This window comes from Vanellus vanellus (genome assembly GCF_965231255.1).
Source record: "Vanellus vanellus genome assembly, chromosome: 8".
NCBI classification, from domain to species: domain Eukaryota; kingdom Metazoa; phylum Chordata; class Aves; order Charadriiformes; family Charadriidae; genus Vanellus; species Vanellus vanellus.
Genome location: NC_138913.1, coordinates 6,570,015 through 6,632,019, shown reverse-complemented (window position 1 = coordinate 6,632,019; position 62,005 = coordinate 6,570,015). Strand labels below are relative to the sequence as shown.

The window sequence follows — 62,005 nt, the reverse complement described above, 5'->3', positions numbered from 1 at the left end:
TTTAGATTAGATATTAGGAAGAATTTTTTCAGTCTGAGGGTGGTGAGCTCCTGGCGCAGGTTGCCCCGAGAAGCTGTGGCTGCCCCATCCCTGGAGGTGTTCAAGGCCAGGTTGGACGGGGCTTGGAGCGATCTGGGCTGGTGGGAGGCGTCCCTGCCCATGGCAGGGGGGGTGGAATGAGATGATCTTTAAGGACCTTTCCAACCTAAACCATTCTATGATTCTGTAAGATAGTGTTATCATGGCTTCACAGGTTTCTATTCTCTGGAGATTACTGGTACCCAGCGGAAGTGCAGGAGCCATCTGCATGCTTTGTGGTGTTCTGTGATGGCCTGTCCATACGGTATGTCCCTACTGGGAGACCTGCCTTGCGCCAAGGGCTGTGCAGGTGATGAGGCAGAGGAGAGTTGGAGTCCTGCTGGACGTCACCCATCAGGGAGAGAAGCTGAGGGAGGCTGAAGGTGGTGTGGGCAGAAGAAAAATTCAGGTAAGAGCTGGACCCACATCTTCAGCTGGAGAAACCACCAGGGCCAAGATGTGCGGTGGTTGTACCAGGGCCTTGGCACCACTGGGCTCACCACGCTGTCCAGGCAGATGCCATCCCACCAACTTGGTCTTCCGCTTCTCTTATACTTGTCAGGTCCTTGTACGCTCCCTTATGTTCCTGCAAAAGGCACAGCTTATGAGCAGGCGTGTCACAGGGGTGCTCCGGTGTCTCCAGACGGCCGGCTGCTCTCTCGCTCTGGGTCCTTCCCGGGATGGCAGAGCCGGGACCAGCTGGGAGAGAGGGGACAGGCAGGCTGGGCTGTCACCCAGAGAGACACCAATCTTCCCAGCTCCCTCCTGCCCACAGCCTTGGAGTGTTGTCCTGCTCCTGCTGGGCTGCCGTCGGCATTTATCCAATTCCTCCAGTTTATCTCACAAAACAGGCAGAAAAGTATTTATATTCTCTTCTCTGGGTTGCCTTCCTCATTTCATTCTTTACCAACCAAGTGTATGTTAAAGGACCCCAACCAAGCCTCAGTAGACTCGCGGGCTGGAACGTGCAGGTTGTAGGTCCACGACAGGAACAGAAGTGGTATGCTTCAGGAGAGGACTCGGTCTGTTTGCACGGCATTGTTTAATTTCTACTTGAAAGATGGGGTTTAGACTTCATATTTTGGAGTTTTTTATACTTTTTAGGATTTTTATGTTTCAGACATGCTTCCTCTTGAAACAGATATGTGGTTTATGAAATAAAATATAAAGCACCGTAACTTCAGAAATATAAACTAGATACTGTGTACAGAATTAATTTCAGGCATAGTTAATGGCTTGCTTTATACAGAAAATCCCCGTTTTGGCCAGTATCAGACATGGAACTGGGGAACTCCAGAAACAAAGGCAGCTGTGGCCACAAGCCACAGACCAGCACAGTACAGCAGCTGGAGGATGTTTGTCCTTGGGTGTCTCATGTCCTCTCCATGGAAAATCCCAGGTGAACCCCATATATCTGTTAGGACTGTGTGTTGACCAGCACATACTGACTGGACAGAGTATAGCAGGTACTGGTAACAGAATTACATCGCCTGGGTATAGCCTGTGCATTTAACTACGTGTGGGAGTTTAAGGTATGTGTCGTTGGGGCCACACTACAGTGTGATTTCGCTGATAAGTCACTTTTAGATAACATTCAAACTCACTCCCCCCGTTCCTGCCACAGCCCGAGGAGAGCAGCGCCCGAGCGTGGGGATGCGGTCCCAGTGGCTGAGGGATGCTGGGCTAAACTGACCCTTACAGCCCTCTGGGGGACCCCATGATGGGAGTGGTGTCCATCTCCGCACCTGCTAGGACCTGACTGCCAATTTGGGTTAAACCTGCCATCAAGACAATGTTGGCTGGGGCTGGGGACGCACAGGGGACCCACAGCCCTGCAAAGGGCGCTGCTCCCCAGCTTGGTGGGGAGCCCCTGCTCTACCTCACCCTCTCCATCCCCATTCTTGCCTGCAGCACTGCCCGTCTTCATCCTCTCTGGCATCAGGAGGGACAAGCTGGAGGCCTGATGCCGCCCAGCCAAGACACACAGGGCTCAGCAGCGATCATAGAATCATAGAATAATTTGGGTTGGAAGGGACCTTTAAAGGTGATCTAGTCCAACCCCCCTGCAATGAGCAGGGACATCTTCAACTAGATCAGGTTGCTCAGAGCCCCGTCCAACCTGACCTGGAATGTTTCCAGGGATGGGGCATCTACCACCTCTCTGGGCAACCTGGGCTAGTGTTTTAACCACCCTCATTATAAAAAAAGTCTTTCTTATATCTAGTCTAAATCTTCCGTCTTTTGATTTAAAGCCACTACCCCTTGTCCAACCACAATGGGCCCCGCTAAAATGTGCTGAGAGCCGGAGCACGGAGATGGATTAAACTTGCCCGAGAAATCATTGCTGGGGAGAGAGATGCTTTCCCGTGCACCCAAATCCCGCCTGGAAACAAGGGCTGGGTGGCTGCGGTCCTCTAGAGGGTGCTGCGGGCTCACCCTGCGCACACACCAGAAAGATGGGTGCCCGCTTTCCCGGGGGGGGGAAGCCTGGCAGCCCTGACCCGGGGTGCTGGGTCCTGCCCTGCCCGCAGCACCCCCGGCCCCAGCTACGTGGGAGGAGGAGGAGGAGGAAGAGGAGGAGGAGGATGCAGCCACAGCACCCAACTCCCTCCTCCACGGCGCCCCCACGCCTGTGGGAACCTCTCTGGAAGGGATGCAAAGCCCCCGGGGATGTGCCCCAAAATTTGGCCTTGCCGGCTGCTCCAGCAGAGGGTCAGCACCGTCCCCTTTCCGCCGAACACGGTCACGCTGAGCTGTTTTGAAGTGAAATACTGCCTGTACCTTGCCTGCTTGGGCTTCAATATATTCCCTGCCTAAAATGTTACTCCCAGAAGGCTGTATGAGCTCTCAAACGACCCTCTGCAATATATATCTCCACTTTGTTTCCTTGCAGACCGTATCTGTATGACATCAATTGTAGTGGCGAAGAATGCTTACAAACCTATTTCCTGCTGCAGGATGATCACATTATACACAATTACACACTCTAGGAATTTCTCCTGAGATCCAGCTGGGTACAGGCTGGAGCGGCGGAGGAGCCGGAGCGTGTGCGGAATAATGAATCATTCATTCAAACCTTCGCGCTGACTTCAAGCTCTCGGGTTGTGCGAGTGTGCGGTGAGATGCGCTAGCTGCTTATCACCCTAAAAAAAAAAAAAAAAAAAAAAAGCCTGAATCATCTAAATCATTCCAAATTTGGTTTCCACTGTGTCTGTACACTTTCTGTGTCATGCCGTTTCGTTATTATTATTCTTATGATATCAGAAAGTTTTATGCAGAATTCAAAATGTCACAGCAGGAGAAGTCTCCCTTAGCCGAGAAGCACTGATTCAAACAGAGACTCCCTCAGCAGGAGCAAAATCCACGAGGTTCCTGTCCTCAGAATAGACTCAAACCAGTATCGTTTGTCCTTTGTTACTGGTGTTGCTGGCAGCACCAGCGTTATTACGCATTTGCATCGTAGCACCATGGTGCACCTTTCCAGGATCCCGTGATGCTAAGGGACCTAAAACCACAGCATTTCCCTGTCCTGGAAATCTGACAGCCTTATGTAGGACAGCAGATCGGAAACATGGAGATGCTCCTTGTCCTCGTGCTGGGTAGGGACCTCACGTGTGGAGTTTTTTTCTATAAACAATAAACTAATGATTTTCTTTGACCCACTATTTTGTCCCTCCAGCAAAACCGTGTGTTGCAGCGTCGTGGGAAGGACATGGAGATGACGCATGGCTGTGATGAAACCCCCCTGGTGAGGAGCACGAAGCCCATGGGGCCATGCTGGCCGTCCCCAAGCGCAGGACGCTGGCGCTGCCGCAGTGCCGGGGCTGCAGCGTGGTGCGTTGCAACACCCCGCAAAACCAAACCGCCACCTTCCTCTTCCTTTTCCTGGCCGAGCCACGCCACACGCAGCTCTCCCGCTCCGCACCGCTCGCTCTGGCCTGGTGAAGCAGCCCCCTGCATGGCACCACGTCAACCGCTTCCCTGAAATCCAGCTATATTTTATTCCCCGTTTCCTCATTATCTGCCAGCTCGAAAGGCTGGAGCATATTTGTTAGCGAAAGATTTCCTTTTAGGGAGCTGGCGGCAGATTAGCCTGGCTCTTTCTAACGATGTGTAATCTAAGCTGTCACCCACGTTTCCAATATTTTACTTCTGCTGAGGCTACAGCGAGGCTGGAGCGGAGCCAAGGTGCTGGGGAGCCCTCTTCATACGGGATGGGATGGGATGGGATGGGATGGGATGGGATGGGATGGGACGGGACGGGACGGGACGGGACGGGACGGGATGGGATGGGACGGTCCCTGGGACCCCACAGATCACATCACCTCCACCCTCTGGTCATCCAAATTTACCTTTCATTTCTTTAATCCTCTCAAAGATGGTATTCCACTGCTTTCCTAAGGCTACGACTTTTAGTTATTTATTTCTTTTTAAAGTACACTAAAGTGTAGATGTCTGGTTCTGGGATCTGCAAAAATGCTGAATATAGTGCAGACTGGATATATTGAATAGATATTATATATGATATATTATAATATAATATATTTTATGATATTTATTATATATTCTATATATTACATATAGAATATATGTATATAGAATATAGAGCAGACTGGTCCCATCTCCTCCCTGTGGTAACACCCAGACCTGCTGCTTGGAAGAACCGTTCTTCCTGAACAGAGTCGTGCATTCGCCTTTGGTTCGTTATAACTTCTGTTATATCGTGTCTTCTTTTTGTAGAAGTTAATATGGGATTTACTGGTACACAGGCTCTTTCCGTGTTCTCTGCTGTCAGTGCCTGGGCGTGTTTAGCAGGAGCCCCACGTCTCGTTGATAAAATTGAAGTGGACTTTTTCCAATGCTACGGGAGATAATGTCATTTTGACCCCATACGCTCCTTTCTCTCTGGTCGAACGGCTGCCGCTGTTGGCGGTTTTACTGTGTTTAATCTGAACTCCGGTATTAGGCTGACGCGCTCGTTATGTTCCCAAATTGCTTAATCTGCAATGTCGGGACCTGAAACCAAACACAGGCAGTACTGGTAAGGGCGAACAGGGCTGTTTTGCATGCCTGGAAGAAACTGCTGTCTTGCAGTTGTCTTACAGGTTTTTTCATTCTTTTTAATGGGTAATTTCAGGTCAACTGCGTCTCAGCTCTTACGCTCGCTCATGTCAGAGGCAGAAAAGAAAGGAAAAAGAGGGTCCGCCTGTTTCAGGAGCCCAAGTTCTATTTTCCAATAGCAACCTGGGCTTTCAGCAGCCTAATTGCCATTGACTGGCAGTCGGAGTAGCTCTTAATGCTCAGTTTTGCAGAGGAAAAAGCTAATTCCCTTTGAGCGAACAGCCCGTGTCAGCTACGGCACTTGCAAAACTCATACTTTGCTGTACGTGTCATTCGCTGCTTCTGCGAGCGCGATTGCTCAGAAAGTGCTAAATCCACCACCTGCCCATACACAGGATAGTGGATTTTCTGTTGGGATGTGTCTAACTTGCTTCTAAAGATATCGTGTAAAGCACTGAAATCCTCTTGTACAATTAAATAATCCGGAGAAATTTTGCAGCGAGGTCTGTTGCGGAGCTGTCGGCGCCTCCCCTCCGTGCATTGTGGCGAGGTGCCGCGGCGCGGAGGGGATTTATCCCCCTGGAGATGTCTGCAGCCTGCTGCTGTCCTAAGGCTGGGGGATTGCACTAACAGGGTTTAGCAACGAGTGTCTTTGGTTAGGCCACGCTCCCCACGATGGGCCGAAATCAGTGCGAGCACTGCTCGTAGGAGATCAGTATTTAATCCTGTGAGTATTTCTTTCCGACCGACACTGGGCTCCTACTGACGTCTCTCCGGGTGGAAAGCTCCAGATTAGCATCTGTTTCTTCACCCCCGTTTGGGACCTGGAAGGGGGAGCAGGGCACAGGGGACGGGGAGCGAGGCGAGGGACAGGGGACGGAGGCGGCAGGGCAGGAGGGGCTGGCGATGGGACCAGGGTGGGCAGCACTGGTGGGCTCACTGCATCTAGCGACCACGTGCCAAGCGACCTCCGGACGATGCTGCTCACCGGCAGATGCAGCTCAGCATCTTCGAAAGATCTTCGCTTTGGTTGCTCATCCCCATCGGGCTTGTCTCACTGCCTCAGCCGCGTCTGTGTCCCCCTGCTGACCTCCTGCTGCTGTGACAGCCTGAACCTGTCCCCTTAGCAGTCACTCCGCAGGTCGGCAGAGCGGACTCGGTCCGTTCCCTCCTCCATCAGCCGCGGTCCCTGTTCATTTTAACGATGTATCAGTTATTTTACAGCAGCACCTTGTGCCTTTATTTGGTGACATTACCGGGCTGTCATTTATCCCAGGTAAGGGAAGTTGCGTGTTTTCAGCTCTCAGGTCTCTCTATTATTTCTTCATGTTGAGTGCATGTTTGATACGCTGTTAAAAGTCCAGTGGTCTAAAACGCATGGCAAGAAATGAATCGGTTTGGGAAGTATCCTCAGTTTCCCTCGAGTTACTGCTGCACCCTTCTCACCAACCTTTCTTCCGTGCCACACAGCCGAGGACCTCTCTCACTGAGATGTGCGGAACAGAGCCGGCGTAGGAGGACACGGGACAGTGCCAATAGGCGAAGTGTCCAGTGCAGGTCCCAGCTCACCCCACGCGGCGGCAGGAGAGACTTCCCACCCCGGTGGCACTGCAGAGCCCATCTCACAGCTCAGCTGTGCCCATCCTCTGTCCACGCATGCGCCCACGGCGCAGCGGGACAACAGGACACAACTCGGCGCGCTTCAGTTTGGTCAAGTAGGACTTGGAAGTGGACCGAGACACTGGCTCCGTTTTACAGCCCCCTTGACGGGCACCAGGGAGGAGTACAGTTCCTGTCAGAAGAGGTTTGAGCTCATCCAGTAGATGAGGGCAGAAGAATATCTGCTGCCTTTGCAGCTGCCCAAAGCCTTTCAGCTGCCTCCTCCGGAGAGGCTGGTTTGGAAAAGCACCAGTCACGGTGCAGGGTATGGGCAAACATCTTGTTGATACAACGGTATCGAAGAAGTGGTCCTACCTCCAAACTAAACTATAAAACAGAAATTTCAGTGATGTATGTTAAACCTGATGTGACTTTTCAAAATGATTTCTGTGAACGGAGCAATGAGGGAAGCCCCCGGTAGAGTTGGTGCCTCAGCTCCCCAGAGCCTTACACCGGACATGGCTGGGGCACCGCTTTGATGGCGTCAGACAGCAGTGATGGACAAAGAAGTCGCTCTCCAGTTGCCGTCACCTGTGGTGTGTCTCTTCCCACTCATCACCGCGTGCTTTCAAGGGCCTGACCTTGTAACCATTGCGGGGCAAAAAGCTGTCAGTGACCTCGGTGCGGGCTGCAGTACTGCCGGTGCCAGCAGCCACAAACTGAGAATCACAAACTTCTGAAACACGAGATTAATTAAATATATAACGTCGCTTTTAAGTCTCTCGGATACGCTGGCTGCTTTGAGCCTGTAGGGGCCAGAATTTCAAAGGAAATTCTCCAGTTCATCCTTCCCACTCAGCACTGGCGCACGGGGGAAAGGGGGCTCCGTCACCTCTTTGTCATTTGGGGTTGATGTACCTTTCTCGCCAAGGTTTTTCCGAGTGTCCTGTTTAGTTGCCGGCTGATGGCTTCCTTGTTGTAACCTACTTGTGAGACCCAGACTGCGGGCTTAGATGTGGGCAGGGTTTCCCTCCGCTCCGAGGACAGGCCTGCTCTTTTCTGCTCTCCTAACTGGAGATGGAGTCTTTCCACTGACCATGCAGCACGCCTTTCGTAGACATTTTCAAAACCGCCTAGTTTCCTGCGTGGTGTTTCGGTAGTTTCTCAGAAATCACCTTTTAACACCGAAATTGGCAACTTGTTTAAATATACTCAGGTTCTTTTGTTCTACAGATCCCAAGCGCTGACCGTGCTTCTCCCACCTCGGATGTCACTTCATTTCCAGGTCTCTGCTGACCAGTGGGTTGTTGCACAGCTAGGTGAACCCTTCTCCCTTCTTCATGGGTTTGCCTCCTAGTACTACTTGACATTCGTCTTTCAAGGACTTTTTCCCTGCTATAATTACTCAGAGTCCCGCTTGTCTGTCTGTGTGGCTTTCCGGAGGTATTTGTTGGTGGCGTGGTGTAATCTTCACGGCCCTTGAGGGGTCACCCATCCTTTCACGCTACGTTTGCAGTAGCATTAACAGCATTAGTCATTAGGCCAAATGGCAGTGCTGAGGACGTGGCCATATTGACCAGAGCTCTTGTCTGGCTCTTCACCTTTTCGGAGACTTTTCCATCTGCAGGTGACATCAATGACTTTAGTTGGGATTTGTAGGAGTGAAGTTCTACATTGCGGGCTGAAAAATGCCTTCTGAGTGTCACAAAACTGATGTCGAAGGAAGTCTGCTGTTCTCCAGAGTTTTCTGAGATGATCTGTAAACCAGAGTATCTAAACTCTACAGGACCTCCAGAAGCCAGCCTGCATCCACTTCCCTGCCACACGGCAGCACGCTGCAGAAGACCTTCCACGCATGAAATCCAGACCCAAGCAGCTCCTTTCTGAGGTGAAGTGATATTTTTGGGTACTCTGATGATGATTTTGTCTTTCAGCAAGTCAGAAAGTCCCACGCCTTTGAAATTCTCCATCCACTTCATAAGAGTACAGCACGTCTTGCCTTCAGTGAACATTTGGGTTAGCTTTTTTAAGCTTTTCCCTGTTATGACAGGACCTAGAAACCCTTTTTTTTTTTTTTTTTTAAAAACCATTTTCATCTAATTCCAGGAGGAGTGCTTTCATAGACTGCCACATCTCCGTGAAGGCATGAGGAAGTAAACACCTCTGAGCGAAGCCTCCACAGAAAGGCAACAGCAGTTGGCTCAAACCCTGTCTTCCTACTCAGACACTAACACTTTAAGCACTACTCAGATGATTACTTTAAGTTGCTTTAAGTACCTCCAGTTGTTTTCTGACTCGCTTCTGCTTTGGTCATTGGTTATGAGTGGGACATCTCAGACTTGGAAAATCTGCTCTGTGGTTTAACCGGTCTTTTTTTTTTTTTTTTTTTTTTTTTTCATATAAAAGACTTTTACCTTCTGCAGGGCAAAACGACAAGTATTCAACATGCTTGCAAAAAGGCAGAAGCGTAGTGCCCTTGTGGCTCTACCTTCTTTGCAGGACAACACATCTGACATGCCATGGTGAAGACACCGATCGTCAAAAATAAATGGAAATCTGGAAAAATAATATATATGCCAAGGAGGTTTTGGACCTGGGTTGCCTCCAGTCTCGCAGGTCTCTGAACACCCCGTATGTTTGGCCGCCGCCGAAGCCCAGTGGGACCTTTGTTGTCAGCACCTTTGCTAACTGCAGTGCGCAGCTCCAGTTTTGTAACCCCGTTCCCCAGGAGAGCTGTCGAACCCTACCCACACCTCGGGACAAATTATAGTTTAAAAAAAAAAACCAAAAAACAAAAAACACAACCTGACTGTTCCTGAAATGTGCCTTAATTAACTCGCAGCAATTTGCATTTGACAAAAGATAAAGCCAGTTTCTCTTGTTCTACTGATCTACGCTTAATGCCGGATTGGGGGTGGCTTCAGGTCAGGTGTTTCCCAGGCCTGGGGCTGCCTTTGGTCTACAAGACAAGCCAAGAAAGAAGAGGGAAAGAGAGAATATAAATGCCGGTTGTCTTCGGGTAGCTCAGCTCCAGACTGATCAGCATAAAAAACATACTGGGATGCTAAATAATTTTGATAAAAAGCACTTGGAAAGTGGCGCAGCTGTTCTTCCCCATGGACAGGGTTGTAAAGTAGATATTTACGGGCAGAGGCCCCCGGAGGATTTTCCTGCCGCGGCAGGTGGGGTCTGGAGCACGTCTCTGCTCCCGCCTTCTGGACCTTACGCATACTGATGTTACCCTTGAGATGGCGGCAAAGAAAGGAGAAATTAGTATTCCTCTGCGGGACCGCGGGAACATGGTTCGCTGGGGGCGAGGCCGCATTCGGTTTTCTGCAAGCGGTGCAAAAATGGGATTTTGATTGGTTTCTAAACAGTCACGATTGGCCCGTTTTAAATAGCTATAAAAGACTTGCCACCCTCCTGAAGAGCAGGGCTGCCCTTTGATGTTTTGTGGGTTTCTTGTTGGTTTGTTTTTTTTTTTCGCAGAAGAGGCACAAAGGAAAGAGTTTAATTGACAAAACAAGAGTCCTACATCGTTAGCGTGGCACTTTCCCAAATAGCGACACGGAAACGTATTGCCCGAATAAACAACGCGCCGGGCCCCCGATGCTCTAGCCAGGCTGATGGGAGACCGACAAAGGAGGCATAAATCCCCGCCTGCACCTGCTGGGGAGGCGCACGTGTTATTACGTACGATTCTGCCTTAGCTAAAAATTGCGACTTTACGTTTAAATTTTAGCATTCCGGTAAATAACGCGGCAGCGCTTCAAAGGGCGCGGGTGCTTGCTACCCTGGAAAAGCCGCCTTTAAGCCCCGCGAGGCAGAGAGAGCCGCTCCAGCCTGCCTAAAGCAGGGAAGGGCACGGCGAGCGGCGCTGCTGCTTGTAGCCCCGCGCTGGCCGCGCCTGGGGGGGCGCTTCTGGGCTCTCGCCCCCTTGGTGACTTTGGCCCGCGGTGGCGGCCCGCAAGAGAAGCCACACGCAACTGCAGCAGTGGGGGCATAAAGGAAACACTGTGCTGGCCCTCGGTGCCGAATATTTTGGGGAAGAACAGCTTGGGGGGGGGGTGGGGGGGTGCCGTTGGGCGAATTACACTCCGGGAAGTGAACTGTCTCCCGTCTCTTTCTCTGCGGCGCCCCAGGACTTTGCTATTTGAATGCACCGTGCTGTTCCCTGGGTACGAACCTGCGGAGGTAGGGTGGGTTTTTTTTTTTTTTTCCCAAAGAGCCCTTGCTGATTTTCCATTTACTCCCCCATTGCAGTGATTACAGGGTTTTGGAGTTGAACAATGCTAAAGCGAGGGAGCGATTAACTGTTTACAGTTTGGTTTTTTTTTTTTATATCTATAGCTATAGGAAAAATCCTGGCAGCAGGGTTCACACACGTAGTCCTGCTCAGCTCCAAGGAGGCAATGGAAAAACACTTCTCTCCCTGGAGGAGAACCCGTATCAGCAGAAGGACGAGCAATCAGTAAGTGATGATGAATCAGTTAAAGTGCATTTGGGAAGATCAATAGACGCAGGTTAGGACACATGTAGCCATTCATTTCTGAGTGTCTATTTTACACAGCTGCATGTTGTCATGTTAGCTTAAACCGTAATTATTATGCATTTAACAGAGTATTAATTTTTCAGCATCCTCCATTCAGTTTGGGCAGAGTCCTTTAGCTACTGCCTTACATGGGTAAACATTGGGGTAAACCAGCCTGGACTTCGGGAACCAGAAAAATTAGGCTGACGCCAGCCATGGGGCCGAGTGGTCACAGAATTATTGGGAACAAGCGACCCGCATGTGCTTGTGGAATAAATCACGTGTCAGGGCCCAAAATAGGGGCCAAAGGTGCCTTCTTGTTTGCTTCATTCCTTTTCTCGCTAATCTTTTGGAGAATGACCCAAAGCCCAAAGCACCTGAAGCTCTTGCTAATGGGGCAAGGCCTTATGTGTCATTTAAATTTACTCATTCTACATATACCCCCTTCATGATATAATTAACAGTGGTGGCACTGTTTTAGATAATTAAATTTAGTTTCATGCAGAGGTCAAATGACCCGGATAGTTTATATGTGAGCTGATGCCCTTCAATAAATAAATCTAAAATACCGCCCCTGACATTAGCCCCCCACTGCCGACAGCAGAGCTTCGGTTCATTAAGGTGCTCGCTGCTCGCCGGGGCCCACCAAGGCTGGGCACCGCCACTCTGTAGGGAAAAAATGACATTTTCACATTTCTCCGCTTACCGAATGGGGATTAAACGGCAAAAACAACAACTTGCCACAAAATGGTCCCGGCGTGTGCGGCAGGGGCAACACCAGGTAGGGAGCTGATGAGATGCGGGGAGCTGAGCGAGGAGGGGTTCTGCTCTTCTCGCACGGCTCTTGCTTCCTGAAGGATGGGGATGTGGCAGCTGAACGCCTTCGTTCCCCTCGGCAGCGCCCTGCTCACGCTGCGGCTCACGTATAGCCATGCCGCGCCGCCGCCAGGCTGGAGCACGGGGCGCCGTGCGGCGAGAAGGACCGTGGTGAGACACAACGGGGTCCAGCCGCCGTTCCCGCGGGGGGACCCGCCAGCTGGGAACGCAGTTTCATGCTGAACTGACTCGCCCCAAAATATTTTGGGCCACTTCAACCGAGTACTCTGTTTTGAGTCACAGTGACTCCAACTGCAAGATTTTGTTTGGATGCTCCTGGCAGAAAAAACAGATTACGGAGAGACACAGAGATTACACCTCCTTGTGAGAAAAAAGAAAAAAAAAAAAGAAAAAAAAAAAGAAGTAAACTCCTGGAAATTTCATTTTTCATAGAAAAAGCTTCCTGCAGAAAGCGACTGCCCAGCTCGAGCCGCGGATGACCTCCTGCAGCCCGGCCAGGCAGCGGCACCACCTGTACAGCGGCGCCGGCGTCTCGGGCGGTCGCGGCGCACGTGCCCCCCTGCGGAGACTGCGCCCCCCTGCGGAGACTGCGCCCCTGCCCCAGCAGCCCGGCAACAGCAGCCCTCACCGCGATTTTCTGACCACCTCCCGCTGTCACGTTGTGCGTTTCTTACGTCAGTGATAACAGAAGGGTCCTCTCCGTTTTTACCATCTCGATGGACAGTGGATAGATCACAATTAAATCCCAGCTCAGCTTGGGACTTCGCGTTCACGCTGAGGATCGCGGCAATCCGTCTATTTGCAGGATTGGGCATATATTATTATTTGTTTATTTTTTTTAATCCTTATGCGTTTCGCAAGTATTCCCGTGTGTTTCTGGATGGAAAGCACATCAGAGCAAGCCAGCGTCCTCTCTCATCCTGTTTGTTCTTCCCTCCTCTCCCCGAGAACAATGAGAGCGGGAGGAAGTCTCGCATTGGTTTGTTACCAGTTTCCAGGCAGTTTTGCTTCCAGCTTCGCAACTAGGAGCAAAGCGCTGCAATACCTGGGTTGGAACAGACGCAGACGACAGCTGGTTTAAAAAAACACCCCGGCACCACGAAAGACGCAGGAGGGTGCTCAGAGGCAGCGAGATGGTCCCCGGTGTTTATTTTATCGAGTTTAGCATTTCGATCAAATTTTGAGGACTGCGCAAGATATGGCGGAGCGATGATTTGTGGGGTGGATAAAGGGGATAAATCCAGGCAGGCTGTGGGCGCTGCGCAGCCCCGGCACACCTCACCCGCGGCCGGTGACTTCTGCTAGCTGCCACTTCAGCAGTTTATTACCGAAAAACATCACATTCTGCTGCGCCCTCGCAGCCCCGCAAGCCGAAACGCCGCTGCGGCTCCCGTCCCCAGCCCCTATCGCAGCCCTGCTGCAATCAGGATTAATAAAGCTAATAAGCCGTTGATGCAGTCCCTCCGCCGCGGGCTATCCAGCGAGCGGAGCGCGGAGGCACCGGTGGTCCCGACCTCTGCAACCACCTCGGTGGATCCTGTTGCTCCTGGGAAGGTTTCGGCAGCTCCTTCGGTCCTTTCGTCCATCTGTCCCCCCCCAGCTCAGCCCACCTCCGGCGCTGTCTGCAGCACGCAGCCTCCCCACAACCGCACAGTCGTTTGTAATACAATTTTTTTTTTTAATTTTTTTTTTTTTTGAGCACATCTCCGACCAGAAAATCCCATCCGCCTGCCAATTGACTCATGTGCAGGGTTTCCGCTTCCCAGATCTGCATATTGTAAGCTCCTGACACAAGTTGATGTTGTAAGTACAGCTTCCATACGGTTCCCTCAAAGGCAACAGATTTTTTTATACATATATATTTATATATGGCACCTGGTTTGGCAGAAACCACATCCGAAAAAGGGAAATAAGGAAAACAGTAAAAGCTGACTCTACCTAGCTATTGCTGGCTTTGGAGGGGTTTCGGCCAATTCCAAAGATAGCGTGAATCTCTTATTCTTACCGAGGAACAGCCCGGGAGCCGAGAGGGCTGGGATGGCTCCTGAGCGCAGAGGGAACAGGTCACAAATTTGCATCTGACATCTGCATGCAGCTGGACAAGGACCGTTTCTGGACCCGAGCATCCCGAGGTGCACAAAGCAGACGGCTGGCCGCTCCTTTGGCAGCAAGCAGGACCAGGCCCCAGCGCTTCCCCACGCTCCCGCATGGCAGAATTTGGGTTCGGCACCTGAAATTCGGCAACTTTTCCCACCAGACTTGACAGGCACAGCCGCTCTGGCGGTGGGTTTGGGATCCAGGGAGCCTGGATTTTTCTGCCCGCTGTTTCTCATAGTGGAGGGGGTGTTACGTGCCAAATAAACCCATTTTGGGGACTTTGCCGTGAGGTGAGCCAGGGCTGGAAGCCTGCAGGACAGGCGGATTCTTCGCAGCCATTATCCCCCCCTCCACGCTCCCCAGTCCCAACCAGTGCATCCCTCCGGAGGGACCTGGCTCTTCCCCACACCCCAAACCCCCTCACCCCGCCAGGCACCGGCACCGCAGTGGCAGAGCCCACCCCGGGAGGTGACAGGGCAGTGACACAGACCGGTGTGTGTGTCCCCCCATCCCCGGGAGGTGACGGGGCGGTGGCACAGACCGGCGTGTGTCCCCCCATCCCCGGGAGGTGACGGGGCGGTGCCACAGACCGGTGTGTGTGTCCCCATCCCCGGTGTCGCGGCGGAGCGGGCGGGGCTCTGCCCGCCCCCTGCCCGCCCCTACCGGCGGGTCCCGCCCCCGCCCCGCGCTGCCGCCGCTGCCGCCGCCGCCGCCCCCTCCTCCTCCTCCTCCTCCTCCTCCTTCTCCTCCTCCTCCTCCTCCTCCTCCCCGCGCCCTGACAGACAGCTCCGGCGGCGCGCTGGGCCGGGGAGGCGGCGAGGCGAGGCGAGGCGATGCGCCGCCGCCGCCGCCATCCCGGCGCAGCCCGCGGCCGGCCCCAGCCGCGCTAGCTGCCGGGCGGAAGGGCAGGGGCGGCGGCGGGGGGTGGTGGCGGTGGGTGGCGGTTGGTGGCGGCGGTGGCTTCTCCTTCCCGGCTCCCCGCATGAGGAGAAGGCGTTAAATAACGCCAGCGCCGCGGCGGCCGCCCCCACTGCCCGCTCGGTGGTGGCGGCGGCGGAAACATGGCGAGCGACTCGCCGGCGCGGAGCCTGGACGAGATCGACCTCTCGGCGCTGCGGGTGAGGAGCGGCGGCGGGTCGGGGCGCGGCGGGGGCGGGGGAAGGGGAAGGGGCGATGCGGGAGAAGGGGGGATGCGGGAGCGGCTCCCCCCCATCCCTCCATCCATCCCTCCCTCCATGCATCCCTCCATCCATCCATCCATCCCTCCATCCACACCCGGGGGGGGTGGGGGGGGCTGTACGCCTATGTGCGGCTGCACGTATGGAAATACCGAGAGATAAACGTGTGCGCCTGCATGCCGGTAGCCGTGTGTACGCATGTGTGTATGTATATAGCGCTATATATATATATGTGTGTGTGTGTATGTATATATATATATACGCAGACACATCTGTGCCTGCGCGCACGGCGCTATCGGCGCAGGCGGGGGTGCGGGTGCCCCACGGTGCCTGCGGCTGCCCGGGGGAGGGGGACACCGGGGGGCTGGGGGGGGGGTGTCGGTCCCCTGCACCCCCTTGGGGTAGGGGACAGCCCGGAGTCGTTCGTGTGTGTGTGTGTCCCCTTCGCCCCGTTTGGCGGCGGTGCGGGACGGACAGACGGACGGGGATGGGGGAGCGGGGTATCTCCGGGGTGCGGGGGGACACCCCCCCTCCCCAATTCTATCCATCTCCCCTTCGCACGGGCTCCTCCTCATCCTCCTCATCCCCCCCCCCCTTGAAAATACCCTTGAAATGTCGGGCTTGCCAAACGTGTCAGCCTCTGCCTGGGCTGTGGCCTGATGTCTGTCCCCCCCCCGGCCTATTTATTTATTTTTAATTTTTTTTTTTTTTCTGTAACTTTCTGCCTTCCCCCCCCCGTCCTTTCTTCATCCTTTTGGGCAGAAGAAGAGCTGGTTGGTATCGAGCGTGGGGAGTCATTTAGAGAAGCGGCGTTAATTGGGGAGGCAGCAGCGAGGCTGCTTCTCTCAACCTGCTGGCGTGGAGGAATAAATAAAATTAAGCCGAATCCGCTGAAGACTTGCACGAGCGTATTTTTAGAAATATTATTTGCTTCAGTGCAAAGAAAAAAAAAAAAAAAGTCTATCTTTATTCGCTCGCCCCACTTTCTTCCTGGTGAGTTTCTGGTTGATTAGTAGTGTAAATGATTGCTCAGCAATACAGGGCGTAGGGGAGACCGGAGCGGGGGGACCATCCAGCTTAAAAACAGACCCGGAGCTCTCGTTTTCCCTGTTAGCTGGAAGGTGCCGTGGGAGAGAGGTTGCTGAAGCTGGTGGAGTTAATCCAGGGAAGCAGTAGCCTTTGGGAGGGGAAGGGGGCTCTCTCCTTCTCTCCCACCTCTGAAAATCAGATTTTTTTTTTTTTTTTAACATCCGCATTAGGAAGTTTATTTACACTAGGGCACCATTTCTTTTTAAAACTGTATCCACACAGGCTTAGGCTTTTTTTTTTTCTTTTTGTGTATGTGTGTGTGTGTGTGTTTGTGGCTTTTTAATAGCAACGTGCGGCACATACAGTCAGGGTTTTGTTTTTGCTTTAGGAGGAAATGTATATTTTCCCTCTCCCTCCCCCAGAGACCCACAGCAGCGCTTGGTCTGTGAGCAGAGCGGTGCTGGCGTTTTGGGGTAACCGGAGAGAAGGGGACCTGAAACCCCGACTCATGGCGGGGTGGGAGCGCAAAGCTGTGTCCCCCTGCCCAGCCGTGTCCCCCCCCACAGGTCCCCGGGGAGTCCTGCCGCTTTGGCCCTCTGCCCCCTCTCAAGGGGAGAAGGCTGTGATGGCACTTTCCTGTAAACGGTGAGAGATGTGTTGGTTTGTAAGTGAGACAAGAATAGGAGCTTAATTTGCCAAGGAATAGATCTTCTTCTAAACTAAGCTCTTTTAGCACTTAGAATAATTGTTAAAGGTCATAAATTCAGCAGACGGGGCAAGAAGCGTGAATCATTCCACGGGGTCTGAATCAGAAATCAATAGTAAATTTGCTGCCTGAGCACAAAAACGTGGCGGGGAGGAGTAATTCCCCGAGCCTTGCAAAATTTCATTTATTAGAAGAGAAGCGTCACGCTGCTGCAGCTTTGTAGATGAGCCCGGGCGGAGGAGACGTCGCTCTTGTGCTCCGCGTGTTTGAAGGGGTGAGGGATGGCCGCGCGAAGCGCTGGGAGCGGGTACTGCCTCCAAATCTTGGTGGAGGGGATGATTCATTCCCAGCAGCGGGGAAAGGAGAAGCTTGGGCTGCTCATCTCCAAGTTTGAGTCCCTGAGATGTTCCGGAAGGTTGGATTTCATGAACCAACGAATGCTTGTGGAAAAAAAAAAAACCAAAAAAAAAACCCAAACCAAACAAACAAACAAAAAAAACAAACAAAAAAAGGTGGACCTTTGCGTGACGGTTCGCCTCATCCCATCCTTTGGCTTCCCTCCTCCTGTCCCACGGGAGGGCGGTGGGTTTGCAGGACCGGAGCGCGCCGTCAGAGGCACGGCACGAGCAGAACCCGTCATTCATGTCGTCGTGTTACGGGGCAGGATTTGTGGAGCTGGGCTGAAAGGTAACCTGGGAGGGAGGTGGCAGGCGCTCCTGGTTTTGCCACGCGCGGGTTCGTCGTGGCCGCGCAGGCGAGCTGCGGCGCAGCGGCGCATCGCCTCGACGCGCTGCCGGCGGGGCTAGGAACAAAGCGCTGAATTCTGATTAAAATGCACGGCCCGGTGCGCGGAGCAGGCACGCTTCGGGCCGGCTCCTGCCTCCTTCGCCGCACGTTTCTCTCCATCGCTGCGCGCCGGCGCTCATCGCCATGGTACCCGAGCGTCCCCCTGTCGGTGCAGAGGGCTGAGCCCGTTAAGGAAGGGCAGGGCGAAGCCTTCGACATCAGGAGGATTCTTCAAATAGAGATCTTCCGGTGGCGATGCTGGTGATGAGTATTGTTAATGTTGCAGAAAACGGTAATTTAAAATGATGAGGCCATTGAACAGGTAGTGCTGCATATTACACTGACAGGGGGATAAGATAAACTACGTTATAATGTTCTTTTGTACGGGCAAGGAGATATTTTTGCTAGTCCACTCAGCATATTTAATAGCCGAATGACCTGGCAGTGCCATTAGCAGAATAATGATTAACGTGGGGATCTGCACAGGCTGTTGACAGCTGTGTTTGAGAAGCAGATTTTTGCCATCAAGCGCGGATGAGCGTGAGGAGGGATGCAGTGGGTCACGCTCTCCGGGGGGGCACACGCGCAGCTGATCCCAATCGGAGAGCAAACAGAGCGATGGGGCTGGATTTGGGGGGCTTTTTTCACCCCTTTTTTTTTTTTTTTTTTTTTTTGCCTCAGCGAATGCAAGAGCCTGTCATCTCTTGCTGAAGGCAGTGGCCTTGATCCTTCTAAAATATTCAGGTCAATAGCTTTTCCTCCGCCGCATCCGTCCGCAGGGACGGGTCTCTGGCTGATGCGCCGGCAGTGCAGTGGCTGCCACGGCTGGATGCACTTGGGGCGCTTTGCGAGGTTGTGTGGGAGGTGGTAAGAGCTCTCCGGGAGGAAAAACCTTTCTGGGGGAGCTGATAATCCCCCCCCTGGGGTTGGGACGGGCTTGGGGCAAGCAAACCCCATCCTTCTCTCAGCTGTACCTTGTCCGCTTAGCGAGGGGCTGGGGTCCCAGCTGGGGGCTTGCGAGGCTCCCCTGGGTGGTACGGCTCGGCCGAGGGTTTCCTGCAAGCCTGGGGATTTAAAAAGAGCCTTTTTTGGGGGGGGAAGGAGTAATTGTTTTCTTCCTGTACCTGGATGTTGCTTTTGTTTCGAGCTCATTAACAAACCCCAAGCTTTTGTTATTTACTTTCGCAAAGTGCTGACCGTGCACTCGCTGGAAACTGGACCCTAAAATCGTTAGTTGTTTTGGAAACGCCTGGCCTTTAGTGCTCGGGCTGGGAGAGGAGACAGCGCAGAACTAAGGAGCCGGTGGGTATTAGCTGTTGCTGGGAAGAATTGGATGAAACCCAAAAATGTCACTACTCTTCCTTTAGCTTTGCTTTGTATAGAAGTGAAGTTTCAGTGGCCATTTGTTTGCATTAGTTGATCGTTGGCAATGGAGATAAAAGCTCTCATATTAAAAAAAAGAAAAAAACAAACAACCAAAAAAAAAAAACCCAACACAAAACCCAAAGAAAGATGCTGGCATCGTCCTGTTTCCAGAACTTCATCAGTTTATGGCATATTTCAACATCATTAAAGATTTAGGAGGAGTTCTAATGGGGGATAAGCACTGCAAGCCACCACTCAGGAGCATTATCCTGGCAGCGTGATGTTAGGGGTTTTTTCTTCCAGCACCTGTTAAAAAAACTCTGTAGCTCGGCAAAATTTGGGCAGCTTTTGCAAAGGTCACCTTCTTCCTGAATAGGAACAACTTTGACTAGAGATGACTTATGGAGATTAAAAAAAGACATGAAAAGCTTATTTATTTGGACTTTTTTTTTTTTTTTAACATGGTATGTTACCATGCAAAATCTGGGGCGTATCTTCCACAAATATATATATAGCTGCAGTTCCTGAGGATGGACGCTCTTGAGGGTCTTCCATCGGGGGCTTCATCTGTCCTCTTCCAGTGTGATTCAGTCAGTGCATGTGTAAGCTGTAGACCATGACTGTGTCCACAAACCTTGTATATTTTTGAGCCTTTTTTTTTTTTTTTTTTTTTTTTTAAACCATAAAACCTTAGCAGCCCAAAACTGGTCTCTGAATCATCCCAAAGGGATGACAGTGTCTAACTCTAAGCTTTTTTTTTCTGCATCTCGCTTCCATTCCTTGAGCCAGCAGTGCTGATAGCGGTGCACTTATCTTCTACAAATGGATGCATATTCTTGCGTGTGTGCTCGTGAAGTTACAACAGAAACCAAGCTGTCTTCTGTCTAATGGGGTTGATTGTTGGGTTGGTTTTTTTTTTTCACCTTTTGGAGTTGCGCAGCCTAGATGCTGCTCTTCTGCGGCTCTCCATGACTCCTTCAGCACTGGTGCTGTGGTTACCCTTCCTCATCTCTGGACATCTTCCACAACACCAAAGTGTACGGTGTTTTTGAAAGGCATGGAGAATCTCTCCGTTCTCACTAGTCTTCCTGTGCTGGTCAGCCATAAAAAAAAAATAGCAATTTGGAGTGAGCTTATGGCAAAAACATGTGCTTGAGCGGGATGACGTTTGAGCCACAAGCATTTTGTTGAATCGAGGTTTGAAGCAACAAAAGAGTATTTGAGTGGTGCGCGTATTTAACATAGCGTCTGATTTTTAATCCATGCAAGAATTAGTTAGAGGCGGCTTTTATCCTTGCTACGCGAAGGTAGTTTTTATCTGCCAGGCTCTAGTAAATGTAGTGGTACGGTTTGCATAGGGTAAGGGGGGGGGGAAACTGTTTCCGTGCGATCTGTATGTAGATCTCCAGAACCGGATCGCCCGGCTGAGGAGGAGGTGTCGTTGGAAGCCGTCACTCGCTTGGGGGCCAGGTCGCACCAAAGCTGCCGTCGCCTCCCGGGCTCAGGCTCCGAGCTGCTCTCTGCGGACCCTCTCCTGACCCCTTCTAACGCGCCCCCGGTCGCTTTGCAAAGGTAATCCCAGGCAGCAGCGCGAGTTCTCTGCATCTGACCCGCACACCAAAGGCGGAGTATTGATCCCCGTCTCATTTCTTCATGCCTCAAATATTAACGGGGAGAATCCTGGTTTTTGTCACTTTGAACTGTGGCTGCACATTGAAACTGAGGGGCTGTCTGCTCTGGGCTCAGGAAAACAATTTATATAAGTGAGGTTTGACATTCTGCGTGTAAATCGCTTATGATTTCTGAAGGAGGATCGTCTAACAAACACAGTCCTTGGGAACTGGAGACCCCCCCTCTCTCTGCATTCCCCTCCCACGGTGGTTTCAAGATGAGCCCTGCGAGGGGCTGAGCATCCCCTTCCCGCAGAGGGATGAGGATGCTCAGCACGTAGGGCCCAGCCCTGGGGGGGCTCCTGCAACGGCTCCTTAGTGAAGGGCGAGGAGAAGCCATCGAGGTTGGAAAACACCGATAAGAAGTTTAGTCAGAACTCGGTTATATCTCTCCGCACGCCTGATTTTATTTTGTAACGGCAAATCGGAAAACCTTCCTCCCCTTCTGCTCGAGAATGTTGCTTTTCCACGTCAATTGTCTGCAGCGCTTGCCCCAAGCGTGAGGCCGTGTGTTGGTAGTAGATGATGGATGGTGGCAACCAGCCGGGCAGCACTGGAGCTTCCCGCTGCGTCTTGCGTCGCTGAGAGCCGACGTGTCCTCCTCCCACGCCAGGTGAGCAAACAGCCCGTGCTGCCCCGTGCCCGGCTGCCGGCTTCCCCGAGGGCAGCAGAAGGCACACGCTTTGCTCTGCCGCAGATAACCCGCTCTCTCCTCCGCCACAGAAACCCTATTAGGTATTAATGGCTTCGCGCAAACGCCGCCCTCTTGCCAGTAAGCGAGACCTGAGCGGTTCGCGTGGTGCCGTCCTTCCTACGTACCCTTCGGGGCTGGAAACAGCCGCTCTTCTGAGCGAAGCCTTAGCGAGCTGATTTTTAGCATCCTCTGGGGCTGAAGCGCTGTCGCTGCGGTGGGTGGATGGATGTGTGTTTCTGCTCACGTGAGTGCACGTGTGGTTTCCAGCTGCAGCGTGCACCAAACCTTTTGTTACAGTGGGGGTTTTTTTGGTGCTTTTTTTTTTTTTTTTTTTTTTTCCTCTCCTCGCTTCCTCCCGCAACGGCGTTTCAGAGCGCGGAGCGGAATAAATTGTTCTGAAAGCAACACTTTTTAGAAGCCAGGGGATGCTGCCTAGGGTGTATATCCCTTTATAAACTAACAGAGAGTCAAAAATTCGATTCAGGTGGCTGACACTTCCCCCCCCCCAACACTTTTAAAAAATTTTCTTTGCTCCTAATTTTGAAACTCGGCAGGAAGAAGCCTGCTGCCAGCTGAGTCATGTGTTTAGGGCTTGACAGAAGTGACTGTTTGGGACCGTGCCCTTAATCTGCTGGGGGGAGACTTTAGGATGCGTTGGAGGCGGCAGAGCCTTTGCCGAGGAAGAGATCGCACAGCTTGAATCTAATAAAATGTGTCTAATAACCGCTGTAGCACGCTGCAGAAATACAAGAGATCAAAGCTTCGGAGGCATTTATTTTCATAATTTGTGGGTCAGATCCTTGCAGGACTAATTGGGTGCTGTTTGATGTCCGGGCAACAATAGACATATCCCTGTAAATCGGAATATATTTGCCTTTTCCTTTCTCTTTCGTACACAAGCATAACAGCTTGCTATGATTTTGAGAGATAAACGGGCAAAAGCGAAGGTGCAGATCTCCTCCCTGCCATCTTTTTTGGATGTTTTGCGCTGTGGGCCATACAGCTGATGCGGTGACCGAAACAACTGCATTTACCTGGTAGCTGGCGGTGCCTCCGCAGCCGGTGCCGGTTATCGCCTACCATGCTTCTGCTCCCCGAAGCCCGGGCGGGATGAAACCAGAGAAGGAGCTTTGATGGTGCTGTTTGTGGGATCTCCCCAGCTGTGGCTCACCAGTCGCCGTACCCCGGGGGGGTATCTCGGCTCTGCAGGTGATCACCCCCAAAACGCAGCAAGTCAGGTACGCCGTGTGCTCTGCGAAGGCACTTACAGAGTTCTTTTATATATATAAAAAATTTAAAATAATATGTGAAAAATAATATATATACCACATATCTATTAAAATACATATATAAAAAAAATAAATGTGGATCCAGCTGTTGCCTCTCGGGTGCAGTAGGACAGCGCGGTGGGCTAGCGCGCGTATGAACGGCGCAGCCCGCGTCCCCCTACCTGGCACACAGACCTTCTTCAAAACACGGGCCGCGTTTTTCCAAGCCGCTCACTCCCATGGAGATGCTGAGTTAGCCGTAGACCTGTTCTCGCACGTGAAACTTGGCTGGAAAGGAAGGGGCACTGCCCTTAAACTTGTGGGGTTTGTGTCAACCTCCCGCTGAATGCTCACGGTAGGCGTTCATGGGGGGCTTCTCTCGTGTGTTTGCAGATCCCACCGTTTCGGGAGGAAAGAAAGACGGGTGTGCAAGAAAGCTGTGTTCTTGGAGCAAAACCAGAGGCTAAGGCAACGAAATTAAAAGAGCTTTAAATGCGTTTTCTGGCTATGCAGACAGGCTGTCTTCACCGCAATAAATCTTCAGCCTTTACGTATTGATTAGCTTCAGTACAGAGCGGGATGACTCTGCTCTTCCCGTTGCTCTTCTGTGGGCATCGGTGCGTTCGTACGGCTGAAGAGGCTGTAACAGCTAAATGGAGTTCCAGTAGTGAGAGCATCTTACAAATGCTCTCCAAAGGGAACCTCCCAGCCCCTGTGACTGTGTTTGACTGCCGTAGGTGCAAACACGGAGTGCTCCACTGGTCACCGGGCTGGTAGCGACGGCGTTTTCTAGTGGGCGAAACCACGTTCCCCGAGCCAGGCGCCCTGCAGTGACCGTGCCCTGCCCTGGAAGGGATGCTGTCTTCTCCTGGTTCACTGGCTGGGGAGCTGTGGTGGGTACGTTGTGTGTGGGGAGAGTGAAGGGAGCAGGAATGGAGGGGAGAGGCTGGAGTCACGTTGAGGTGTGGGGCTGCTTGGCTGGGAAATGGCTGAAAACGACTCTTTTTCTACCTGCCCTGCTGATGACTTGTAAGAGTTTCTTCAACGTTCGTGTGTCGCCGGGTGTAGGTCAAAGTGATTTTGTTTGGTGGGCTTTGCCCCTGCCCTTGGCGGCAATGAGGTGGTGGTTTGGCAGCCTGAAGGTGGTTGTGTTTGAGCACTGGGCAAGCCCCAGATCCTCGGAAAATCATCATGATAAAGGATGAACGGAGCAGGAAGGTGGTGGGGACAGCAGCTTGTTGTCTCTGTGGAGCCGCGGTGGGAGGCAGGGATGGAGAGCTGCTTTACATATTAGATGCCCTAGCTGAAAATCCATCCAGGAGACTTCCCGTCGCTGTGCCCAGGTTTTGTGACAACCTGTAACTACACAGCGGTGGAAAAGCTCTTCCACAGGCAGTTTGGGCCGTGAAGTGAAACCCCAGGTTGCTCTGGAGACGGTGGATGGAAAGATAGGATGGAGCAGATGTAAAATTAGCATAACAATATACCTTTAATTCAACTTGAAGGAAATAATTGAAGACTAGTTGTCGCTTAGGATGGTGACCTCTGCCAAGATGACTCATGCTGCAATATAATATGAGTCACTTGTTAATGATGGCCTGTTAAGGAGAAAGTGGCAAATCCCCGTAACTTCTTCATTGTGTGAGATAAAAGCCAGGATGAAGAAGGGTGTTCGGGATATTGTTGCCTAAAAATAGCTGATGCTTAAGAGCGCTGATGCACCTCTACTTGGCTCTGGGGAACTCTAGCATGAAAAGGCAAAGGGCCCTGAGCAGAAATGCTGTTTCTTCTTTGGCCTCGGTTTAAAAGAGCCACGTAACACACTTTGTACCTGTCCTCCCCAGCCTTCTGCATTGACGTGGTGTTGCCCGAGTGTAGGGACCCTGATAGCTCTCCTTCCCACCTGACAGCTCAGCTGGCTGGAGGGCATATGCCCGCTGGTGGGAGGGAGGTGGGTAGGCGCTACGTTATGTGGCGAGCATGGAAAGCTGTGGCCACCTTTGCAAAGGCAAGGGCTTAGCACGGGGAGGGACATCTTGGGGGCAGCCCGGCTGGTGGGAGAGCGGGGATGTAGGAACAAGATCCTCCATGGGAAGGTCCCGCTGGTGCCACTGGTGGAGAGCCCTGGGCTGGAGACCTGCACTGAGGGGCCTGGAGGAGAGGGAGGTGAAGAACTGTCTGTGGCCATGTTGTCTCCTGCAGCGAGGGCTTTGCCAGGAGCAATCTCTCGGTGAACTCCTCGCCTCCGACGTCTGCCAAACGGGTGCACGATGGGAAGATTTTTATGGCCATACGGAACCTGTGGTGCTCCTGTAGCAATTGACTTAAGCAGTCGCTTGTTAATCATCTACTAGCTGTCTTAAATGCTTCCTCATATTGAAGCGGTGTTTTTCCCCAGTAAATGAGGTTTTGCAATCTACAGAAGAAAGCGAGAGCCTGGTGCTAAGGTGCACGTGACCGGGAGCAGGAGCTCATCAAAAAGCGATAGGTGGATTAGCTCCTGGGCTGACCTGGGCTGGTCGGTGCCCCAGGCATGCTCTTCTCTGCCCCTTCATGTAGCAGAGGGGCAAGAGGAAGGTTTGGTGGAGGGAAAGGGTTTCTAACTTGTCAAAAGCCTGATGACTTTGTCTGTGATCATGAAATCCTGTGGAGTCCTGACACCAGAAGTTAACTTGAGAGGAGAGTATTTTTTTCCTAGATCTCATAATTGTAGAGAAGCATAAGAAAAAAAAAAGGCCTTCCTAAAAGATCATGATCCAAAGGTCAAATAGAAGACCCCAAGTACTTTACTTGAAAATTCAGAAGAAAAAATCGTGCTAAATATGTGAGACCTTGCTTTCTTTCTTCTCGGGGGGATGCCCCACAACAGCTGGAGATCCCTGGGCTGCTTCTGCCATTTTCATTTTCCGGGCGAGAAGCTTTCCACCTCCACCATCCTGCACTGCTGCCATCTGCTTCAAGGTGTATCTTGCCCTCTGGACCTTGCCTGTTTGCAATCTGGACCAGGCTATCAGAGGAGATCCTGCTTACCTTACGCAGCACCAGCGTGGTCTGTGGGGAGATAAGAGGATGGTGATGAAGCTCTGTGGAGGAAAGTTGAGATGTGAGGAGGTGAGAAGGGGTGGGAGGAAAGCTTAGCACCCTGCTGCCAAGGCAATCTGAAGTAACCAAAGGACATGAATGTACCAGTGGTTGCGTTGCAGAAAATTGATGTATAGTACCTTAGGAACAGATATCTCTGAGGGATGGAGGAAGATCTCTTCCTGAAAAGAAACTGCCAGCGCGGTGGGACCCAAATGTTCTACACATCTTCTTTTTGTCTTGCTCCTTTGATAATTATCATCCTCTTCTTTAGCAAGTTCCCACCGTTAGCGTAGTGGTCCTGCTGCTGTGGCAGCTCTTGGGAGCTCTCATCATGCCTTTATTGTCATCCTTGTCAGCTTCGGCACCAGAGGGGACCCACAGCAAAGAGGGGTTTTGCTCTTTGGTAGAGCAAACCAGTGCTGACGGTGTTCACTGAGCAGCTGGAGCCCGGGTGCCAGCTCCTCCTGGGGTGGTATCTGGACTGGCCCTTAGACCTGGGGGTGTCCCAAGAGGACCATCGTGTTTCTTTGCCATGAGTGGAGTTGAGGTAGAGCACTACAGGCTGAAGGATGGCTGGGCTGCCTCTCCAGCATGTCTTACACATGTTCAGGCCTGGGAAGGCCAAACGTCCTTTACGTGGAGACCTGCACTTCCAGGATGTACCAGCTCATGTCCTCTGAGAAGTGGGTGGAGTAAAAGCATTACACTTTGGAACAGGCAAAGGCTTTATCATGTGATTGACAGGCAGGGACGCCCTGTAGGTGGACGGACCATACCACCCCAAAAAAGCAGCAGTGTTGACAAGGGAGATGGGGCATGAGTTCAAAGCTGGAGTTGCTTTTTCTCAAGACTCTTTCACAATAAGTTGTGGTTTTGCTTTTTTGCTTTCGCCGGTTGTCGTGACGTGACCTCTTCCGTGCTGCTGGTGTAGAGCAAAGTTTCTGCACAGAGGAAACGTCCTCGAGAGAAGATGCAAGAGCCCTGCTCATTATCAGAAACGAGTAAAACTGCTCCAAGCTAATCTGGTTGCCTAAAAATAGAAGTGGTGGTAGGGGGAGGGACCGTCTTCTGTGTTCATTTGCCCTTGATTTTCATGACATTTTGCTGCTCTATATTATGTGTCTTGTAGGGGAGTGTCCTGGTCGCACTGGAGCAATTCACGAGAGCACGTGCTCACGTCAAAAACCATCAGGGAGGAAGGCTGATGAGCTTGTTCAGGGTTTAGCGGTTGACTCGCAAAGTGCAGTTATTTGGGTTTATTCCCTTGTTCTCCTGCTCCTTGCAGGTTCACAGCCTCCCCCTGGGTGTGATCTTGAAGCCTCCCCTGGGGCAGGTCTGAAGAAGTGGTGTGACTGGTGGTGAGGCTGTGGGGTGGGATGGAGCCCTGGTGCAGCGAGGTGGTGGGAGCAGGGGGTATCTGTCACGTGTGTACCTCGCCAGAGTCATGCCTCTGTTGAAGGCTGCAGCATCTACTTTGCAGTTAAGGAAAAAGAAAACCAACCTCAAACTTATGAGACTTAATTACTGTGTTATTGTTATTCAGCGTTTAAAACCGAAGTTTCATAACCGCCTTGTGCTATCAGCATTTATGTTCTTTGTCAGTATTATGCAAGCAGCTCACCTTGCGATCATGAAATACTGAGACGTTCTTCCTAATGATCACCCTCTGTTTCTCAATGAGTCCATAAAACCTCTTCTGCTTTCTATTAATTATGGAACAATAGGACATTTTCCTCTTCTTTTTAAAAAGAGCTGAGCCTCTTGGTTTTTTTCTTTTTTTTTTTTTTTCTTCTGGTTCTTGGGCTAGCTGCTCCTCTGAGACCTTTCTGTTCCACGTGGCCAGACTGGGGTGGACATACCTTCTGTCCTATACTGCACTATCGCCACTCAGGGGGAAGCAAGAGGTTTGTGGGACCCATCTAGGAGCAAAGGTCTTCCTGTTCTGGAGCAGTTCCAGCTGGTAGAGTGGCTGCTGCTGGCACTAGTGTGGTTGATGTGATCTACCTGCAAGGTTAGCTGAGGCAACTGGGAAAGGTGGGAACAGGTCAGGATGGGGTGACTTTCCTTCCTCCCCAGAAGATCTGAAATATTACCTTGCTTGTTGATATGCAGTTGTTTTACAACTGAAAGTGTCTCTTAACACCAGAAGTGTCCTGCACCCCACCAGAAGTGCTTGGAGTGTCCCCAAAGGCTGCAGTGGCAGGGCAAAGCAGAGCAGGAACCGTGCTCTACATGAGGTCCCATGAGCTGGGGTCTGGTCTGATCCATGGGAGTATCTGTGCTGTGTCTGGATTTTCCCCATCTCCACATCCAGCTTTTGTAGGACAAAAAGAGTGGACTTCTAGCTTTTCTTCTGAACCAGTCCAGTTCTGCTGCGCAGTGGCATCCAGAGCAAGGGTGGGAAAGAGAAGGTTATTCTGTTTTGTGGTGGTGTTGCCTATGGGGTAGGTCTGCAGGTGACTAGCTAGAGGTGGTGGGGTCTATGGATACTTCAGTGAAAGAATCTTGCATGATTTCCTTGACTTACAGAGACCCAGAACTTCACCTATTCTCTGAGCTTTCTCAAGAAGAAAGAAATTGTTGAGTTTTTTTTGTTCCCTGTAGAGGGAAAGAATTAAAATGTTTCTCTAAGCACAGATGTGGAGTGCAAGGAGGTTCAGTTTGCCTGAATACGCTGAAGAGGCTGTGTCTCCAGGCTCCCTGGCCAGCGCTGCTCCTCCACTCTTTCATACTTCGCTTTAAATTCGCATCCGGAGATGCAGTAACTCTTTTCAGATGCTAATGAGGAGTTTATAGATAAGATCCCCTGTGAGGAAAGGAATGCTGGGAGAGCCTCGTAGCAGGGGAAATCAAGGTGAGGAGGGGTCAAGCATCTTCCCTAGACTCACTTACCCGAGATGCAGCCCTGGCAGAGTTGAGGGTAGAGGTCAAAGCCTCTGGCCTCTCATCCTGTGCTGTAGCCATTAAACTCGGCTCTCCTAAGATTAGATAATGTGTCTTTTTGGTGTCTGCAAGACTTGATGAGCAAATTCCTTTGAATAAATGCTTTTCTTGTACACTTGCCAAGACAGAGTGAGGTTTGGGACATGAGGGAAGGGAAATAACTTGCAGGTGTCAATTTTCAGGGGGGGAAATCAGACGGGGGGGATAATACCCAACAGGTTAGAGGTCTTGGAAGGACTCAGTGCTGAGGATCGCATCCCGCATCTCTTTTAGAGCGAGAGAACCCAAGGGGCGACCGTGCTGCCATCAGCCTGCCACGAGCTTCAATATTACTGAACAGTCTGGATCTCTGGCAGCGGCGAGACGTGGGGCTGGAGTTTGGTTGGGACCCGGGATAGGTGCTGAAGGTAACAGGCTTCACTTTATGCAAGATTGGTGGGGTTCTTGATGGATCCAGTTGCAGAACTCTGAATTTTCTTACAGTGTGATTTGTAGTAGCACAATACTCGGCATAACCGCGACCAAAAACTCCATCCTGGCTTCAGAGCTCTCGCGGTCTGGGGAGACACTGATAGCTGAACTGGTTTCCCAGCGTAATGAAATATTCCTTTCCAATACATCAGGTCTTCAGAGGAGGAAAAGATTTCAAGGGCGTCTTGGTCTCGTAGTAATTTGTCTTCCTTGCTGTAGCCTGGGGCTGTGAGGTGGACCGGAGCTCGGCTGAGCACACACCTCAGTTGCTCACAGTAAAACTTCTGGGGCTGCCCTCCCCTCTGACCAGGCGAGACGGTGATGGACCAGCCGGGTCTGCTAGGAGGGATGAGGTGATGCTGTCTGCTGGATGCCGCAGACAGCTCTCTGAGGATTTAGGGTGGCCTGGCAGAGTTCGTTGTGCTATTTGTTTAACTTTCTGAGCCAGCGTGTTGGTGCCGAAACTGGTGTGTGGATTTGATTTCTGGCGATGGGCACCTTTATCTGCTTCTGTAGCCATTAGCTCTTTGTCTCGCCCATGTGGGAAGCTGTAAGTTACTTCATCCGCTAAGGCTTTTCTTATCAGCTCTGATGTTTATTGTGTAAAATTCAAATTATTCTAGGAACTATATGAAAGGGGATGGAGCCTGGGAATTACAGTTGAGAAGTCGTGTTTCTCATCCCCGCACAGACCAGCGGGATGTCAACGGAAACTTTGAACGTCTCCATGCGGCAAGCCGGGGCTGAGTTCTTGGTTGTGCGTCGTGTCTAGAAAGAAGCGCGTCTCCTGAGATTTCTTTCCCTTTCCTTCCTCGCTTTGTGCGGCATCATCGAAACACTGCTTTTTGGCCTTTTAAACTCATCAGCCTGCTTGCCAAATATTGGGAAAAAGCTGGGGCTGAGTTTGCATCGCTGTCAGTGGGTTTGCATCCTTTTGCAGTGGCTTTGATCTCACTTACTCCGTGCTGAGTAATTTACACTCCTCTCACACGAGCGGCAGCTTCCGTGGATGTGCCGCTTTCTGAGAGTCTGGCCCTCCCCAGCTCTCTCGGTTTCTCCTAATGGTAACCATTTAAATGGTATTAAAGCTGCTTATCGGAGTATACTGGTTTTTTAGAGTCATTAACACCTCTGCAAAGAAAGTGTAAAACTCTAGTAAGTCACCCGGTGGCACTTTGCAATGGTTTGAGTGGTTACCCGGAGCGTGGGGGACGGAGGGATGGGCTTTCCCATGCTGGGGAGAGGGCTCGGGAAGGTGCTGGTGGTGGGCACAGTGCCCACGGGTGGGGAGGTGGCGCTCCCATGCGTGGTGGGGACCTCCCTTGGGAGGTGGTGTTCCCCTTCCGCCGGAGGTCAGAGCTCCCTTCTGGGTCTGAGATCGGGTACCTCAAGTTTTTACTGTGGCTAATTTTGTTGGTTTTTTGTTTTTTCCCTCCCTTCCCGGTGATTATTCCCCAGGAGTCAGAAATGTCCATCTCGCCACATTTGCTGCGTCGAGTTTAATGGCGTGTTTCGAGTGACGTTAGCGGGTTTCGTTTAAAGGCTCTGTGCTATTCTGTTACTTTTACAAGGAGACACTGATGTTCAAGGGTGATCCTGCCGTGAAATCATCCAGAAAAAAAAAAAAAGAAGCTGGCTTTGTTCTTCACCTTGAACGCTGTCCTGTGGGGCCCCAGTGTCACAGTGGTTTGACCTTCTTCGTGGCCACCAAGAGGTCCCACTCTTGCTGCTGTGGCTTGGTCTGTTGGGCCAGTTGAGCTCTGCACCGAGTGACAGGCAATTACCGTGACTAACGTTAGGCTGGTAGGAAAACTAATAGAGGTGAATAATAGCACAAGATACATGGAAATCAACATTTCTCTCCTCGGAGGCTGCAGATGTAATCCACTTAATATTCTGTGGAACACAAGATTAATTTTCTTCAGCGTAATATATGTGAGGGCTTTTCTTTCTAGTTTGCTGGCAGGGGCATCGCTGCGTTGCCAAAGCTGAGGGCAGGGGATTGGGGGGGGGGAAGGATGGTGACCCACCTTCCAGAGGATTCAGAAACAGGGAAATCTGGTTAGAGGAGGTGGAACTTCTCCCTGGCTGGGACTGCGTGTCCCGCATTGGGGTGGCCCCTGCCGCCTTCGCTCATCGGGCTTTGCTGCGTGGTGGGGTCGCCTTCAACTCCCTGGATGTCTAAAATCTTGGGGAATGGATCTGGTTTGCTTGGACTGTGTGTTGAAACTCACCTGGTAGGCTCCCGGCGCAGAGCCGGTGTCTGTATGGCAAAGCAGCTCCCGCCTTGCGCTTGTCCTCCTTCACAACGTGCCTTTGCCGTGATTTAAACTCGCAAAGCTTTTTAGAGGTTCCTTTAAAATAATGATAAAACAAACCCCCTGTTCTTTTTCTTTCACAGGACGGAAAGTATGCGGTGACTTGCCAAGCTTAAAGAGGAGTAGATACAGCAGAAATAAATAAGTCAAGCCCATTTATTTTAAGTTGATTAATCTGATATGTTCATAGTTTTCTAAAATAAAATCTAGCCCTGGAGGGTTTAGCAAATCAAATAACAATAACGGCAATTAATTTAAAAGCAGTTACGAATGTTTCCCATCCCCTTTTTCACATCCCTACACCCACATAATTAATCTCGCCGCTTATGACTGTGGGCCAAATCCTGCTTAGGGATGTGCGGTTGTCTCCCTTGGGTTGGAGAAGGTGGACCTGAAGAGCTTCCTCCGTGCCTTGAGCGTGGGGAAGGACGGCGGGCAGGGGTGAGGTGGGCGGCTGGTGGGTGGTGGCCTCCCCGGGGCACCCTGTGCCTGCGGTAGGGCTTGGTCTGCTGCCAGGTGGGATTTCTCTCTTGAAAAACCGAGTGTTATGGACTTCTCCGCCTGCTTTGTTTTCCCATTTGGTACTGGTCTTCAGCAGGCCGGTACCGGTGGACTTACGGGGCTTGCTTTGCTGCTGTGTGCATGTCGTGTTAATGATTCCAGCCTGCTTGTGTGAGCTAATAAAAAAAACAAAAACAAAACCAAAAAAAACCCAAAAAAACCCCCAGAGCTGTAGCGAAGAGTGTTTTGCTAGGCAGAGGCCAGATAATGTCACGGCTGGCTGCGGGGACCGAGCGAGCAGAGAGCTCCCAAGGTGTCGCGGAGCTGTAGTTGGACAGGGAGCCCAATTGATGCCATAAACCAAAAGGTGGTGGTTGGATTTACGGGGCATCGTGGTGACTCGCAGAGCAAAACCGGCGCATCTTCTTGGGATGCATGTGTGAGGAAGGTCCTTCTGCTTTGTCTTAGCTGAGGTGCTGTTGTAACGCATACGTCAAATGAATTGGACTAAAGAATCCTTGCCCCCCCCCCCCCCCCCCCCCCCCCAGTTTAGTAATTTGGGGCGCTGGGATTTGAAATTAAAAGCGTCTCCCTGAATTTACAAGAGTTTCTTTCACAATGTAAGAAGCCACCAAGAAATACAGAAGTCTGGCTATGGGAAATACTCTACGACCTGGCGAAAATTTATGGCAAACCACTTCAGCAACTGTGGATTGTCCCTGAGTTTCAGGCTGGTTTTTTGGCGTGCACGAGGCAGGAGCTCGCTTTTTCCTGCGGGACCTTGTTTCCACACCTCCCCCCTCCCCAGTTTGAGTGAGTGTCTGCCAAGACCAAACCTTCAGACTCCCTGCCGAGTCTGGCGGTACTGGAAGCAGCCTGTGAAAAGTAGGAAAAAGGTGAGAAGCCGTCCTTCCCCCTTCCCCGCAACTTGTTAACTCTTGGGTGAGAAAGGTCTTTCCAGATGCGAAACACATAAATTAAGATGTTTGATATTCTTTTAAATAATTTTGCTGCTTTGTCAAGACAATTCTATGAAAAATGTTTATAATGCGCGGTTTGGGGAGCTTGTTCAGTATAATTGTGTTTTTTACAGTCTTTTGGCTGTGTCTTGGAGAGTTCTGCGACTAGTTGAATGCGATGTGATTTGCTCCCATATTATCTTTTTTTCTTTTTTTTTTTTAAACTATTGCTACTGGAGAGTTATCTGATCTTCTCCTGCTAACCAGCCCTTGCAGAAGCAACTGGAAGGAGCTGATGAAAAGTGACAGGCTGTGGGTAAACTCTTCGAAAAGCACTAAACCAGCAGATAACTCCGCCTCCAGATGATCTGTGAAAAATTGGACTGGTGTGAGAAACTTGTCTGAATCCAGCAGGGAGGTGATGTTTCTCCAGACACGTATATAGGGACTCTGCCTTGTTTTCAACAACATATTAAAAAGTAATGGCAATCACTTTAAACTGAGATGTAATGATTTCTGATGGGCAAGGCTCTCCACCCATGTTGTCTCTCTCAAGACCAACATGTAACTCCTGCTCCTCCTCTGTTCAGGTGGCATAGAATCATAGAATCGTCGAGGTTGGAAGGGACCTTTAAGATCACTGAGTCCAACCATCAACCTAAAGCTGCCAATACCACCACTAAAAATCATGTCCCTAAGCACCACTTCTACCCATCTTTTAAAAACCTCCAGGGATGGTGACTCCACCATGGATGAAGGGTTCCCAGCAGGGTTCCCAGCAGCTCCACGAGACCGAGCCCTTCCAGGTGCTGTATCTTTGGCTGTCACGCTCATCTGCAGCTGCTGGGTGAACATGAATGATCACAGCTCTGGCCCAGATGCCTTCTCAGCTCTCCCTTGGCTTTAAGTCTCTCTGTAGCACCTTGGCACACACGTGTACGTGCCCAGAGCGTACGCTGGTTGTTGCACAGATCCCTGCTGGTGAAGGCTGTGGTCTATAGGTTGTTGGTGCCACAACGACACAACTGTTTCATCCCTGTCAATTTTTCCCTGGTCAGCTCAGCCCACATCCTCAACCATAACTTAAAAACAGATGTAGAGGTGCGAAACCATCCTGCTTTTAAAAAGCAGAAGGTTTTAAGATTGCTTTGCTTTGTTTTTGCTCCTAAAAGCATCTGCAAGTGAGGCGTTCTCCCATTTTGAGGCTCTCCTCTGGCCATAACTCTCACTAGGAGGAGGGAGCAAGGCTGTCTTTTCTTGACGAAGGCAGTCCCCGATGATGGCCGACCTTGGCCGTGTCCTGTGAGGGCGGCAGGAGCTGGGAGGTCCAGTCTGCAGTGACTTGGAAAGGTGCAAACGGGCTTCAGAGCTGTCACCCCAACAGACGCGCAGCCCAGGCCACGCGTGCAACCTGCTGGTGGAGGCGGAATTTTTGCCTGTGTGCGAGAGAGGGCTCTGCTTTTGGCGTGAGCTTGGCAGCAACCTTGCTTTTCAAAGCGCGCCTCTAGGAGTGGTGTGTGAAGAGGCCGTAGTTCCCCAAACAGCTGCTTTGGTAAGTAATTAAATCAACTCCACTGAGAGCCCATAAACCTTTGACAGCCTTTACTAGTGGGTAGCAATTTCAGCTTGATGCAAACATTTGCTGGCCGAGGTGAAGCTCTTTATTTCTCAGAGGGGTGAGATCTAAACATTTAGGAATAATATCTCACTGGTCTGAAACCGCAGATAAGTCACTTCCAGTGAGGAGAGTGTCCAGCTGCTGCGCTCTAATTGATGTCTGCATCCGAAGAAGTGCGGTACAATACTAGTAGTGACTTTAGATCTTCTGGGGACTATAGATACGATTTATAATTGGCACCGTAGCTTTTTAGAGACACTGAGCTTAGCCAAGCCTTTTATACATTGTCCCGTTGAAGTTGTGTGCTTGAATTAGGCGTACGTTGAAGTGGCTGATTGTACTGGGGCTGCATTCATCTAACACGGCGTTGAAAACCTCGGGGTTCACGTAGCAGTAGGGCTTTTGCTGGTGCTTCTGGATTGATTGACTTCCAACTCTTCTAGATGAACAGTCTTCTGTGAACTGGAAGGAGGGCTTATCTATACAACTGCAGACAGTTCATGGAGACCTTCCTGGGGATCCGTGGGATGTGCTGGAGAGCTTTGCAAATGAGAGTATTGTCTGATTCGGAGGGAGTCCAACTTCAAATGAAGACTAAGTAGAATTGTCTTGTCTTAAGGGATATTGAGCATCTCAGCATCTTCTTACCATGGTGAGACTCATGGAGGCCAGATGTTGGTCTTCATTAGCTTCGATTCAAAACTCGTTGCTTCTTGCTTGAGTGATGACAGGATGTGATGGAGTCACCTTGTTGATAGCACTGCTTACAACAGGTTTTTGAAGGAATGGAGAGGAGGCCCGGACACTTCTTGTTTTGATTAGCGTGTGTAGCTTGTGGGTGGCTTTTCCTTAGACTGGGCTGCTCCAACATGCCCTGCTGGGGGGAATGTTAGCTGTATATTTGTCAGAGTAGTCATTGTTGTCCTCTGCTGGTATCACTACTGCATCTTGGGCTGTGGGACCCACTGTCTGCAGTGATACAAGTGCGTCATCTTGGTTTGGTAAATCTGTTTCCAGGCCTGTAAGTGTTCCTTCCTGGCGTGGAGCTCCCGTGTTTCGTATTTGTGGAGGGTGTACAGAGTGGCTGCTTTGTCTGTTGACAGGGTAGGAAGGAGAAACGAGGTCAGAACTCCTCTAATTTTCTGTGTGCAAGTGCTGGTCTGTGAGCAGGAAATCTGGAATAGTCAATGTATCGTAGCTGCATTGGCTTGGCCTCAGCGGGACCAAGCGGGGTCGGGCTGCGTATGTGCATGGGGCATTTTTTCCTTTTCTTCCTTCAGTAGTGGTGTTGGCTGCGGTTTTGCTGGCTGGTGGCTACAAATCCACACTTATATCTTAAACTGAACAGGTAATAGTTGAAGAAGTAATCCAGCTTTATTGACTCGAAAAGCCCAATGCGGTGATTAGTTGTTACTTAATTTTGCTGTTGCCAGCTAAACATTTTGGGAAGGAGAGAGGTGCATGTGTGGTGGCTGGAGCTCTACTGCAGCAAGAAGCCGCGGAGAGGAGTGTTGGAGACCGGGAGAGCTGATTTATGGTTTAGGAAGAGGAGATGGGCAGAGCACAGAAGTGGCCCTCAGCAGGGGCTGGAGGAACGGCTCCTCGGGAGATGCTGAAGAGGAACGGTTCAAAGAGATTTGTAAACAGGCTTCTCTCAGCTGTCAAGTGGAGAAATTTTTCTCCGGTTAATAACTTAGCCTTGACAACAGTTTTTCTTATGCTGTATAGGAGTGTTGTTTCTTGACTAACATCTTCGTTGAAGACACGGAGCTGGGTGTTTGGGGGTGAGGGAGGACAAACTGCTTCTTCAAAATGAAAACAAAACCCTCGGCGAGTTCCTTATTACTCTTCCAAGTAGAGCAGCTTGTATTGCTTGAGTAGGCAGGAGGTGCAGCGGTAGATGGCATTGATGATAGCTTGTCTTGTGAGTCTCTGGATGGGTGGGCGAAGGAGGGGAAAAGTACCAAAGCTAGGAGGAGAAGACGTGAGATTAAGCAATCCCCGTGAGGGCTGAATAGCATCCAGTAGTCCAGCATGGTTCTGCTTCATTACTTGGCTTATAACCAAAGCAAAACGCCTCAAAAAAAAAAAAAAAAAAAACCAAACCAAAAACTTGTGCAGCCTGTTGAGTTTTTTTGCACTGCTTTAATTAATGGGCAGGCTTAGGGCTATGTCTGTGTGATGGGAAGGCAGCGTTTGAAGCTCGGAAAGCTAATGTCCCCAACTTCTTTTTCTGGAAGTTCCCAGTAACTCGATCAATATTTTGTTGCCTTGGCCTTTGCCTTCCCGCTCTGCGTGCTCGTTGTCTGCAGCTATATTAGCAATCCTCTCCTGGCTTGTGCAGTCCATCTTCCTATTACTCACAGGGCTGTTAACTAGAAGTGCCTTGGAGATGGAAAGAGCTAGTTGATTACTAAAAAGCAACTGTGTCTTCAAGAACTCTTCAAACCTCTCTATTTTTCTCTGAACTACGTGCCGTTTGGGGTAGCTCCCCCAAGGTGATCTGGACCTTGTTTTGTCAAATCATACAAGTGCTTTGATTCCAGCTGCAGACACCAGTGTAAAAAGTACGGCAAAAATGGGTGAGTTGATGTGTCTTCAGAAGGGATAGCAGTTGACTCCTTCTGTCTTGAGGTTACTCGGGTCCTGATGCTTGGGAGATGTGCATGGCTGTCTACGGTGCTTCTGACTTAGCTAACGTGATGGATGGCTTCGCGGAGCGTGGCCCAGCTCAGGCGTTTGGCCTTGGGAAACAAAATCTGGGCAAGTATAGAGTACATGAACTTAAGGCCTGATCCTTATACTCATTCCTCATAGTGATGTTTCGCCTAAGCAGAAATACATCGCCCAGACAACAGTTTTACATATCGAATTGAATTGCTGAAGGGCTTTTCTGTTTCTCCTGCGTTCCTCGCGAAGCCTTTCTCGCACGCTGAGTTAACGAGCTTCCTCTCCTGGTCGGAGCTTGCTGGGGTCAGGAGATGGGACGTTCTCCAGGCGGTTGCGTACGTTCGCTACCCCTCAAGACACCCGTTTGCGTTGAGAGGCCTGCCCACCGCTGCCGGGCCCAGCTGCCTGATGCCGGGCGGCATTGCGGCTCTCCTGTGCCTGCAAGCTCTCCGTGTGCCGTGGCGTTGCCGTTGATTTACAGGAGCCAACTGCTTGGAGGGGAATGACCCTTCGGTGCTTCCCAGCGCCAAAAATCTTTCCCTGTGACTGCCAGGACTTGTCTAAGCAGAGGCACCTGCTCACAGGCAAAGCCCACCGGGCTGGCGTTGGTGGTCGTGGGTGAATGGCTTTGTAAGGCTGCTTTGGTTCTTGAGGAGGCCTGGTCAGCTTAATGGGGCCTCCTGGTGAGGCCGTTTTATTACGGAGCTGTAAGGCAGAGGCTCATCAAACCCTGGTGGTTGGAAATGTTAGTTGCACAGGCTTTCTTCTTAGTGGGGATTAAAAAAACCCCCTCCTAGTGCCATGGAGTTGCTTCAGCTAACTGGTGCTTGGGGATGCTCCTCCAGCTGTGTGCTGCCTCCAGTTACGCAGTGCGTGTTCCTTCTCTGGGGTTATAACATTTGCTTAATGACTGGTTATCTCCGTGATTTTTGGCTGGAAGTTGTTATTAGTTGCTCAGAATTGGGGGACTAAGTGCGCAATGATTACAGAGACTCTGATCTCTCGTTTCCCCTCCCATGCATTCACAGCGGTCGTGGTTTAATTGGTGTGCCCCTCCGTTTCCCAGCCCCGAGCATCTCTCCACTGTCTCCTCATGTAACCCTTTCTGTTACACACCTTTTGTGGGGGCTAGAAGGGAGAAAAATGAGGTTCCTTCAAGGAAAACGAGCACGTTTGGTATACAGACTGTGTACAAACGCTTTTTGCGTTTGGGGACATCTGCTTAGCCGTGCTTAAGGACAGCTGACTTGTGACCCACTGACTCGGTGGTCACCATAGCCAACACCAGTATGGACCTGCAGCCCTCAACCCTTAGCTGACTGAGCCCTGGATATGGATATTGCTCTTTAAATAGTCTCCTCAAGCCACGTGTCAGCTCTGTTGTGCCTTGGACTCGTTGAGATGTCATGGTGTAAGCGAGGACGTTTTTCAGCAGTAGTTCTGCGGGGTTGGGCAGAGCAGAGCGGGTTTAACTGGGAGGGAGCTCCTGCTGCGAGCCCCGCTGCTGCGTGCTCCACGCCGATAACTCCTTCAAAAGGGACGCTGGGTTTGTTGCTGAAATTTGGATACATCCTGCTTTATCATCCACATGCAGAAGTCCCTTTTCTGATAATGCAGCAGCTTTGAATACGCTGTTTATTGAAATAAAGTGGACTTTTTTTTTTTTTTCTCCGTGATACTGCTGGAAAAGATGATGCTCTTGCTTTGTCCTGTGTCTCAGACTGGTTTTAGCCACTGAGACATTACTACCGGTGGTTTTCCTGGGCGGTGGGTGAGGAGCATAACAATTTCCCACTTGAATTTGAACCTGTCCTGGCTGCAGCTGTGGAAGCAGGGTCTGATCCTGGCTCGGGTGCTGGCCTGCCCCTGGCCGGAGGACCACCGGGTCTGTGCAGCCCTTGCCACGGCCACGGGTGCCGCTATGTAGAACGTTTCCCATCCTGTGGACAACTGAAAAATCCTCTTGTTGAGTGTTTCGTTGCTTTGTGAAGCCTGAGTTTGCTCCTGCGTCTTCTGGCACAAATTCCCAGTAACTCGTCCTCCTCAATGAGGCTTTGTGTGCCATGGCGGGTGAGCAGCGGGGCCAGTGGCACCTTTGTATGGAGAAGGCTACAGCTGGGCTGGGAGCTCTACTGAGCATGCACCACCCCAGGAACCTTACTGGTGGGGAGGGATGGAGGGACACTGCCTTGGTATGAGGGCTCTCAGCCGAACCCTGGTGATACCACAACCATACAAATCCTTTTCTGCCTAAAGCTAACATAGAGCTGAAAATTATTTGTGGCTTCACAGAATCAGAGACTGGTGAGGGTGGGAAGGGCTCTCTGGAGCTCCCCCAGTGCCACCCCTCGCCAGAGCAGGGGCACCTCCAGCAGTGGCACAGGACACCTCCAGGCGGGTTTGGAATGGCTCCAAAGTGGGAGACTCCCCCCCCTCTCTGGGCAGCTGTGCCAGTGCTCTGCCACCCGCACAGCAAAGAAGTTCCTCCTCAGGTTTAGATGGAACTTCCCATGTTCCAAGTTTGTGCCCATTCCCTCTTGTTCTGTGGGTTTGTCTTGAATGCTGGTTCTTTTCCCAGAAAACAATGCACCTTCCTTTCCTAAATTAACAGATCGCCTCTTTTTTTTTTGTTTGTTTCCCCTTTAATTTATGGGCTTGTTATTTAGTCCAGATGTTTTCGGTTAAAAAAAAAATAATAATACAGTAGTGTTTTTGAAGGCGGTGTGGGAAGAGGAGGCTGCTGTAGCAGGAGGGTCTCAGCCACACCAACCGTGGGTCCCTCTTCGATGGGGGAGAGGACGTGGGCAGGGGGTGGTGGGTTCCAGGCTGGAGGCAGCCGTGTGCGCTGAGCATCCCCAGCCCAGTGCAACCCCACGCGCCGTCGTGAGCCCGCATCTGCAGCGCCGGCTATATTTGGTCTGAGATTACTCCCTGCGTGCCCGGGGTTGGTCCCCATCAGGGCTTTGTAGGGTGGATTGCTTTTCCCCTGCCAAATGTAGAAGACTCCACGGAGCACCTCTCCGCATCTGCCTCCCTCACTGCCCGCTCCATCCTGCCCCAGAGCTGCCGCTGCTCTCTGGTACCCTCCTGCAGCATCTCAGCTGGGGCTTTGCGACAGCCTGATCTCCAGCACCGTTAAGATGCAAAGCTCATCTCCATGTAGGATCCAGCCTAGGAGTGGAAAGAGGAATTTAATTATTATTTTTTTTCCCCTCCATCCTGCCCGCCCCATCCTCTGCTGTGTGTTTTCTGGAAAGGCCGATAACAACACGTTACTCCTGGGCACAGATTGCGGCTGATGGGGAGAAGCGGTGTCCCTCCGACTGCCCACTGCGGGGGCCGAGGAGGGCAGCATGGCTGGAAGGAGAGGTCCAGCTGGCCGCCGTGTTGCCATGGCTGTGCTGAGACGGGGCGGCTGGTGCCAGCAGTCAGGTGAGAAGTGTCACTCAGCACCGACGCTGCCAGAGATGCCCAGTTACCTTGGCGATGCTTCTGGAAAGATGCGGAGAGAGGAGACGGGATGGAGGGGGGACGTGCAGCAGATAAATTGCTCGGTGGGTGGGAGCTGTGGACGGTGGGGAACGGTGGGGGAAAGCCCTCCTGGTGCAGGAGCTGCCCCTGGCTAGCACAGAGCTGCCCCTGGCCAACATGGGGTGGTGGCAGCCCCGGCAGGCATGGAGTTGGTGGGTTGGCAACCAAGTGACGGATGGGATAAACCTGGTGGAATAGCACCATGCCTGATGTTTGCACGTATTAGAGGAATGAGAAGTGACCTGGGATGGTAGGGAAGGGGTGGTCTTTGGTTTGAGGATTTGTGGAAAAAGGTTGGAAAACATATTTTGAAGAGCAGTTTGCTTTATCAGAAATGGCCAGCTGCTTCCCTGGATGTTTCTCCAAACCTCCTGATCATCTGCCCTAGGCACAGCTTTCTTCTCCTTTAATCTCCTAGTGAATATTCAAAAATAGAAATACTTGTAGCACTGGAAAAGCCTCTTTCAGAGTTGTTTCAGCACTGCAGAGAACAACCCTTAGGAAAGAAGCTCAAAAAATAAACAGCAGCTGCTACCATGTTTCCACCCATCCTTTCTCACCCAGGCTGTGGAAACCCAGTGTACTGCCGGTTCCCTTTGCCACCCGTTTGTGGCAATTCCCTGCCCGGTACCAAGGCAGTGAAGCCACGGGATGTTCTCACCCGGCCGAGATGCAGGATGCTAGAAACCTGTTGTGATGCAGCTTCACCTGCAGTGCTTGAGTGTCCGGCTGAAGGTTTGTTGGGGTATATATGTACATCAGGGCAGACATGTCCTTGGTGGTCTCCAAGCCTTCTTCCAGAGCAGCTTCCCTGCCCTTGGCTGCAGATGGTCCCACCAAAGGCTGAGCTTGGGCTCCCCGGGGTGTCCCGTGCGGCAGCCTGGGGCAGCTGCGCATATGATGGAGAAACAGGCAGAAGCGGAATGTGGCATTTCTAAACGTACGGGGTGATGAGAGGGGTTGCTGTGACCCTGGCATGGAGGTGTGCCCGACCCCAGCAGGTATGCGGCAACGCACGTTCTGGGCTGAGTGGAAAGGTGCCTCAGTCACGTCAAGACTCAGATTAATTGACTTGCGGTGTTATTAATATGCTGAGCCGCGCTTCTCAGCCGCTCACAAAGACCCAGTGTTTGACTTTTTGGACCCAGGAATCATCTTGAACTGATGGGGGCTTTGTAATGAAGGAAACCTCTGTGTCCATAACGCGGTGGTGGGCGTCCCTCTCTCGTCTCCCAAGGAGTGCTGCTGGCTGATCCTCCTTTGCCTGTTAGAGCCATGAATCGACCCGTCCGCGTCCTCTCGGATCGCGGCTGGCAGCCCTCTGCTCACTGGGACATCAAGTTGTTTGATACCTGAAACGTCTCAAAGTCCAGCAGAGGAGATGGGTGGTACGGTGGGTGCTGGGGTCACCCGTGCCGTGGGCGAGTGGGCTGGGTGGTCACAGGGATGCTGGGATGCCTCTGCGTCCACTGGCTTCCAGGGGGATCGCCTATCCGAAATTGGAACGATGAGTACGGGAGAAGGAGGAGGAATGGAAAAGTATAAATAAAGCTTCTGGAAGGGGAAAACCCACCAAGAGGAGAAAATAGCAGCGCCAGTTTATTCTTTCCCCACCCTCCCTCGCGCCTCTCAGCTTGTATCGTCTTTTAACTGTGCCGGCGGGCGCGCTCCGGCTTCTGCACGCCGGTGTGTGACTGCCCGTCCCCTCGCGGGGCACGCAGCGGGCGGAGGGGGTCTGGGGACGGGTTTTGGTGCTTCGGTGCCACCTCCCCAAATCGTTGTCGCGCTGCCTTAGATCTGCTCATCTCGGCTGGCAAACCAGAATGTCAACGGCCAGGATGCACCGAGCCAAAAAGGACATTTAGGCCAAGTAACGCTGATGCTGCTGACCTCAGGAATAGACCTGGAAAACCCTGTTTTGAGCCCAAAAGTGATATCCCAGCAGTTAGCTTGTTTTATTCCAAAGCTGACGCATCAGAAAACCTAAGTTTTAGTAGCAAATAATTGCTGCGGCGTTTAAACGTATGCTGAGCGTTCGCGTTTCAAGCAGCCGACCGTGGGTCGGATTGGTGCTGGCTCACAAGCCCCAGACTGGTGTCTCCCCAGCCCTGATACTGGAGGTGGGCAGCGCTGCGGCTTCTGCTCATCGTCGCTGCAGTGCTAATAATCCCTGGGCTGCCCGACGAGCCTAAACCACTCAGAACGTTCGTCAGTGAAGCGTTGATCTCTTTGTTGAATGGGTTTTTATTTTTGCAGAAATCTGTAAGTATTGTTTATTAAATATTTTTTTTTTTTTTTGGTCTTTTCTCCTAGGATCCTGCAGGAATCTTTGAACTGGTGGAGCTTGTTGGCAATGGTACCTACGGGCAGGTCTATAAGGTAAGGGCTCCATCTGAACTGATCCCGTTTGCCTTGGCCATGTGTGGAACACGGAGCATCCCAGCGCATCATCTTGGCTAGCTTGGACCTGTTTCAGGCCTGACAAGAAACCTTCCCGAACTCCAGCTTTTTGGTCTTGTGCGCAAGTACCACCTAGCACGCAGAGCTCTTATAATAAGCAATTCATATTCGTTCCGAAACTGTCACTAAAAAAATAAATCGCTTTTCCCCCCCCCTTCTACCTCCCCCCCCCATTGCTTTTTATTGATTACATGATGAGGAGGGAGTGAGAAGTCTGTGCTTTAATAGATAAATCTCGATCTCTTCTAAGAGGCGAGTTTATGGCTGCAATAGGCTGCCAAATGAGTTTGCCACAGTCGAGTGCTCCGCTGGCGCGCAGGCTGGCTGCCGCCCTCCCCACCGGCAGAAACCTGCTGCCGGAGAACGAGCACCGCAGTCAGTGGGCTTGCTTTGAACTTCTGTACACATCTGGAAGCGGCTCTCCAGGTGACAATAGCGAGGGCACTGTGGAGAACAGAATTTTAAGCCCATGAATTTCTTTACAGAAACGTTGAAAATGTCCACCCTCTATCCACCTCCGCTAAATCACATCCCCTGTCCTAAACACCTCTTAGCTTGGGGGATTTCCAGAATTTGTCGTCTTGGTGGTTTGTTTTGTTGTTTGGTTGTTTTTTTTTTTTTGTGGATGATTCTTGTGGGGTTGGGGAAGGATTCAATTATTTTCAAGTGTGGGTTTATCTGTGCTTAATATTTTGGTGGGGAGATGTTTCTTGGTACGCTTGCATGAGGAATTTGCCAAATTTTTGGGGTCTGTTGGGAGACAATAGCTCCCCCGGGCCCCGTTCTCCAAAAACTTCTGTATGTGTGGGCACACGTTCTATATATGTGTGTGTATATGGAGGGGGGTGTGTGTGTACACAGAGATCCTGTTTACCTGTCATGCCCATATTCTCTTGTGCCTATAGAAAAGAATATATTCATGTGCTTTCACTTGGTCGCTTGGAAGGCGCAGCTCTTGCCTGTCACGCGGTGAAAGACAAGAAGAAGAAGAGGGTGCTTAAAAAGCTACCTGTCAGGAAATAGTTGTTCTGAATTCTGGTTTCCCCATCCTCCCACTGCTGTAGGCAAATCCAGTCCCCTCTATCCTCACGCTGACGGAAGTGAATCGGACTTTCAAACGTGTGATTTTATTTCGACTGGAATAAGTTTAAAAAAACAAACAAAACAAAAAAACTACAAAAAAAAACCCCACAACCCAAAAAAAAAACCCAAAACAAAAGAAAACAACAACAACAAAAAGGAAAAAACCCAACCCCACACCAAAACTGTTCTTATCAAGGTTATATTCCAGGGAGCCTTCCCCTGCAGTATTGGTTGTTTTCCCACCGTGCGCTCCCCGCCGTGGGAGCTCCCTTCTGAACTGTTTTTCTTCTCAGCTGCTAAAATAACGGTAGAGTGTGACCTAATTTTAACTGGTGCATATTTCTAACAATCAGTGGAAACTATGCGCCTTTAGCGGCCTTTCGAAAGCGTCGTGTTTTTGTGGAGAGCAGAAGAGGGAAATAAGCTCGCTGGTGCTGGCGCTGCTGGTTGCACGGCTCTGCTGGTCGGGTGTTCTCCTCTCGCTGTGTTTGATTCCTTTGGCGCGTCTGTGTGTTACCTCAAAGCAGGGGGGAAAACCCCCCCAGAAATGTCCAAGCGTAGGTTTTCCAGGAGGTGAACATTTCTGTGTTCCCTTTTTTTCCCTGCTGTACAAGGAAAAAAAAAAAAATAATCTTCCTCTTAACTGTTTTTAACTGGCTGGAGTGATCGGATTGTCCTCGGTGTGATTGACTCAGTACCAGTGCCAGACGGGGTGATGCTGGGGGGCGCCGCCGCCGTCCCAACCGAATTAGTAAGTATTGAGGTATGAGGTCAGGCTAAGACTGACTTCAGAGCTCTCTTAAACTGAAGTCTTGGAGTAGCACCCGCTCTATAAACAAAAGGAGACTTTGATATAAAGCATACGTAGCTGTTTATAATGTCCTACCCTAAAACCTAGCGCAGAAATAAGATCTCTGTGATTCTTTTCCTCCAGATACCACTGCTGTATTTATCTCTTGCAGCAAAACAAAAGGATCGACTTTCATGACACACAGACCTTCTGGCTCCCTTCTAAAACAGCCTTTAGAAGTGGTCCATGCCTAGGAGTGGTGTCCTCTGTAATTAGTGCTTTTTCCACCACTGTTTCAAACCCATCTGAGGTGCTGCCTCTGTGCTGGTGCTACCCGAGGTGCACCATCGCTCTCCTCTTAGAGGCTGCGCGTGTCTCCAGTTATATTTTTAGATGTGGAAGGAGTAGTTCATTGTGGTGCCCGCTCAGGTTCTGGCTTCCTAGCCTGAGCCTTGCAGGTCCATCTCCTGCACTCTCTTGCCAGGAGCGGTCACCTGGTGAGCATCACCTCCCCACCATCACCTCAGCAGGGCTGGTCCCTCTCGGAAGCGAGCAGAGCAGCTTTCTTGTTGGGAAGAGGCAGATGTGAGATGCTTATTCCAGGCAGGGGAGAGCATCTTATCCTTGTGTCCTGCGAGACGGCTGAAAGTGGACCGTGGTCCTGATGTTTCCCCCGGAAAACCTGACTTAACAGCCAGCTATAACGCTGCCGTGTGGCCATATTTGTGTTGGAGACTACAGGTCTGCCCAGGACCTGGAGGGAGTTGTGCAAGGTGCAGACCTTGCATGGTCGCTTGCAGGGTTGAGTGCACCCTCAGCAAGTTTGCCAATGATACCAAGCTGTTTGGTGAGGTAGACACGCTGGAGGGGAGGGATGCCATCCAGAGAGACCTGGACACACTGGAGAGGTGGGCCCAAGCCAACCTCATGCAGTTCAACAAGGCCAAGTGCAAGGTCCTGCATCTGGGTCGGGGCAATCCCAAGCACAAATCCAGGTTTGGCGGGGAATGGCTGGAGAGCAGCCCTGAGGAGAAGGACCTGGGTGTGCTGATTGACGAGAAGCTCAACATGAGCTGACAATGTGCAATCGCAGCCCAGAAGGCCAACCGTATCCTGGGCTGCATCAGCAGAAGTGTGGCCAGCAGGTCAAAGGAGGTGATTCTGCCCCTCTACTCCACTCTTGTGAGACCCCACCTGGAGTACTGCATCCAGCTCTGGAGTCCCCAACACAAGAAGGACATGGACCTGCTGGAGTGTGTCCAGAGGAGAGCCATGAGGATGATCTGAGGGCTGGAGCACCTCTGCTGTGAGGAGAGGCTGCAAGAGTTGGAGCTGTTCAGCCTGGAGAAGAGAAGGCTCCGGGGAGATCTTACTGCGGCTTTCCAGTACCTGAAGGGGGCCTACAGGAGAGCTGGGGAAGGGCTTTTTACTCGGGAATGTAGCGATAGGACGAGGGGGAATGGCTTTAAACTGGAAGAGGGCGGGTTCAGATTAAACGTTAGGAAGAATTTTTTCAGTGTGAGGGTGGTGAGGCACTGGGACAGGTTGCCCAGAGAGGTTGTTGAGGCCCCATCCCTGGAGGTGTTCAAGGCCAGGCTGGACGTGGCCTTGGGCAACCTGGGCTGGTGGGAGATGTCCCTGCCTATGGCAGGGGGGTTGGAACTCGATGATCTTCAAGGTCCTTTCCAACCCAAACCATTCTATGAAACCTCCCATTGATCCCATGGGATAACATGCGTGGTTATGTTGTTCTGAGGACTGGACGATACCGTAGCCTGACAGGGTGGGGAACCTGAGAAATGTCTGGTAGTACCACAGTAGCAGGAGCCATCTGAGAGCAGTGGTTCATGGAGCCAACCTCCAGATCTGCTGTGTCAGAGAGGTTGGGGAGCCCCTGCCACAGCACATGCCTTCTCCTTGCTCGGGGGAGAAATTGGCCAAGTCCAGTGCACATAAAGAGCTCCCACTGGGAGTGCACCCCTCTGCCGAAGCGTGGGCACCGGGATGGAGCTCGCTGCACGGGTTGCTTTCATCCTGCTTTCTGGGTCATGATTTGAAGATCCCTTTGAGGTGGTACACAATGCTTCTGTAAATCAAAGCTGCGTTCTCTGAGGCTTGTGCTCCGGAGGCAAAGGTAACTTGTTCAGATTGATCTCTGTGTTTTCAAGTAAAGGCCTTTCTTTGCTCAGGACTGCAGGTTAAACCATCACTTTGGTGGTTCCCAGCTCTGGCCGTACCTCAGGGACACCTGAACGCTGCAGGAGCCCTCAGCAGCGACCTGCTCTGCTGGCTCTCCTCTAACCCCAGCCACGAGCTCTTCACTTTGGGTAATTGCAGGGAGAAATAACGTTCCTTGTTTGCTGCTTAACAATCTCTTGTGAACAGCTTGATTTTTATTTTAATGAGGGACTGCATTGGTGATGGTTTATCTCTCTAATTGCATCAGCAGCTTTTCTTTATTTTCTAATAATCCTGCATCTAATGTTACCGATTGTAAACTCTCTGATAAAAGACTGAGCTCCTGTGCCAGACGTTGTTGCGGTAGGGGATTTTTGTGTCCTTGGATTTTTATTTTTATTTTCTTTTTTTTTATTTAAGGTGTTTAAATAAATGGCTAACAGGAATACAATAAGTTGGACTTGTGGCGTTGAGCCACCACCTCAGTGATTTTTAGCAGGTAGCTGACGGCTGAAAGCAAGACTGTGAATATAAAAACCACTAAGACCCTTTAGAGCATTATCTAGAGTGTGAGGAAATGCTGCTTTTATGTTCCAGAACATCATTATTACTGCTTATCTCTACTTTGCATTAGAGAGTACGCAAAAAGTCCTTAAAATACTGTGTATGCTTAGATTGCCTGGATAAATCACAGCATCGGGGCCACAACGGCTGGTACGTCAAACACCGATGAATACGTGGGCTGAAAGTAAAAGGGGCCCGAGGTTATGCAGAAATACCCTGCCAACGGGTCGTTACAAAGCTGGGGGAAGACGTGCAGGGGGCTGCTTATCGTGCACTTGAATATGTTAAAAACCAAAGCGATCCTCCGGTGTTCTTAGCCCTGCTCGGCCGTGGGCGTTCGCGCGCTGCCCCGTGCGCAGCGTCACCGAAGCAGGATTGTGATGCAAGCCTTTGCAACGGTGGAAAAAAATAATCGGTAAATAGGTTGGATGGTAACCTTTGCCTCCCTCCTCTTGTGCGGTTTTACAGCGTTGAACAGGGAAATAAATGATGTTGAGATTACGTACTCACGTGCTTCTTCCCCACCATACCAGGGGGACAACGGTCATTAATGCCGAGTGCCCCGGCGATGCGGCTCTCCGTTTACAGCTTGAGCAAGGCCTTATTTTACAGGGTACAAGATATGGTACTGTGGGCTAACTCCGTAACTGCACAATAACCATTGATTGTTTAATTAGCTGGTAAATGCCATATAATCGCTAAGCCATTACGCAGCAGTATTCTGTGCTCTAATTTGGAGCGTGTGGGATCCGCGAGCCGCAAGTCTGACAGCTCTGGCTCCCCAGGGACGTCTTCCACCATCGTTGCCGGATGGGGCAAAGCAGGGGCCACCCCCCAGGAGCCACCTTAGGGTGCCACCGGCCACCTCCAGGCAGGGTGCCTGGCCACGGGCTGTCCCTCTCCCCCGCCAGCCCAAGTTAGGTGGCCGTTGAAGAGGACACGGTCTTTGCAGTTGGTCTTTGTTGCGCTGTGTTGTGTCTGTTGGGGGTACAACACATGGGGTAGAAGGGATGAGGAAATGTCTCCCAACATCTTTTGTCCGGGTTTTATTCATTTATTTACCCAGCCGGCGTTTGCCAGAAGCCAGGACTGACCCACCTGAAGACAACCCCCCGGGGCTGACCCAGTAGATGAAGATGTTGAGGTGTTGTGGGTATGAGAAAGCGATTATTCATTAATTGCATTTGAAATCCAAGGTCGCCTGTTGCTGCAGAGCTGGGAGCAGCAGGGCTGCCGGGACCCTTTGGTCCCTGAGAATATCCCAGGCACAAGCGTGTTCTCCATAACATTGTGCCGGAGTTCGCGGATGCCGAATGAGGAGGGATGACGTGTGTCCTTCCCTCCCGGGTGCTGTTTGTCCCCGCGCAGCAGCATCCTTGGGCATCCCACTGCTGCAGGCTGGTGGGGTAGAAGGGGAACATCCTAGAGAAAGTTTAAAAAAAAAAAAAAAAAAAAACCACACAAAAAAAAAACCAACAAACCCACAGTCTTCCAGAAGCCTTTCTTTTACATTTTTTTTTGGAGGGGAGGTATGAGACATGTGCCGTGTTTAGCCTGGCCGTGGTCTGGCTCAGCCTGGTTGCCGCCGATCAGGTGTTGGGCCCTTGCATCAGCCCTGGTGACAGCAGTGGCTCTGCAGGCTCCTGGGTCGTTATTAGCAGTTCAGATAATTAGCCTGAGTCGAGAATGACATTAATTGTTTTTAATAATCAGTTGGTTTATTGTCTCTCTTTCCAAAAAGGCTGATGGTCAATAGTTTGATAATTAATCACTGTTGCTCTTAGCCGTGTGGAAGAAGTTCCCATGCTGCACGCAATTAATATTTCCTGGGGACTGTTGTTGTAAAGAATGAATCTTGGTTTACATACACAGCTTTTATCGCTGAAGACTGACTGCCCTGCCTCGCTCCAGAGAGCGGGCTGCAGGCGTTGCAGACCGGGTCACGCTGGTGGCCACCCCTCGTCCGAACGCCCGTCCTGCCGTGGTGGCTGAGCACACCGAGGGCACGCGGAGCTTGTCTTCCTGGGCCACCAGAATAATTCATAGCCCCAGCGTCTCGCAATCTAAAGAAGCCGCTCCGACCCTAGGTGGCCAGCTATTGCGTTTGGAGGTGCAGTTCAAGCGTTCCCCTTTTCCCACGGTCTTGTTGCCATAAACCGAACTGTGATGCTGTGAAGTGAGGTGTCACTTGAGCCAAGTAGGTTCTCCTAGTGTCCTGTCCTTGGCTTTGGGTCCATCTTTTTGTTTCCAGCCTCTTCAGAGGTTGTTTTTGGTACACAGCAGGGCAGGCTGAAAGTAACTACGTGTGTGTGTATGCATATAGCCATCCCTCGTCAGGGTCTGGTGGTCACCGTGGACTGAGGCAACCGCATGAGGGCTTGGTCCCATCTGATTTGGGTAGTTCCTCAGCTTTCCCCATGCTCTGGCGCTTCTCTAAGAGCCTTCTCCGTAGGGCTGAGACAGGGAACCACCTTGCAGTTAACCGCAGCCAAGCTGTCCTGCCCCATCTGGGGCTCTTCGTTCCGCTGGGATGGTTTTAGTGGTGGCCGGGACTGCTTACATCCACGTCCAGATACGGACCGGCGTGGGCGGGCATCGGCCGCCCCGCATCTTCAAGGTCGTGTCAGGGCCGTGCAAGTGTGAATGGATTTACGAGACTCACAAGCTGCTTTATAATCCTTCCGTATTACAAGCACGGTATTAAATATTAAGTCATTGTTTCCGCTGGGATGGCTCCGCGCGCTGGCGGAGAGGACGGCGGTGCTGGCGTGTGAGGATGCTCACTGGGGTGGGGGGTCTCCACTGCTCCCGTAGGCACCGGCTCTGGGTTGGTGCTGGGCTCCTTATCGGCTCTTACTGGGTGGCGGGAGGGGGCTGGGCTGGCATACTGGTGTGCGATAACGCATGCTGGCGTTATCAGGAGGAAAACGAGCGACCTCAATTTTATCAGCTTCCCAACGATGTTAAAATATCTCTCAAAGAGAAGGTCCTTTCCTTGCTGACTCAAATGGGGGGGGGGTGCTTCTGAAACGGGGACTTGTTTTTGCCATGCAGGCTTAGGAAGGCTTAAGTGGAAAATGCTTAAAATGATGTTTTACTCTCAAAAAAAAAAAAAGAAAAGGCAAAAAAAAAAAAAAAGGCAAAAGCTTTGTTACCAGAGCAACTGGTACATCTTGTGCTGCTTCATTTCTCTGAAACACAGAGAGAGCCCTCAGCCCTCCCTCCCCCCAAGAAACCAGCCCACACACACCTACGCACCAATATGTCACATTAACTTCGCTGCTTTCTGAATAATATAAGGGAAAGGTGCTTTTCACATTTCAATCCTATAGAACGCAGGTTATGAAAGGTGATTAAAAATGTTCCTGTACTGCCTCCCTTTTAATCTCTGCTCCCTTTCCCCCGCCCGGAGTTAGTGATGGGAGAGGGCAGGGTGAAGGTCGGGAGCAGATCGGCGTGCCTGCGACGTGTCCTTTGCCCACTCTCCCTTGCGTTGTTGGGTGCTCTGCTTCTGGAAGTGCTGCACAATTTCGCAGGACAAAAAAAAAAAAAAAAATATCTGCAGTGGCATAGGGGGGTGGGGGAAAGCCGCCTTTGAAGACTCTAAGCAAAGTCAACGGCACGCTGCAGAGCATGGGGGACACGGTGGCGGGTCTTGCAGCGGTGTTTGCGTGGGTGCCGGGCGCGGATGGGGATGGAGGGAGAGCCCTCTCCTCGATTTGTAGGGATTAGAAGATGCTCCGTGCAAGCAACTGCTCTGCAGAGGTACGCAGAGCAAGCGCCATTCCCAGTGCCACCTTCTGTTCCATAGGAATGACTGGGCAGGGAACTCAGACCTGTCTTTTCTCGGGTCTCCTGTGAGGACACTTAAAGCGGGTCCGTTCACTGGTTGGCTGTACAGCCCTGGTATCCATAGGTTTCGTGGTTGTGGACCAGTGCTGCTGGACGCGTGGCCTGTTCTATGCGAGTGGAGGTGCAGCAGAACAGTCTGGGAAGACGAGGAGGATGTGGACACACCGGACTGTAATTAATACCGAGGTCTGAGAAGACTCGCTGCCTAGAGGTCTTCAAGCTCCCCAGGAGAGACTGGTCCAAGTGACTTGTCAGGTTGGTCTGTGCATGTGCGGCTGCTCTTGATGGTTGGTCAAAGTCCCTTGGCTTTGGTCAGGCTCTTTGGGTCTCTCCATGGTGATGTACTTGGGCCTCCAGCTACCATCTGCGTTGCTCAGCCTGGGAGATGGGGGGAGGCTGGGGGGAGCTGTTTAGAAAATAGCCAGCTTTTCAGAATCGGGGTTATTCCGTGTGAAAGCATCACTCTTCCTTTTGGGAGGTGCAGCTTTTTATCCTGCTGAAGCTTTCATTGCTCTGCTCCCTGTAATATCTTACAATAGTATGTAGTATGTTACGAAGGTGCGGCCGCGGCCAGCGGGTGAGGTATGGGTGCTGCGAGGCTCGGGTGGGTTACAAAAAGCATTTGCCGTTAGAATATATCAATTTAATGGTAACCCTGGGCTGCAGGGCGGCAGATTAGGAGCATCTTGCTCTAAGTAGAAGCTGGTACCTACTGATTTTTGTTGTTGACGTGTTTATAGTGTGTTCAAAGAGCTTTGGGTTAGTGTAGTGAATTGGAGCTTAATGCAGTGTACGGAAAGCCTAGGGCCAAGTTCCCGCTGTTGCGGTCTTCTCTGGTGGCCTTTGCTAAATGACTCCTCTCTTCTCCTTTCCCATCTCTGTCCTCACCCCTCTCCCCGTACAATCAGAAAGAGGGCAGCGCCGGGGTGGTTTGGGGGTAGAGCTGGGAGCTGCTTGGTGGTACCAGCGTTGGAAAGGCATCTATGAGGAGATGGTGTGCTGGGTGCCTCAGCACCAACATTTTGAAAACAAACGGTTGGGGGTGAGGCTGGTTCCCAGAGGAGCCGTGTACAGCAGTCGTTAGCCGTTAGTGGGTCAGCTGAGCAAAACGATCTAAAGAAGCACTGCGAAGTAGGTTTCAGAGCCGGGAGGTATTTTGTTCCTCCCGGCTCTGAAGGTGCCGCTCTCAACCAAGAAGGCAGGAGAGGACATTTTGGAAGGTTTAGAGAAGGGGAAGCCTGTGAACATCGGTCCGGGCTGTGTATTCGAGGCGTTCATGGTTGCTGGAGTGTTTGTCTCCAGAGATGTTTTCTTGCTTGTCATTTTTTATATCTTTTCAAATTTTGATGCAGCTTGACTTGCAGCTGGCTTGGAGGACTTGAAGGCAAGCGATGCTTACGGGGAGCTGGTTGGAGCTCTGCGTCTTCTCCTGGTTACCCTTTGAAGGCTTGCTGCAGCGAGAAGTGTGTGTCTCTTGAAATCTGCAGATTATTCTGAGGTTTACCTGGGAAGCCCTTTACACTAATTGCCTAAAGATGGAAAGCGCCAAGCAAACACAGCCTGCTTCCAAGTGTTGTGGGTTTTTTTTCCTCCCCTCGCATAAGAACGGCAGATTGGCATAATTTTGTTGTTGTTGAGGTCTTTAAATTTTCTTGTGTGTTTAGGTCTCTAAATTTTTGTGTTTGAATGCGCTCGTGGAAGTGTGTGGCTAGGAGCCCAACTCCATCCCCACGTCCCCACCACACTGCCCTTGTCCCCGAGCCCTCATCTCGCTCAGTTCCCCATGAAGGTGGCCGAGAAGGGGGTCAATTAGGGCTTCAAACCGCGCTGCAATCAGCTGGAGAGGGATGTGGGGGAACCTGAGCCTTTGTTAGCATGAGCTGCGGTGGTCCAGCCCAGGGAGTCCTGTGTGGTACCAGCAGCGTGGCGAGGTGCCAGGGGTGCAGGGGTCAATGCCGGCCCGTGGGTGTGCAGCCGCCTATCCGTGTGCTCGGTGCTGCACATCCCGGGCAAGGGCAGGGTGCTGGGGGCCCACCCTGCAAGCCCCCGCCAAGCTGTGGCTGGTCCATGCTGGTGGTCACCTGCCATGGGCTGAGCTAGAGACCTGTGTGTTGATGTTTGTGTTCTCAAACTTCTCCCCTCCCTGCAAGATTTTTTGCTCTCCAGTGGAGCGAGGCAGTGCTTTTAAAGAAGTGTTGGTATGCTCCTTTTTCATGTGTCGCTGCCTAGAGGTCTTCAAGCTCCCCAGGAGAAACTGGTCCAAGTGACTTGTCAGGCTGCTCTGTGCTTGTGCAGCCGCTCTTGAGGTTGGTCAAAATCCCTTGGCTTTGGTCAGGCTCTTTGGGTCTCTCCATGGTGATGTACTTGGGCCTCCAGCTACCATCTGCATTGCTCAGCCTGGGAGACCCAGCAGAGGTGGCGTGAGGTACGGGCTGCATCCAGGAGACTCCCCTACGGCCTGCAGGTCCGCAAGAGGATGAGAATTCCCGGTGCTGGGTTGGGGCTGGTGGGCTTTCTCTTGCTGTGAATCTCTGCTCCAGCGCGGCGGTTGGACTCGGGGCCCCTGCAGGATCCCTCTGGGTTGTTGAGGTACATCAGTTGCGTGGTTGGGGGGGTTTCACCAAGGGCTACAGCAGCAGGAGCACCCTGGAGTGGGCGGGATGTTGCTCTGCCCTGGTTTCTACTGTTTTATAGGGGTGCTTGGAACCTGTGGCAGTGAGTTTCCAAAATGAATAGCCTTCTGCAGGTTTTTTTTGTTGGTTTTTGGTTTTGTGGGGTTTTTTTAATCCACTGTAAAGCTGAACCTGATGGCAGATGACACATGAAGTGACCTGGGCGTGCAGGAGCAAAGAGGGACAGGGAGGTAATCCAGCCCCGTGTTTTTAGAAATGGGAGCCGTGGAGGGGAGAGCGTTGCATAAAGGACAGAATTGGATTTCAGATGTCCATAGTTAATTTTACAGCCTGGAAGCTGTGCTGGCTTTGTTAGCTCTCCACGGGCATTAAAGATCAAGAGGCAGAAGCACCTTATCTGGGCAAGACCCACGAGCGCGACATGCTTCTCGCGCTGGAGGTGGTGCTTCACCGCGGCTGCAGGGAACAGGCGATGCACCACGCTCCCGTCTGGTGGCGTTTCAGTAGATATTGCCTTAGCTTGATGGAATTTTGTCATTTTTTTCCCAGCTAGTGCTGGGTGGGGATATTTTTTCAGTAAGTCTAGCTATTGAGTTCCAAATAAACAAATAGTGTTAGCTCGTTACAGTTCTTCTACTCCCTCGAGAAATAGTTATTAACAGGGTCAGTGTGAAGAAATGTATTTCATGTTTGTCTGCATGGTATCTAGATCGAATGAGATCAGGCTTATACAGTAAAACAGCTACATTAAAAAAAAAACAAAAACTTGTGGATGACCTCCTGATTAATTAAAAGGTGTGATTGGCTTCTCGCAGGTTGGCGTTGTGTTTTCCTTGAAATAACGGTTGGTGTGTGAACTTTGGGGTGGTTCCTCCATCTGGGCAAGCAACCCCGGGGCGTCTGCGGGGATTCCTGCCGGGGACCCCAAGGGGGGATGGGTTGGGGTGAGTTGGGGTGGGAGCCTCTGGTGCTGAGCCCTCATCCGACCTCCTCCTCCAGAAAGCCTGTTGTAGTAGTAAGCAGTGGTCAGGGTGCCAGACAGAAGGCTGGAAAGGAAAGCCTGGAGCTTGTTCCAAGGCTTCTCCTTCTCCCTGTCCATTTGTCCTTGACTTTCCCGGTGGGGGTGGGACAGCCAGGGCGCTGGGCTGGTGGGTCCGTGTGCCTGCAGGTGGGTCAGTCATGCGTGGCTGTGCTGGTTTGCATTTAAAAGAAAAAATTATAGGTGGCTTGCTGAGGAGGGGTTGGACATGTTAACCTCCGTGACAAAGAAACGTTGAAGCAGATTTTTTTTTTTTCTTTACTTTTTTATTTTTTAAGCTCCACAGGACAGATCTGTCCCTGCAGAGCCAGGGCTGAGGCATGGCCGCGGGGAGCGGTACTGCGCTTACCTCTGCCCTGAATTCAGCTGGTTTGCTTCACACCGAGAAGCAGAAAGAAACGCAAGTCGCTTCAATGCGATGTTCACGGTAGCGGTCTTATTTTTGTCATTAATTGCTCAGGTCTCTGCCCGCGTTTTCTGACATCTGTATGTCCATGTTCAGTCCCACTAGGTCCTGTATGGCAAAGAAAAAAATCTCTGAAGTGTAGTGAGGAGTTGAGCCTTCACCTGTGGTGTGGTTTTCCAAGTGCTGAGCAGCTGGTGGCATCTCTGGGAGTCACCAGCACAGCCTGGCATCCCTGGGCTCCGGCATCCCTGGGCTCCAGCACGCTGCTGGTGCCAGTGCTGAGGTCCAGCAAGCGGAGGGGATGTGCTGGGAGAGACCATCGTCTCTCCTGCCGGGGTCTCTGGGGGCAGCCCCACGTTGGCAGCGGTGAGACGCAGATGAGGAGCCATTTCGTGCTTCCAGCTTATTCTTTTTTTTTTTTTTTTTTTTTTCTGCTTTGCATCCCCTTTTGGAAAGGTGGGATGTTTCTGCTCCGGCACATCTTGCAGTTGATAAGTTATTATGCTAATACTTTTTTTGGTGTTGCAATTTGTCCCTGAGCAAAACCATTAGTTGGGAATATGATGCCTCATTAAGTGTCTAACTTGAGCATTCGGAAGTCTCCAGCCGACCTCTCCCCTCCCCGCCTGGTACATAAAAACCTCTTTAGAGTTTGAAGCTCTTAAGGACGACATGAAAGGCTGGAAACGCATCTTTATGTTTTATGGAAGGAGAAATTCACGTGTAAGCAGCGATCAGGGCTCAGGAAAAATTGCAAATACCGCTGGACTTGCCATTAGTCTCTTGTTTTGTTGGAGCAATTATGGTTACAGCCGAAGCGGGCAGTCCTGCTGGTGCGCGGTGGAAAAGCCTTCGTGTTCCTGTGCTCCAGAGATTTTTCTCTTTCACACTTTAATTCAGCAGGTCCAGGATCGAGGCCAAAGCTTTTCTTCTCTACATAACTAATAGAAAGACAGCCAATTCAGCAGAATTTCTGTAAATAGCCTGTTCCAGATGAATTGCGAATTGTGTATCCGAATGCCAATAGGGCTAAGGCGAGGGGTAGTTTGCAAAAGAAAATGGAAATCCTGTGTTAGCGGAGCAGGCTTCTGAAACGCAACGTCAAATTGCCCTTTTGGACTCCGCAAAAATAACGTTTGCTGTAGTCACGAAACTGCCCAAAATGCAGAAAACCAAAGTCTTGATCCCTGCTGCTGAAGGGTGGATCCTGCCGGTTGCACGGGAGATGCTTAGGATCTGCTTATAGCAGCGAGGTGGTCCCTTGAGCATCTGCTGAAAGAGCTCCTCCAGTATTATATGTGTGTGTGTATATATTTTATTTTTTTTTAATTGACAAACAGCAGCATCCATTGGGATAAGCGAGCTGTGGCAGTCGTGGTGCGGTTGGGGGCACTCTGCCTTTAGCATCCGTGGAGTCGGGTGCACAAGGGGAGCAGTGGGTACCACAAGGATGCTGCTCGGCTGGGGGGGCCGTCCAGGGCATGTGTGTGTGTCCCCCCCCAGCAGTGACTCAGTGTGTCACCAGTTGGATTCAGCATGTCACCAGTTGGATTTAAGTACAGTGGGGGAAGATGCTGGTTGGGAGGGGGGAGGGGGGAACAGCCTGCGAGCCCCATCCCTCATGCCGGCTGAGCCCCCGGCGGCGGGATGTGTCCCTGGGAAGGGGGCAGAAGCCCCGGCCGGGCTGCGAGGACAGCCCGCATCCCTGGGGAGGAGGGGATGCTGCTACCGGCATAGCTTTGTCAGCGTGCGCCTTAGCCGCTGCTAATTACTGCCTTCAGCCCTATTCCCGTACTGGGGAATATCGCTCGGGTTGCCTGAGCTCGTGGATGAGTTGTTGCAGGGAGAAATCCGATGGTGGGCAAGACCGAATGCTCTTGAAAGCTCAAGCGTACGCTCCAAGCATTGGTTTGGGTTTTTCTTCGTGTTCCCTTATTTTGACTGTTCACAACCTATTTGGGAAGGCACTTGAGAAAAACCGAGCTAATTGCATAATTTGATAAAAGATGTGAGAATGGCGGTCTAAGCACGCCGGCGGTGCGGAGGAGCTGGGGCTGGAGAACGTGACTTGTCTTGCCCGGGAGAGATTAATCACGTCGGCTCCCGGGAGACGGGTCTGCTAGAAAGGTGGTTGTGTTGGATGCGCTGTTCGTACCGTTACAATTAGGCTGCGTACAAGAACTAATAAAAGCAGAAGAAAAGATTTCTAGCAGAAGGGATCAATAACTCGCAAGCGTTTTAATTCAAAATTAGAAAAATGAGAACGGTTATGGGCAAGGAGAGTGTATTAATAAAGGAAAATGAGTGTTTGTTACTGCTGGTGTGAAATGAGATAATTTAAGAGAAATGCTCTAAGTGCCTTTTGTCACAGTAAATGCCTTTTGTTAGATTTCCAAGCAAAATGGAGCCTGCGACTTTCAATTTCAGGGTTCTCAGATGATCAAAATACCGTGGGGCAGTCTGATCATCTCATACTTTACTGGAATGAGGTCATCAATAACTTTTGCCTGGGTGTGATTTACAGAGTTGTCAGTGTCTGAATTGCCATAATACATCTCTGCCTGGGAAAAATGCTGCATTTGGAGGAAAAAAAAAAAACAAAAACCAACACCACCAAAGCAGGAGCTCTCTGGGTAGCTGGTTCACTGCTAATAATGGATACAGAGAAGTGATTACTTGTGATCCATTCAAATAGAAAGGCTCAGCCTCTGAAGCTGGAGGCATGGAAGCTGTTACAAGGTCAAGCAGTGTCCTTTAAGGAGAAATAGGTGGCGAATGCTGTCAGCTGCAGATAACACATCTGCAACATCGTGAAAAGTACATCTGAAATTAAGATTAAAGGTGCTCTGTGTGGGTAGGGAGAGGGAGGGAAAAGATAGAGGTGAGATCAGAAAAAAAGAGGATTAGCTTTTGGTGGGTGACAAGCGATAGCTCCAGCCAGGGAGAGATTTAAGCAGCGGAGTGCTCCGTAACCTGGGGAATTATCGGAGGTTTCTGCAGCTGCTTCCAACTGCTGGTCTTCAACAGCTCAAAATTGCTTGTTGGAACCTCTCTCTCGCCCCATGCCTGCGTGTGTACATGCACATGCAAAATATCTTCTTGCAGCCCCATGTGACAGGCTGGGAATCCAAAATCCAGAGGCCCTGGTCATCCACGCTCGCAGAAGTCTGCTCTAATTTTAGACGCCCTAGTTTACACTGAGGCGAAAAGGGACCTGACCTCCAGCGATGCTGGTAGACCTCTTTCTTTTGCTGACGTACCCTGTGGGTCAGGGCGCTGAGAGCTTCTGAAAATGAAGTCCCCATGTCTTGGCAGATGTTTTCAAATTTGTGCTTTGGCAAATAGGGCAAGGAAGCTTTGCTGAAGGTCCTGCAAGAGAAACTGGATCTCTTGGCTGATGGATATGAGCCAAAATTAGCATTTCTTGATGTGTTGAAGAGGGTGATACTGCCGGTTTTTGTCAGTCCCACCATGCTGAGAAACCCAGTTTGTGAAAGTAGGGTTTGGCTACAACCCCTCCGAGGAAGAGAAGGACTCGACCCTTTATAAGCATGGCAGTGGCTTCATGGGTGGGGAAATTTGGCTTCATGTTCCCAACTTAGAGTGATCCCAAAGGAAAATACTTCCCCTGAAGCAGAACAAGCAAGGTCCAAGGTCTCTAATGTGCTTTTCCTCCACCTTGGGGAAACACCACAGCCAACCAAAACCTGTGGGCTTTTCATTCAAATCAGAATGTTCGATGCAAATCTCATTCTTGTAAAAACTTCCGAAAGGTTTGGGGTTTATTCTGTAGTGGAAGAAAAATACGTTTGCAAGTCTCGAGCGTTTTGGGGAACCGCTGGTGGTGTCCTGGGGTCAGGGGTACCCAGGACCTCACGTCTGCTTGCTTCCTCTGTGGCGAGATGCTTGCTGACACCCAGTCCATCAGGTCCGTAAATGCCTGGGCATCTGGGAGACTTTGCTGGTGTCTGCTCCGTAGCTGACCTTTCATTTTGCTAGCAGAAAATGAAGATTAACCTTGAGATCAGCAGACTACCGTGGAGATCGCACACCCGTGCGGTTGGATAAAAATAGACGCAGAAACTGGAAAGGGGGAATACCGTGTCTGTTAAAGATCGTCTCTGTGCTATTAACGTATCGGTGACCAGGCCTCATCCTGAGCTGGTGGAAGCTTTACTCGCGTAAGAAAATTGTGTATGAACTATAACGACCTCCCGGGTAGGTGTACTCCTTGTAGATACGTGGACCTTGCCTTCTGCGTTTTCTCATCTGCCCGCACTGGTCTTATCAAAGGAACATAGTGTTGAATCTAAGGCGAGCATCAGAAGAATAAGCTACTATGCTTTTCGGTAGTCTGGTACGAAATTCCTCCTGCGTTTCTTGGCGCTTAGTTATTAATGAGGCATTTGTTCTGTTTGCTTAAACCTCCCAGCAGCTAGCACATGTGTGCCATGCAAATTATTTGCGGTCTGGCTAAATACTGTTTTTCTAGGAAGGGGAATAACTGAAATTAGTAGAGGAAAAATAAGTAAGGTTAACCCTCTGTAGGTTGCTGCCTCATTAATTATTTTGGTTATTTGGCTCTTGCGATGGAACTGAGCGTGCCGCTGTTGTTAACGGCGGTTCGGGACCTCTGCTTGAATAGTCACGTACTGAGTGCTTACTTTGGGTGGCAGCGGTCCAGAAAACTGCCAGCATCCTAATTAACACACTTTTTCAATGGACAATATTAATATTCATACTATTATACTGTAAAATGAGTAATTTGAATAGACAGAATGTCTTGCACTCTCTTGATCTCTTGTGGATTAACCTACAAAAGGCCATTGGCACTCGTTCTTTCAGGCCCTAACGGGTACAAAGACTTCTAATAAAACGGTGTGGAGCAGAGCTACCTAAAAATGCGTAGCAAATACAATGCATCTGATGGGGGTGTTCATATTTTGTTAGAGCGGCGAAGGAAAATGTGAAGGGAAATGTGTGTAATAGATGAGCACCTCCAAATGATGGAGGAGTGAGGCAGCTCTCGGGGGGGACCGGTCCCTCAACATCCGTCTAAATGCTGTCAGCCCGGCAGCGGTGGTGCAGAAGTCCCCCAGCTGAGCCGGGGCGTAGAGGAAAACAGTACTGAAAGGAAGAAAGCAAATAAATGTTTGACTGGAAAACAAAAGACTTGGAAGGCCGGTCATGTTTTATTGATGCCCACCGTTAGGGGCTACCAGAAGATATACTGCCCATTTTAGCGAAAGGAATGGAAGTGGGGGAAATACTGTGAAAGAAAAGAGGTTCACTGGGAGGAAAAAGCAAAGGTGCAACTCAAGCAGAAAACACTGTATTTAGCAAACGGGTTAAGAGGTGTGAGGGTTGCAGGATGCGTTCAGGTAAGCACCAACTCATTCACTAAAGTGCCAGATTACTCCGTTCACCTGAGATACGTGTCTCGTATGCGCACAACCCATCCTATAGCAGATGCCCTCCGCCTCTCCCAGGGTCTGGCTGACCCCGAGTCCTCAAGGAAAGAGGGTCATTACTGCTGCTGAGAAGAAGATGACTCTCAGCCCGCATCTTCTGTTCAACATGCAGTATGGAGAAGGCTCTTAGCTGGAGGGAGCGAGCTTTCCAGTTGCTCCATCCTCCAAAGAGCCTTTGCTGGTGCAAACAGTACAAGGGAAGGAGGCCCTTCGGGTAGCTGCAGATTTGGCTGTGGTCCCTGCAGGACTTGAGGTCCTACAGAGACGTTGGTCTGTCTTCAGCAGCGGAGGAGGAAGCCTACTTGTGTGCAGAATTGATGCGAACAAATTGTATTTTGACCGGCGTAGGAACGAGGTCACATTTGGCAGAATCGGGGGATGCTTTGAAGAGCCGATAAAAGGGAGCTGGGTGAGAGGGCAGCTGTGGACACAGGTTAGCTGGACCCAGGGTGGTTTCTGGTGGTGTCGCACACAATCTGTGCGTTCACAGGGCCTGGCGCCGGCTGTGGTCTCTTATGGAGAATGCCGACGTGCC

At 51.1% G+C, this 62,005-nt stretch overlaps 1 long non-coding RNA gene across 1 annotated transcript; it reads left to right on the top strand.

Moving 5' to 3' along the window:
* Positions 1-15,152: 15,152 nt before the first annotated feature.
* On the top strand, positions 15,153-49,170 carry LOC309675225. The gene is made up of 3 exons (XR_014269475.1): positions 15,153-15,321; positions 43,308-43,373; positions 49,136-49,170. It is a non-coding gene; the product is annotated as an uncharacterized lncRNA (long non-coding RNA).
* Positions 49,171-62,005: the final 12,835 nt, after the last annotated feature.